Consider the following 72,089-nt stretch of genomic DNA (forward strand, 5'->3'; position numbering starts at 1 on the left):
GACCAACCTGAGGATCAAAATCTCCTCGGAAACTGTATTGCACTTAAAATTTTCTGCATAGAACAGGCAATGCAGTAGCCCCCGAGACACTGGTCGGGTGGCAACACCAGATCAGGGGATTGATGTGCCCCTTAATATTTGTAAATAATAAGCCCGAAGTCCAGTAGCCCCCGAGCCTTAATGCGGGCACGGGAGGCCGAATTAAGGATCGATATCCATAGTAAAATCACAAATTATGTGTAATGACTCTATGTATCCAAGTACTTTACGTCATTAATGCTCGGATCCGCATTGGACAAAACTTTGTTGACCGACCATCGGCTTCCACCTCCTCCGCCAATAGCCGAGCAGTGTTTGTCCTACTTTATAAAGCCTTTATGAGGGCAAAGATTTACAACAAACAAGGCAATCTGGCCATACGGTTTTATAAACAAAGGTACACGGAGAGATATGTTATATTACTGTTTAACAGAAGAAATGTCTTCCAAAGAAAATAGTCCCGCTATCGGTTCCTTTCTTTGGGTTGTCATGCTAAACATGATCATGAAACCTCAGCTCCAATGTAAGAGCAAAATATTGAGGATTTAGTTTGGGAGGCCAGTTACTAGCCCCCGGTAGTGTTCGGAGACAGTCGAGGTCAAGCCGGAAACACTTCGGCCAATTTTATGAATGGCCCGTCATTTAATATAGTCATCGGATCGCTGACCAGTTTACACCTATTGTGACAGTCAGTTTTCGGCTTTCTCCACTGAGGTGCTTGACCATGCGAGCTGGAAGCACAATCGCAGTGGTTCTCCCTTTGCACACCTAGCCGAACAAAGCGGAACATAGGAGGCAAGCGCAGGAGCCGGGCAACCCAACTATTGACCGAAGACACAATTCGAAACGGATGCATATATAGCAATATCCGAGAATGTTTTTACCGAATCTCTAAAGGTGTCCGGCATTGCGCTGCGAGACTTGTGCTGAAAACACACAAATAGTTTAAAAGTGTCATGGGCTCGAAAAGCCAAAAAGGTTAATGTTCGAACTAGATCAAGTGTTCGGTGCCAATCGGAAAATTGGACTTTAGAAAAAAAGTGCTTCTGCCGTGCTTTAACTTTGCAACGACTAAGAAGAAAAACACTTAGTATGAAACGGCTCAAATAAACATAAGAGCCCCCAAGCGACTTGGGTAAAAGTTGACTATAAAATGTAAGGTGACATGTAGAATGTCTTCTAGCCGGATTGTAGATCGTTTGTCATAGCAGACCTTTTCGCTTCAACCTCTGGACCCAATAGTCCGGAGTGTGTCCGAATACCCTCGCGGTTATAAAAACCGGGGCATGCGTGGAGACCAGGCGTAGGGGTCATTAGTGCTTTATCAGACAAGTGCCCAACTAGTTATGTTATATTACATGGTTAGTAAGAAACATCTTCCAGGGAGAATAGTTCCGTTAGGGGTTCCTTTCCCTGGGAGGCATGCCCTAAAGTGCATGTCCGGACTGCGAAAAGAGCAGAAAAACATCTGGGGGCAGGTAAATAAATAGGTAAGAAATCATCTTTTAGTTCACCGACCGAGTATTCCCTGAAGAACGCTAGATTTCGGCTTCACTCAGTCTAAGGTACACATCCGGCTGACCCGGCAGTAACAATCACAGAGGTGCTCCCTTTACCACCTAGCCGAACAATCGGGAACGTAGGGGTAAGCACAGGAGCCAGGCAACCCAGCTTGGCCAAAACTTAAGTCATATCGATGCATATAATGATGAATAAAAGGTACATGCGGAAGTGTGACACATGTGTTGGGCATAAAGCCCGAATTAATAAGCTTCTGTTAAAGAAGCCCCCAGGTATAATGAGCGCGGGTAGCGCGTCAAGTATGTGCAAACAAAGTTTGGACAAGGAAAATTTTACAAGCAACTTTTTTTACAAAAAAGTATAATGCTTGGTCGAACCGAACACAAGTTAGAAATTTAAAACTTTGAGCATGAAGGCAACTTAGCTGGTTAATGTGTTCGGTATTGACGACGCGGTCCGAGCTTGATGCGGGACAAGTTTCCATCCCCCAAGCCGGTCCCGAGGTGGCGGAGCAAAGAGCTCGGCACTCCGAAGTGGTGACATAGCACGGCCAATGCAGGACGGCAGAGTGATGCCGAAGTCCCTGGCATGGGGTAATGAAGTGTTGACGAAGCCCCCCGTCCAGCCGAGGTGACGTCAAAGGATATAGTCCGGCTGGATCATTTTCTTGTGCACAAAAAATAGTGCAAACCAGAGATAATAATAATAATAGGAATTTAAAAAAAGTTGCATAATAAATAATTTATGCAAAGTGAGTAGTAAAATAAATATGGCCTGGCGCCGAAGTCGATGTCGATGCAGGTCGTTGGCGTAATGCAATAAAGGCGTGGCAAAGCCTGGATTCATAGGTCGGTCCGAGTTCCGGATGCGACGTTCGCCGGACTATGTACGGAAACTGACCGAACCATCATGCGACCGTTGATAATGCGGCCACCATTTGATAGACCTGTGTGCATATGATGGACAAACCATAGTAATAATTCCTTGGGAAAATTAACTCAAACAAGCAAAAAGAAATACTAGGATTAATAGCACCTGGTTTATTTGTTGTAGCAATCCGAAGGAAGGTGATTCCCAAAGTTGGGACTCGATCCGCACACCCATCGCCTGGTCGGCTAGTGACGCCGAAGTGTCCGGAGTAGGTTGATGAAGAGGTGGCGAAGCCCCCGGTCCAGCCGAGATGTCGAAGTAGGTCGGCGTGATGGACACCAGTTTGAAGAAGCAATAGTGCGGCCATGTCGATGCAGGTCGTGACGTGGTCGATGCCGGCTTGATGAAGCGACCGTGCTGCGATGCCGGTATGCCCGCTCCGTGTAATCCGTGGGGCGGCGATGTTGGTGATGATTTATCCTTCGCGATGCCGGACTCTTGTTCGGCTTGCCAAGATGATGATCCGAAGAAGTTGAGCTTGGCTCAACAAAGTGACGACGTGTCTAGAGCAGGTCGGCAGCCGTGTAGCAATATTGCCGGACTGGTTTGACACCAGCATTGATGTTGAAGATCATGTTCAAAAGATCTTTAGTGGGATGTGTTCGGGAACAAAACACAATACCTCATACAAAAATTCCTTCAAAAAGGATGTCCGAAATCCCGTTCATAAAAAAGACGAACTCGGGTCGGATTCGTTTTCGCGCAGAAAACAGATCCAAAAAGTGATGCACTAATCAGAAGTTTTCCAGAGTTTGGACGGTCGGATCGAGCTGAATTTTTGGCAGGTGGTAGATAAGGGAATTCCTCAGCAAATCAACGGTTGGATCCTCCAAAGGACATCCGAGCTAGATGCTGGATAGCACGCCCTAAGCTCGTCCAGATTCTCGTCCAGATTCAACAGGGCTCCGGTATATCAGAGATTGCCGAAGATTCCTCCATCGGAACTCGACGAAATTTTTGCAGGTTTGTTGTAGACTTAATTCCGCATAATTCCACCAAAGTAATCGTTTAAGCGACACTCGAGAAGGTGGTGGCGGCGGATACAACTTTGCTGTCCAGAAAAACAGCACGGTCGCCTGAGGGCAATGTTGACGTTGAGCCCCCGAGCTCCATGGATGACTCCTCCATGATCTTGATAGAGATCGGAGTTGGTGTTGATGAAGGCCTTCATCCGAACATGACGATCAGAGGTAGGGTGCAGTCCTCGGTCAAGCCAAGGGGACCAGTCGAGCTGGTGATGAAGAAGCCGACGTCGCAGTTGACCTGCCGTCGAGCCATTGATCCTTTCGCCGATCACACAGCGGAGCTCTCAATAAAAGCACCAATGTCGATGTCAAAACCGGCGGATCTCGAGTAGGGGGTCCCAAGCAGTGCGTCTTAGGATCAATGGTAACAGGAGACAAGGGACACGATGTTTTACCCAGGTTCGGGCCCTCTTGATGGAGGTAAAACCCTACGTCCTGCTTGATTGATATTGATGATATGGGTAGTACAAGAGTGGATCTACCACGAGATCAAGGAGGCTAAACCCTAGAAGCTAGCCTATGGTATGATTATTGTTGTATATTGTATATCTCTATCGACTAGCCTGGCCTCGGTTTATATAATGCACCAGAGGCCTAGGATAACAAGAGTCCTAGCCGAATACGCCGGTGGGGGAGGAGTCTTTGTCTTGATCGCCAAGTCTTGTGGATTCTTCCTTGTATGCGGCAACTGTCCGGACTGGCCCATGAGTATACGGCCATGGGGATCCTTGGCCCAATCCAACTGATCGGGAGACGACGTGGTGAGTACCCCCTAGTCCAGGACACCGTCAGTAGCCCCCTGAACCGGTCTTCAAGTTGGGGACGCTCCTCGATTCTTCCGAACTGTTCTTCATCTTCGGTCGTTGGTCTTGAAAACTGGTTCAACAAATCTTCTCATCTTCGATCTTGAGGATCGCCGAAATGCATTCGACGAGTTTACACGTCGGGTATCCGAGGAGCCCCTTTAAGTTTCCGGCCTTTATCAATGCCTTGTTATTTTTATGCCACACCTCGGGTTTGAAGTTGTTCCCGGGCGGCAACGTCCTCTTGCGTCCGAGCTCCAACGCCGGACTGCATTCTAGGTATCTTTTGCAGCCGAGCACCAATGCCGGACTGCTTCCCAGCTCTAACGCCGGACTATGTACCCGAGCTCCAACGTCGAACGGTATCCGAGCTCCAACGCCGGACTATGTATCCGAGCTCCAACGCCGGACTATGTATCCGAGCTCCAACGCCGGACTGTATCCGAGGTGTCGTAAATCACCTTGATTTAAAGAAGTTTGAAGGAGTTTAGCCAAGCTTAATGCCGGAAGTGCCCTCTATGGAGCCAGCCACTAGCGCCCGAGCTTTACGCCGGACTGCTTCTGAGGTGGTGCACCACCCCGAATGTGGGCCGATTTTTGTCAATATTTTTGATTGGTGCCAGTAGCCCTCAAGGTGGGTATCGGTCTAAAACCCGAGATGCACATGAAGGATGACATAAGACCGCTGATCCCCGTAGCCGCTGAGACTCATGTTGATTTGCAAAATCGGTCTGAGGATCAAGTCCTAGCTCGGCGGAATACTTCAGGACACAAAAAGCGGCGTGCTCAGTCCTCGAGACTCAGGTTGGGTGCGGCCGACCAACCTGAGGATCAAAATCTCCTCGGAAACTGTATTGCACTTAAAATTTTCTGCATAGAACAGGCAATGCAGTAGCCCCCGAGACACTGGTCGGGTGGCAACACCAGATCAGGGGATTGATGTGCCCCTTAATATTTGTAAATAATAAGCCCGAAGTCCAGTAGCCCCCGAGCCTTAATGCGGGCACGGGAGGCCGAATTAAGGATCGATATCCATAGTAAAATCACAAATTATGTGTAATGACTCTATGTATCCAAGTACTTTACGTCATTAATGCTCGGATCCGCATTGGACAAAACTTTGTTGACCGACCATCGGCTTCCACCTCCTCGGCCAATAGCCGAGCAGTGTTTGTCCTACTTTATAAAGCCTTTATGAGGGCAAAGATTTACAACAAACAAGGCAATCTGGCCATACGGTTTTATAAACAAAGGTACACGGAGAGATATGTTATATTACTGTTTAACAGATGAAATGTCTTCCAAAGAAAATAGTCCCGCTATCGGTTCCTTTCTTTGGGTTGTCATGCTAAACATGATCATGAAACCTCAGCTCCAATGTAAGAGCAAAATATTGAGGATTTAGTTTGGGAGGCCAGTTACTAGCCCCCGGTAGTGTTCGGAGACAGTCGAGGTCAAGCCGGAAACACTTCGGCCAATTTTATGAATGGCCCGTCATTTAATATAGTCATCGGATCGCTGACCAGTTTACACCTATTGTGACAGTCAGTTTTCGGCTTTCTCCACTGAGGTGCTTGACCATGCGAGCTGGAAGCACAATCGCAGTGGTTCTCCCTTTGCACACCTAGCCGAACAAAGCGGAACATAGGAGGCAAGCGCAGGAGCCGGGCAACCCAACTATTGACCGAAGACACAATTCGAAACGGATGCATATATAGCAATATCCGAGAATGTTTTTACCGAATCTCTAAAGGTGTCCGGCGTTGCGCTGCGAGACTTGTGCTGAAAACACACAAATAGTTTAAAAGTGCCATGGGCTCGAAAAGCCAAAAAGGTTAATGTTCGAACTAGATCAAGTGTTCGGTGCCAATCGGAAAATTGGACTTTAGAAAAAAAGTGCTTCTGCCGTGCTTTAACTTTGCAACGACTAAGAAGAAAAACACTTAGTATGAAACGGCTCAAATAAACATAAGAGCCCCCAAGCGACTTGGGTAAAAGTTGACTATAAAATGTAAGGTGACATGTAGAATGTCTTCTAGCCGGATTGTAGATCGTTTGTCATAGCGGACCTTTTCGCTTCAACCTCTGGACCCAATAGTCCGGAGTGTGTCCGAATACCCTCGCGGTTATAAAAACCGGGGCATGCGTGGAGACCAGGCGTAGGGGTCATTAGTGCTTTATCAGACAAGTGCCCAACTAGTTATGTTATATTACATGGTTAGTAAGAAACATCTTCCAGGGAGAATAGTTCCGTTAGGGGTTCCTTTCCCTGGGAGGCATGCCCTAAAGTGCATGTCCGGACTGCGAAAAGAGCAGAAAAACATCTGGGGGCAGGTAAATAAATAGGTAAGAAATCATTTTTTAGTTCACCGACCGAGTATTCCCTGAAGAACGCTAGCTTTCGGCTTCACTCAGTCTAAGGTACACATCCGGCTGACCCGGCAGTAACAATCACAGAGGTGCTCCCTTTACCACCTAGCCGAACAATCGGGAACGTAGGGGTAAGCACAGGAGCCAGGCAACCCAGCTTGGCCAAAACTTAAGTCATATCGATGCATATAATGATGAATAAAAGGTACATGCGGAAGTGTGACACATGTGTTGGGCATAAAGCCCGAATTAATAAGCTTCTGTTAAAGAAGCCCCCAGGTATAATGAGCGCGGGTAGCGCGTCAAGTATGTGCAAACAAAGTTTGGACAAGGAAAATTTTTACAAGCAACTTTTTTTACAAAAAAGTATAATGCTTGGTCGAACCGAACACAAGTTAGAAATTTAAAACTTTGAGCATGAAGGCAACTTAGCTGGTTAATGTGTTCGGTATTGACGACGCGGTCCGAACTTGATGCGGGACAAGTTTCCATCCCCCAAGCCGGTCCCAAGGTGGCGGAGCAAAGAGCTCGGCACTCCGAAGTGGTGACATAGCACGGCCAATGCAGGACGGCAGAGTGATGCCGAAGTCCCTGGCATGGGGTAATGAAGTGTTGACGAAGCCCCCCGTCCAGCCGAGGTGACGTCAAAGGATATAGTCCGGCTGGATCATTTTCTTGTGCACAAAAAATAGTGCAAACCAGAGATAATAATAATAATAGGAATTTAAAAAAAGTTGCATAATAAATAATTTATGCAAAGTGAGTAGTAAAATAAATATGGCCTGGCGCCGAAGTCGATGTCGATGCAGGTCGTTGGCATAATGCAATAAAGGCGTGGCAAAGCCTGGATTCATAGGTCGGTCCGAGTTCCGGATGCGACGTTCGCCGGACTATGTACGGAAACTGACCGAACCATCATGCGACCGTTGATAATGCGGCCACCATTTGATAGACCTGTGTGCATATGATGGACAAACCATAGTAATAATTCCTTGGGAAAATTAACTCAAACAAGCAAAAAGAAATACTAGGATTAATAGCACCTGGTTTATTTGTTGTAGCAATCCGAAGGAAGGTGATTCCCAAAGTTGGGACTCGATCCGCACACCCATCGCCTGGTCGGCTAGTGACGCCGAAGTGTCCGGAGTAGGTTGATGAAGAGGTGGCGAAGCCCCCGGTCCAGCCGAGATGTCGAAGTAGGTCGGCGTGATGGACACCAGTTTGAAGAAGCAATAGTGCGGCCATGTCGATGCAGGTCGTGACGTGGTCGATGCCGGCTTGATGAAGCGACCGTGCTGCGATGCCGGTATGCCCGCTCCGTGTAATCCGTGGGGCGGCGATGTTGGTGATGATTTATCCTTCGCGATGCCGGACTCTTGTTCGGCTTGCCAAGATGATGATCCGAAGAAGTTGAGCTTGGCTCAACAAAGTGACGACGTGTCTAGAGCAGGTCGGCAGCCGTGTAGCAATATTGCCGGACTGGTTTGACACCAGCATTGATGTTGAAGATCATGTTCAAAAGATCTTTAGTGGGATGTGTTCGGGAACAAAACACAATACCTCATACAAAAATTCCTTCAAAAAGGATGTCCGAAATCCACTGGCCGCGTCTATATATCTCGTGACGTAGTTTTTGATGAAACAAAATTTCCATTCGCCACCCTACATCCAAATGCCGGTGCTCGCCTTCGAGAAGAAATTCTCCTCCTACCTCCTCATCTCACCAATATTGATCAAGGGGGTCCGAATTATGATGATCAATTGTTGACTAATCCTGCTACTAATGATGTGCATGAGTTTTCTGATGATGCTACAGGAGAAAACAACAAAAACAGTGGTGAAATCAGTGAAAAACGCGTCGGCAGTTCCATATTCCATGTGTCCGCATCTAGGAGGCAAATCCTCCTCGGGATCGGCTCTGCAGCAGCAGCCCAGTCGATCTTCCTCGGGATCCACGCCGGCAGACGCGCTAGACGCGCTAGCGACAGCGCCAGCCGACCGCGTCGCTGTTTCCAGCCCAATACGCGCCACGCGTCGCCCCTCCAGTGGCGGCAGCCTGAGCGCCGCTCCGCACCAATCCTCACCTGGCACGTGGCAGCACGTGGCTCGTCAGGACGACGCACGATTTTGCGACCAGCCAATCACGTACAAGCGGCGCGACCTGATTCGCCAAACCGGCGCGGGGCCCAGACCTGACGCGGGATCCAGCGCAGACTTCGGCGTATCCACGCACCTGACTGGCGTCCGACTCGAGGCGGATACGCCATCATCAGCCAATGATGAGGCTCCGAGATCTTCTGCGCCAATCGAAGATGCTGCACGCAACCAAACTGTCACAAAAAGATCCGGCGGGAGAAGATTCTGCTACAGGAGTTTCTGACCCAGGATTCTCTATGGCTGGGGATCCCGCTGCTGCACCGTCACGGCGTACACGACTACAACATGGGGTAACACATCCTGTTAATTATAAACACATAACCAAATATGGTATGGTTTGTTCTACAGGTGAACCAGGTGAACCACAGACACTTGAGGAAGCACTTGGTGATGAAAGATGGAAGAATGGTATGGATGAAGAATACATGGCACTTAAGAAAAACAAAACTTGGCATTTAGTTCCTACACAGCAAGGTAAAAATTTAATTGATTGCAAGTGGGTATTCAGAATCAAAAGGAAATCTGATGGAACTATTGATCGCTACAAAGCTAGGCTCGTTGCAAAGGGTTTTAAACAACGGTATGCAATAGATTATGAGGACACATTTAGTCCGGATGTTAATGCTGCCACTATCCGTCTTCTATTGTCCATTGCTGTTTCCAGGGGATGGAGTCTCAGACAACTTGATGTACAAAACACGTTTCTTCATGGTGTTCTCGAAGAGGAGGTATAAATGAAACAACCTCATGCATTCATAAGTAAAAGTGCACCCTCTTATGTCTGCAAGTTGGACAAAGCACTCTATGGCCTGAAACAGGCGCCAAGAGCATGGTACTCCCATCTCTGTCACAAAATGCAAACACTTGTTTTTTTCCTTCAGAGTCTGACACATCTCTATTCATCTACAACAAGTCCAATACATGCATATTTGTCCTAATATATGTTGATGATATTATTGTGACAAGCTCATCTGATGAAGCTATCACAGGACTTTTGAAAGATTTGAGTGCAGATTTTGCCTTGAAGGATCTTGGAGACTTGCATTATTTTCTTAGGATTGAAGTAAAGAGGCACAAGGATGGACTTCATCTCTCTCAAGAAAAGTATGTAGTTGACTTGGTAAGAAAAGCTGGTCTGCAAGGTTGTAAACCTACACCTACTCCACTATCTAGCTCAGAAAAATTATCTCTCACACAAGGAACTCTCTTGACTCAAGAGGACAGCACAAAATACAGAAGCTTGGTAGGATATCTTCAATATCTCACTCTTACCAGACCTGATATTTCTTTTACTGTCAAAATAGTATGTCAGTTCCTTCATGCACCTACAACTGTTCATCTAACTGCTGCCAAACGGATAGTTCGATATGTCAAAAACACATTAAGCATGGGCCTTAATTTCGCCAAATCATCTTCTACACTTGTCAGTGCATTCTTAGATTCTGATTGGGCAGGCTGTCTTAATGATAGACGCTCCACTAGTGGTTTTGCTATTTTCTTTGGACCCAACTTAATATCATGGTGTGCTCGCAAGCAAGCTACAGTCTCCAGGTCCAGTACAGAGGCGGAATATAAGGCTTTGGCAAATGCCACAGCTGAGATTATATGGGTTCAGTCCATGCTCAAGGAACTTGGTATAAAGAGTAAACAAGCTCCATGTCTGTGGTGTGATAACCTTGGTGCTACCTATCTTTCAGCTAATCCAGTGTTTCATGCCAGGACCAAACACATTGAGACAGATTTTCATTTTGTCAGAGAAAGGGTTACTCGCAAACAACTTGACATTCGTTTTGTGCATTCCAGTGACCAAATTGCAGATGGATTCACAAAGGCATTGCCTGTCAAGAGCTTCGAAAACTTCAAGTATAATCTCAACTTAATGAAGTTGTGATTAAGGGAGGGTGTTAAACACTTCGATATCAGGCGCATCTTAGGAGATGGTTAGGTTGTTAGAGTATCATGTTTATCTCATGTAACTTCTTATCTCTATCACATTTCTTGATCTTCAAGCATGTAATCTAAACCGAATGTATGCGCTGTTATGGGAGGTGCGCCCCATCTATATTAACACGTGCCCGTCGGCCTGAGCGAGGCAAGACGTTCCACTAGTTCGCACAATATTGACATATTCCCTTTAAAAAAAAGAAGAAGAAGTGAACGAGTTAATCTTCAAACCAATAGTCGAAAACAAACCCAAACTCACATCGATTGTAAGGGTAGGTGATGCTTCCCAAACTTGGGTAGCTGCTACCCAGATGAGATTTTACAAGCCCATGCAGCTAAGAACATCTACAGCCCGACGATGTGTAGGAGATCATCCTCCGCATCATGTTGAGGCGGTCGCGGCTCGACCAAGGTGGATCCGGCAACAGCGGATCAACTTCATCAGCGCCCGACGCCCGTCAACGCAGCATCGGCGACGCTGCTGGCCGTCCCGCCCGGCATCCGTCGACACATTTATGCCATCAAATTAGTAGCATTAGATTCATGACAAAATATATTTTCATCGTATACCTATTTGGTTTCACAAACACTGATATGTTTTTCATAAACTCGGTCAACTTTTTAGATAATTTGATCCTCCAATAAAATTGGAAGTACACTCTTTAAAGGACGGAGGAAGTATGAGACATGACCGGTCAGTGCCCGTAGACGCGCCCATCCGAGCGATTGACGTGGTGGATTTGCCTTGTAGATGCTGTAACCTGGCGTTACTAGTCTTATATCTTATATTTACTAATTGGAGGCACCATACGAGGCACCACGTTCATCCTAGAAGTTAATAATTTTTGACCATCCGATTAGTATAAGATGTATTTGTAGCCGCTGGATAAAGTATGGGATACGCCCACCTAAATAAGCCGTCCTACTCTTGGTCTCTTCATGTTTCCCTCTAAAAGAAAAAATAAAATGAAATACGCCCACTTAAACAAGTCGTCATACTCTTGGTCTCTTGATGTTGCCTCTAAAAGAAAAAAAAAATAAGATGGCAATCTTATGGTCTCTCTCCTAGATTTGGTAACAAAAGGTTAAAATTGGCATCCTTCCTCCCATTGACTCACGTGCATGTAGGGGAAGCCGCATCAGGTCACGAACTCACGATCCTATCCTTTCTCTCTCGAGGCCCTCCTCCTCCAACCATCTAATTCCTTCCAAGTCCAACTTCGAACCACGTTTCAATCTAGATTCCCTTTTAGAAAAATCTGGGAATCCATCTCATGGTTTGTTCATACAGCGGAGGTGGGGTGCCGGTGGTAGTTTGAAGCAGCTCGGACGGTTGCTGTCATGTGGGAGGAGTACAGTAGACTGTTCGCACATTGATCCGTCTCATCGTCCCAGGTTCCCCTAGTCAACAGAAAAGTAAGCCCGTATATCTTTTACTCCCAGCTTTTTTCTCCATCCAAGTGAACTGATCGCAAAATCTGCACTAACTAATTTGATACATATGGCTAATCAAGAAGAAAATAGCAGATTTCCTATTGTATGGTTGGGTCCCTGACTTCAACAATCGGCCCGCAAGTTCCAAGTTCTAACCACGTTTCAATCTAGGTAACCTTTTAGACAAATCAGGGAATCCTTCTCATATATAGTTGTTGATGTACTAGAGGTGCTGTGTGCCTGTGGTAGTTTGAAGCAGCTCGATCGGCTGCTGTCGTCGGCAAGGCTCCTGAGTGGGAGGACTACAGCAGACTGTTGGCACATTGATCCGTCTCATCGTCCCAGGTTCCCCTAATCAGCAGAAAAGTAAGCCCGTATCATTTTACTCCCAGATTTTCTCTCCATCCAAGTGAACTGATCGCAAAATCTGCACTAACTAATTTGATACATATGCCTAATGAAGAAGAAAATAGCAGATTTCATATTGTATGGCTGGGTCCCAGACTTCAACAATTGGCCCTCAAGTTCAATTTGATATGTGTAGGAAGCTTAATTACAGATGTTTCCCCATATGAGACTACATGGCCAGAATAAGTTTTTATTTCCTGTATGGAGGAATACGATGTATATATCTTTGTTCAGATTACATCTACTCTGAATCTCTGATTACACACGGGCATGCATGGTATCTGTCTAATTATTTCACGTTTTAGCATCAAGGGAAGTTTTGATGACTTCCTTTTAATTTGTACAAACCAACTTCCAAGCTTTCAAAGAATCATGTCAGATAATTTATAATATTTTCTAGGTAGAGCTGATGATATCTTTTTAAATTGTCACCCATGCAAGAATAGAGCTAGCTACATGAATTACTTGAGTCATGCATGTTATTGTGAAAGTCGTTTCTTCTCAGGACACTCTAAATATTAATACCAAAGGTATAGCGCCTACAGTACTTTATCCTCCAAGTACCAACTTCCAAGATTTCTCATAATAATGTATAATAAAGTGAATAATCTTTTCTTGGTAGACTTGGTAGTTAGATTCTAAAGCAGAAACCGGTGCAGAAAGTAAGCTGGCTGTAGACCTATGTTGTACAGGTTTTTATATATGGTTCATATTTTCTTTGGCAAAAACGCTCCGGATAGATGATATTTAATTATGTAAAATAAGATATTCACATCAATTTTTCCTACAAGACCTATCAGTTGTCTTTTCATGTGTTCTCATTTTATATAGCAATGAGTTGTGCGGATTGATAAGTGTATATGTATTGTAAGATAAAATGTTTTCTGCAAAAGTTGTAGGCTTATGCCATCGATTTTGATTTTCCTATTTGTTGATTCAAATCAAAGGTTGAAAAGTAGTGGCTTTCAATCTGATGTTGTGTCGTCGCTCAAGTTTGTGCTCTTCTACTTTCATAGAAACAGATTTCACCATACTTCTAAGTCACCTGCTCCTCATGGAAACCGACTTTTAGCATAAAAAATCAAGTTAGCTAATTTATTTTTATTAAGTTTGATTCCTTTTACTAATGATATAAATTTGTACTTTCTGAGGGCATATATGTATTCTCCAATGCCTCAGATGCTTCTTCTTTCATACATACATATTTCACTAAGCTCCTAAATCATTTGTTCTCTTTAGAGAAACTGAATGTTGGCATGCACACCATTCAGGCTAGCCATTTTAGCTTAAATTATCTTCATTTTTCTAATTGCATTTATATATATTCTCCACTACTGAATATTTGTATTATAAAAAAGTATCGCATGCGTACCAGGAAACAGGGGGGGTGGTGTGTCAGTAATTTCTTCACTTTGGGAGAATTTCTGTAGCCTTTTTGCCAGATTACATCACTCAATATATGTTTGCATCTAATGAACAAGATCTTATCCTATGGTTTCCAAATTTATTTATCACATGTATGTGAAAATATACAAACCAAAGACCCTTAAATAAGGATTGATGGTAGCATAGTTTGGCTGCATAGTTATCTGTCTGTATAGTCTTTAGGCACAAGTAATTGATCCGCGGCAGGTCTATATGTATCTTTCAGAACATAAAATTTCAATCCCCCTCCTTCAATTTTTTTTAATTCCTATAAAATTATCACAGGAATTTTTGCGAGAAGTTTCGTTCAACTTCATTCCGTTTAAAACTAACAATATCATTTTTATTTCTGCAGACGTCGCGTTCAATGATCATGGGGAATTAATGCCGAAGATTATCCTGAAAGTCGCTCCAACTGTTACGGGTCGTTTGTCCATCACGTTTTAATTTCTTGATTTTTTTTCTTCATTCTCGATGTTAACTCATGGCCAAATTTACAATTTAACGAAATTTGGACCAATTAAATTATGATTTTTATTTGAAGCATTTTCTTCATATAATCAAAACACACACAAACCTATAATGTAATAGATTTTGATTGTTTGGCAATCATTTAAGTTCATACGAAATCCATATATGATGGTGGTACTAAGAAATATCATGTCATGTCATCCTTTATGATAACCTCGCATGATATTTGATTTAAAGTTCCTTTTTTAACTCTGAGGATAGCAATATCGGTCTATTTTTAATCAGTTCCATGTATGTTCTGTGAAATTTCGGGCAATAATTATGAGTCCCCCAGAAGTATCAACAAGCTCATTTTTGTTAAACATCAGATAAATATTACCAAACAAGGTAGTGAATTTCATTTTTTCTGAAAATGAAAACAAATAAACATGGATGCATCTAAATGCATACTTGAGGTAACAAGACATGCGATCCATAGTGTTTTTATGTTTCTTATTTAATTTCATTCGACATATGATGTTCCTTATAGTAGTACTTACTGCCAACAAAATTCACATCTATTGTCATGTTCTATTTGTTTTCGTAAAATTTGTTTATTAATATGATCTTTCGTAATTTTCACATCATAGAAGCATATGGAATAACTATAGTACCTTAGTTGTTCCTTCCTTCAGAACCCTATAACTTTTGTACGTGCCAATTTAGGATAAAAATTACATGTCTTTGGGTATCCCTAGATGTATGAATTCATGGTGCAAAACAAAGTACGAGAAGAACTACTGTGACTACTTCTCTAATAATGCGTTTTGCAATAGATGCGTAATCACAACTTTAAACTTAGAAACATAAATGTAACTGTAATATTCAACAAACTTAGAAACAAATTAAGTTGAGAATATAGATTTTATTTTGTACTGCGGGTTACAACTAAAAGGCAGACTATTAATTGTTTCAATAGTAATATTGCAAGCATATTCCATAATATCTTTCTATATTTCTCATTCTATATATTATTCTTTTAGAAAATGCTAGACAATGCAGATGCACGGGTTGATGAGTAGTAGTATTAACTATGATCGTGGATTGGACGGAGCAGATATAATAAGTGGAGGGAGCATTATATCAGAGGCTGACACGCGGGACCCGTTCCCTGGGGCCCACGTGGCAGCGAGAGGAAATGAGGTCGCTCGCTCACTTGGTTAGCCAGTCGGTCCACGGTGAGGAAGGCCAAAGGGAGGGGGTTGGTTTTCCGTTCTTTCTCTGCTTGGATTCGATTGGAATTGGATGGACGCTGCCGCCCATAAATACGAGGGAGACAAAGGAAGTGTGCGAGAAGCCAGCAAGCCCAAGAGAAGAGAAGAGAAGAGAAGAGGGTTTTCATCTCCCGCTGCTGGTGGAGAGGGCAGATCCACACACTCCTCATCGCTCATCGCAACCTTGACTGACCAAGGTGACGACCGATCGAGCTCCATCCATGGCCTATCCCCGGCCTTTCCTTCTCGAGTTTCTCTCTTTCTCATCTTGCCGAGCTTCTGGTCCTCCTTGTCTCGGAAGGTGCTGTGTTGTTTCATTTCTCTCTGTTTCCTTGCCGGCCGATCGATGGTTCGTAGATCCAGCAAAGCTAGTCGCTGGTAGGTAATAGGTATATATACGACACTCGCTGGATCGATCGGCGGCTCTTGGTATTTTTTCCGGCGGCGGAATTTTATCTTCTTCATGCATGGTCCGTCCGTTGTACAATCGGGCTTGTAACTTTGTGAGTGATGATGAAACAGTCGCTAGTGCTTGCTTGCTTGCTTGCCGGTTTCTTTTGCGCACGAGGGTCTTCAGGCTGGTTTGATGATGTGTTTCTTCTTCTTTTCTTTTCTTCTTCTTGCTGCAAAGTATGGTGATGTTGTACTGATCGATCGTTTCCTTGTTTCGTTAATGGTTTCCGGATTCCTGATTATTATTATTATGTCCAAACTTTTTCTTTGCTCCATCTAAATCTCACCTGGATCGGATATATACGAGCAGAACCCTTACTTAACTTCTCCTTAATTTCTTTGTGGGAAACATACCATGCATACATCATAGCAAATGAAAGTCATTTTCATGCCATACAAATTGTGTTATTCCCGTTATCAGTGTGCTTCATATAATTAATTGAATTCGTGGCGAAAATATATGAAAAAACACATGGAACTAATTAACTAATTAATCGTGGAGCGCTGCACACAGGTAGTGGTTGTACTTGAAAAAAAGAATGGAACACTTAGTTAATTCCCTGCCCAAATTAAAATATATAGCCTTGTTTGGTCAGATTCCCTTGCAGTGTTTTTCTTTGTAGATGAGTAGCAAGGGTGATCCAAATCCAAGCAAGTCCCATGGCGAACCCAGCAAGTCACCAATGTCCCACACTGAAAAGGGCGATCGCAGCAAGACGGCCACCCCTCGGAGGCTACCGATCACGAGGCCACCTCAGCTTGGCAAGAGAGGGGAGACCATACAGCTACTCACGAACCACTTCAAAGTCTCTGGGAATCCAACACATGACTTCTTTTACCACTACAATGTAGGAGAACATGCCTCGTCCTACCTACATTACATAGCTAGTCCATCACCGTTCCAGTTCTTGAAATTAATTTCCATGCATTGGCTACATTTTGACACTTGGTTTTCTATTTTTATGGGTCGTATCGAGCGCAGGTGGATCTCAAGTATGAAGACGATCATCCGGTAACCGGACAAGGAGTATGCAGAAAGGTGATGAAGCAGCTGCACGAGACCTATGCCTCTTTGCTTCAAGGCAAGCAGTTCGCCTACGATGGCGACAAAAGCCTCTTCACCTCTGGGCCTCTCCCATTTGCCTCCAATGTTTTTGATGTTGTCGTAGACGGCGATGCTTCGTCCAGAAAGTAAGGCATTCATCAACTTCAATCCATCACCCATTTCTCACCAGGGAAAGCTGATCTGTTCTTAAGCTCACCGATCTCTCTTTGGTCGGGGGAATTGTTTTGCCATTTACCTCTGCAGGATTGCAACGAGCCAGAGCCCAGGAGGAGATGGCAGCCCAGGGCCAAGTGACAAGAAAAGAATGAAACGGGCAGGACTTGACAAAAGGATCAAGGTGGATATTACCTTCACAGCAAAGGTTCCGATCAGTGCCATTGGCCATGTCCTTGGTGGTGGTCAGGACACTGAGAACTCGCAGGAAGTTCTTCGGGTTCTTGACATCATTCTGAGGCAGAACGCTGCAAGACAGTACGTTGTTGTGTTTATTTAAGAACAACTTCTTCTATCTTTTATCTAAAATGTTGCCAACTCTATGATTACTCATTCTTAGTCTCTTTCTTAATCACTTTCTTGTTGGCTGCAGGAATTGCCTCTTAGTCCGACAGTCTTTTTTTCGTAGAGATTCTGATTACGTCAAGTTGGGTGGCCGTGTTCTCGGTTGTCAGGGTTTTCATTCTAGTGTTCGACCCACTCAAAGTGGGCTTTTACTCAATGTTGGTATGTTTATAACCTACCTAGTGGCCTAATTTGCACGAGCTTCCTGGTAAAACGTTTTTTTACAAGATTGACGGTGCATATTTGCACGCATGATATATAGATTGTTGAATTTGTGCAGATTTATCCACCACCAAGGTAGTGGAGCCTGGGCCGGTGATTGTTTTTCTGCTCTCCAACCAGGGTGTCACGGACACTTCTAGCATTGACTGGGGCAAAGTAGGCTGAAACTTAGTGATTTCTTGTTAACATATTCATAGCCCTTCAAACATTCATCATTACTACACTACAATGTTTCCCTGCTCTAATCTTGGTCGTCCATGACATAATTTTAGGCTAAACGGGCGCTGAATAAATTAAGGATTGAAACCACTCACACGAAGGCGGAATTTAGGATTGTCGGATTGTCCGAAAACAGTTGCTATAACCAGACGTAAGATGTTACTCTTGATTTGAATCAGGAAATGCGAGTTCACGGCACATGCCTCAGCTGCTCTCATTTCAATATAACTCATATAATTTTTTTTGATCTAGGTTCCCACTAAAGCAAAAAGATGGCAACGGCACTGTGGATGTAACTGTCTATGATTACTTCATGGACCGTTGGTCGATGAAGCTGGAGAAGTCTGCTCATATGCCATGTCTAAATGTGGGGAAGCCAAACCGCCCAACATACCTCCCGCTGGAGGTCCGTCCCTCGCTTCCTATTCTTGTTTTGAATCAGTCTTTTGGTAGTCATGTCTTTTTTTTGTGTGTGCTCATTTCCATGTTTGTTACAGGTTTGCCGTCTAGTGCCATTGCAAAGGTATAAAAGGTCTCTGTCCACGTCGCAAAGGTCAAAGCTGGTGGAGGCATCCAGGCAGAGGCCGGATCAGAGGATGTCGAAGTTGCATGGTGTAAGTTACTCTGATACCCTGAATTCAGCTAAACTGCGGTAGATACGTTCACAACGTCTCCTAAAAACATCAAAAAGACAAAAAATAAATTCTCAATTTTGTTTACCAATCATGGTAGGAGTTGCGTGCCAATGATTATGATTCCGAGCCAATGATGAGGGAATGCGGCATATCAATAGTTCTAGACTTTACCCAGGTTCAGGGTAGAGTCCTTGAGGCACCACAGGTTGGCAGAGCCCTACCTGTTCTTTTGACTGGCTGTTTGTGAATGCGTACTGACACTGTGCACACGCCCTTTTCTGCTTTGCATCTAATTAAGTATCTAATGTGCAGTTAAGCGTTGCAGATGGTAGACAACTATACACACCTAATGGGAGATGGAACTTCAATAAAGACGTGAGCAACTGACCATACCTGTTGATTGGACTCCACATATATCCACCATATACTATTTATTATCGCGTCGACGTGGTAACATTCCCAGTTCTATTCTTCAGGGGTTTATTCAGCCGATTGAGTTTACGAAGATCTGGGGAGTCGTTAATTTTTCTACACGGCGTGATGTTGAAGATCTTGTTTTTCGCCTTTTCCAATGTGGTGACAAGAAGGGAATTGTAAGTTCGCCGCTTCACCTTATGTTGGGCCTTTTCAAGTGTCCTGGTAGCGCTCAACCAGTTTGATTTGCAGAAAATGGACAAATATACAGCTGTAATTCAGGAGAGGCATCAAATGAAACATGAATCTCCGGCAAAAAGGGTGGAGGATATGTTTCATCAGATAAACAGAGTATTCGGAGAAAATAATCCAGAGTTTCTCCTGTGTGTTCTTCCTGAGAAGAACTGTGACATATATGGTTTGCTCTGCCTCTGCTAACTCAGCCTTGCTAATAAGCTTCAATATGCCTCTACCAGCCATCCAAGCCTTTCTTCTTGTTCTTATCAGGACCATGGAAGCGCGAATGCCTTGCACAACGTGGCATTGTTACACAATGCTTGGTTCCTCCTCCCAATGCCAAAGATCAGTACCTCACAAATGTGCTGCTAAAGATAAATGCCAAGGTTTGGATTATGATTTGCATTGCCATCTTCAATGTACCACATATATACTTTGGATTTGTTAGCTGAAAAACTGAATGCTTTGCTTTTATTAATTTTTTTCTTGCCAAACAGCTTGGCGGCTTGAATTCATTGCTGAAAAAGGAAATAGCCCGTGCTATTCCTCACGTGTCGAGGATTCCAACCATCATCTTTGGTATGGACGTTTCCCATGGTTCACCAGGGCGTGACGTGCCATCGGTTGCTGCAGTAAGTAACATATTATGCTTCTGTTTTCAGTTTCCTGCAGTAAGAAACTTAGGTGTCAGCTGATAGTCCTTGAGAGATTTTCCAACCGATAATTTTCTGACTCACACCGGTATTTTGGCTTTTACCTAGGTTGTTAGTTCATTGGAGTGGCCAATCATCTCAAAATACAGAGCTTCTACTCTACCACCCAGGCAGGAAATGATCAAAACCTTGTTTAAGCAAGATGGAGATACTGATCATGGCCTCATTAAGTGAGTTTCTGCCGCATAGGTTTTAGATAAGTGAAATTTAAACAATGTTAATAACAGTGCTTCCTAACCGTATGCTTTTCTTTTTCTTCTTTTTGCTCACTGGGCTATAACATTTCAGGGATTCACTAGTTGCCTTCCTCGGAAAAGACAATAAACTGAAGCCGGAACAAATTATCATTTTCAGGTCAGTTGTCCTCCTGGGATAATGTGCGCAAACGCTAACTGATAGTGTACTTTCTACTTCAGCATCATAACTTTTTTTTTTGAAAATAATCATAACTGTCGTGTAGAAATTGGTTTATTAATTGTGTGTTGTCCCTCAGGACACTCCCCACATTTTATTCATAGTGTTAAGAGTACAAACTGACTCTAATACTTGACGTCTTCAGTAAGTTTACTTTGGCACCCTGATGCTGTCTAAGGAGTTCTATTGTCTTGATATTAGGGATGGAGTTAGTGAGAGCCAGTTCGATCAGGTGTTGAATGATGAGCTAGGCCAGATCATGGAGGTAACATAAATGACATCCAATTCTTCCTCATGCGCCGGTTCTTGATGTAATGATGTAATTCTAATTGATACTACAGGCATGCAGGTTTTTTGGCGACGAGCATTTTGGTGGCAACTGGTTCCCCAAGTTCACAGTGATAGTTGCACAGAAGAATCATCACACAAGATTTTTCTTGCGGAATGGAGTGAATAATGTCCCCCCTGGTAACCTATATCTTTTATCCAAGTACCTTTACATTCTTTCAAAAAAATCTGAATTTTCAATCTTTCAATTTTAGTGGAGGACGGCAATCATCGGGATCGTTAGGTTGTTCCGTTTGTATATACGCATTCACACGAAATCAAAAACACTTGATAAGAATCTCTACACACCTAGCTACCAGAAAACTATTATTTGCAATTTTGTATGGATCAAACAAGCTCAATTTCTGTGCTTTTTGTACACATACATTCTTATCATAGTCCTACTTCCCCGTTGTTTAGGTACTGTGGTTGATGGAGTAATCTGCCATCCCAGGAACTATGATTTCTACATGTGTGCTCATGCTGGCATTATCGTATGTTCTCTCTATACCTTGTGTGAGTTGTGATTGTAATTCACTGCTTTGCAAATGCTTATTTGAATCTAATTAAGTCAGTCCTCTATGCTCATGTGTTAATTCCAGGGGACTACAAGGCCAACACACTACCATGTGCTCCATGATGAGATAGGCTTCTCTACTGACGATCTGCAGGAGCTCGTGCACTCCCTGTCCTACACGTATGTGCACTGAAACAGTTACAAAAGATTCAATTGTTACCTTAATTTGCCTCTGGTCCATGACCATAGTTGCACTCTTTGTGACATTTTGATGCTTGTGTACTCGTTTCAGGTATCAGAGGAGCACCACAGCCATCTCAGTAGGTAATATAATTAAGCATGATTTGCCATTACTTGATTGATCTCGCAACATCATATCAGTCAAAACGGCATGCATGGCTGATCATCTGATTTTCGCTCTCTCTCAGTTGCTCCCATCTACCATGCACACCTTGCCGCGGCGCAGGTGGCCAAGTTCACCAGGCTCGATGACGGCATGTCGGAGACGTCATCCCAGGCTGAGGCTGCGCCGGTGCCGGAGCTGCCTCGTCTGCATCCCAATGTGGCATCGTCCATGCTCTTCTGCTGAGTCGTCCCGTGGTTTGCCCATCGTCCGTTATTAGTGACTGGAACTTTATCAAATGCTACATGGAACCGGTCATGGTGCTTTTGGTTTTAGCTGCTAGTAGATTTAATGGATGTTATCTGGAAGAACAATCTTTGATTGCTACCATATGGTACTTTCCGTGGAGCTCCTTCGCAATAATAATCTGAACTTTCGATAGTCAGGACCTTAAACTCTGCTCATGTGCTCCCGCAAAAAAAAAAAAAAAAAAAAACTCTGCTCATGTGCATCGTGCCAACGTATTCGGGGTGTCAAGTTTATAAATGTCCAACGGTTTATAACATTTAGCTTAACAATAAGTGTCACCATAGTTTTTTTTTATTCTATACTTTGCTGTTAATTACTTCAATTAGCAAGGAAAGGCATGGCTGTTGAGCCTGCTTACAGGTTAGAGGAGATCGTAGTGAAACGAAATATGCTAACAGTAAAATATAGGATTACCCATTATTAAATTTATTTCTTCTGCAAACCAGAGGTGCCAGGTAGCCACAAAAATGCAACTAAGAGATAATTATTTGAGGATAGTACTAATTAAGCAACAACTTGCAATCTAGAAGTAATTTCTCGATTTCAAACTGAAATTATGAGGTAGTAATTTGCAATATTCATATCAGTGCAAAATACAGGAGAGAGAAAAAAAATTCCATCCTCATCTAGGCAATGAAGCAAACCTTTCTCATATTTTGACTCCAATTTAGACCTGAAGCCCAACCTTGTCCAGCGCCTTCACGGTGGTGCCGGTGGCCATGAGATCTGGCACCTTTGACTTGCCCCTCTCGGAATTCCACTCTGATCTGGCCACGGGAGACCTGTGTTGTGTGCTTGTCTCGGTTGTGGGCGCCAATTGACGATGGGATTTGGGTTGCAGAGTGTGGTAGAGCTGCGCTAGTTGGGAAGTTCGGCTGCCGGCAGGAAACATGTGAGGTTGATCTCTCGGATCCGAGGCGGCGGCCTCGGCTTTGGCGGGAGGCGGGCGCTAAGGCTGGTCATAGTGAGAGTAACATAGGTAGTAACATACATGCCACATAAGCAAAGAAGATGATGTGTCATGCAATTAATGAAGAGAGAGACAAATAGAGTAACATATATATATGTTACCATCACATAGCGCTTTCCAATGCAAAATGAGTCTATAAAGCAATAAATGAAGATTTATATGTTATCACACTTATGTTACTCCCCACTATGAAGGTAGTAACATAGACTAGTAACATAACATGTGCATGTTACTAGTCTAAGTTACTCCCCACTATGACTAGCCTAATGCTGGCTGCTCCAATTGGCCACGCGGGCGGCAAGTGGACGGTGGGTATAGTGACATCGTGTGGGGCGCTTGTACCTCTTTTCGTGTCTGATCTGAAGGTTGTTGCCACGCCTAGCTCATCTACCTTCTGGATCCAGTTCTGGGTGCTCTTTGGTCGCCAGATTTGGGGCGGGTGGCTCGTTATGGTAGTTAGGGTTCCGGAAGAAAAACCCGGCTCAAGGATGGCCATGACGATGACGACGACATCCGTGGGTGTTGTCCCCTTCTTGGAGGCGCCGTCGAGGACCTCTTTCCCCTTCTCACGTCGACCCGAGAGAAAACTCAATCCTTTTCGATTGGCATGTGTTGCCGCTTTGTTGAAGGCGCCACTGTCGAACTATGGGGGTTGTGATTGTGTTAGCCGGTCGGGATCGGGTTTTCGACGGTGGCTTGAGACCTTGCTTCGGCGACACCCCTCCTCTGCTACCGCTCCCTATGTTTTGCGACTCTGATCACTTACATCAGCCCGAGTGGTTTCCCATGGGCGGCGGCGGTTTTGTTCTTGCGGCTATCTCGGCATGGTTTGGTGGTCACACTTGGTTTCTCTTCCTTGGCGACCCTGTTGGAAGTAGGTTCCAATTGAGCTCTAGGGTAAGCGACTTCGCGTGCTGATGTGTCATGCCCTTGGAGCCAAGCACAATAGGGCGCAGGGGGGGGCATCTTCAGCAGCGGAGACGGAAGTTAGCACGACTTGTTCCGGACACCCCGTGATATATGACGGCGTGCTCCAACCCTTTGCTCTGCTCACTTCATGTACATCACTCATTTTTGCTTCATTAGTGTCGACTTGGCGGGTGAGGACTTTGACTATCAAGCTGCACTTCTTGTTTAGTTATTTATTTTCTCACTTGTTTCGTCAAGCGTCTTGTAAGTTGATCATGCAGCGTCATGTGTGATGTATCTGTCGTTTTTCCTGTTTCTCAGGGTGTTATTAATTTAATGTCAGGCATATCTTTCTTCAAGAAAAATTTGCCACTCATGTCAACTGACTATTCATTACAAGAAATATGTCAACTAGTGACCTTCTGTCAGTGACCCTGGAAGAATTGGTCATAGATCTATGACCATTTCAGACCAATTGGTCAAAAGCTGTTCGGGGGGCTCCAAACCCTAAACAATAACGACCATTTTGGTCAGAAAGGTCGTAATTTCCTTACACGAAATGGTCATAAAGCAGATAGCACAGCTCCGCTGCCTTATTTCTAGCTGATCATGACCAATATAAATGGTCATAACCTTGTAAATTGTGGTGGGTTGCTATGACTAGGCGCCACCTCATCAGTTTTGCCTATGTGTCATGTCCATGTGGCAGTTTTTGCCCTAGGTTGTGAAGCAACCTATATTTCTGTCATTCCCAAAATTCCCAAAAAAATCTTATAAATTCTTTGGGTCATATCTTCGTCAAATATGTAAAAAACCTTCCTTGTGCTTGCGTAGTTCAAAAATAATTCAAAAATATTCATTTTCCTATTCTGTTCAGAAAAACACTTTGTGAAGGAAGTACCACTTTGGCATGTCCAAATGGTATCCATTTTCTATAGTGCTTTCCTCTACCCAAATAACCATCCTCCACCAAATGTCAGCTCAATCCATTCATTATTTTGAGCCCGGCTTCAACATTCGTATTTATGTCCAGTGTGGTACTTTGCAAAGCAAGTACCACCTAGGCTCCTCCTTTTGAGCTGAAAATTTGTGAAGACGGTCTTCTTAGTAATTGATCATCCTCAGCCAAAACTCACACCCATTAGCCATGTGCATTTCCCGTACCGCTAATCAAACACTTGGCTGCTTATTCATGTTTGAGCATCGATCGGTCTCCTCATGAGAATCTTATGTTGTGATTTTCTTCCTAGCACCTACCTGGGGAGTGCCCAACCCACTAGACATACCTAGGAAGCCCAGAACACATGGCATCGCCACGGTCACTCGATGACCACGCGGCGGGCATGCGAGTTTACGCGCTCTAGAGTTGGGGCCCTCGGCCATCGTCCAAACCTCGACGTATCGCCACCAAACCATGTATTTATGATTAAATAGGTACTTATGTAACTAGAAATGATTTTTGGAAAAAAATAAATAGCAAACTATGAGGCAGCTGCAGTTCAAATTTGACCCGCTTCCAGCTGAATCGGCGGGAATCTGTCTTTTTCACCAGAGGTGGATCAAAACTTTTGACACCCAACCATTTTGTCAACTGTGCATTAAATATGGCCTAGTATTTTATAAAATTGATTTGTTCCAAATTTGCAACAAATATATGGTAGGTCCTTCATAAAAAAACTCATTTCAGGCACTTTTTTAAAATAATTTACGCATTACAAGTTTATTATTTTTCCTGGAAACTTGGTCACATATAATGACACAATGCGAAGGTTTTCCAATTTTTGGATTATTTTTGAATTTTTTATGCCCGTTTCAAAATGCATTCAAAATGGCGGGCTTGGCCGTTCCTAGCTAGTGGTTGAATCTTGGAAAACTTTTGATGTTTCTCTGATTAAATAGATACTTATGTACATAGAAATTATTTTTGGAAAAAATAAATAGCAAACTATGAGGTAGCTACAGTTCAAATTTGACCCATTTCTAGCTGAATCGGCGGGAATTTGTCTTTTTCACCAGAGGTGGATCAAAACTTTTTACACCCAACCATTTGGTCAATTATGCATTAAATATGGCCTAGTATTTTAGAAAAATGATTTGGTCCATGCAACAATTATTTGGTAGGTCCTTCACAAAAAAAACCTCATTTGGGGCACTTGAAAAATGGAAAATGGCTCTTTTGTGCAATGAAAGTGAAAACTTCCTTAGGAAACATTGTTTGGAATTCCAAGATGCACCCTTGTGCACAATATGAGATCATTTGAATAAACTATGCCATGAATGTGACCATAAGATTGATCATTTGGCTTGAAAGCCATGAATCTTCATGCATGATAGCTCGTTTCTGAGAACACTTTTTTAAAATAATTGTCGTATTACAAGTTTATTATTTTTCCTGGAAACTTGGTCACATATAATGACACAATGCAAAGGTTTTCCAATTTTTGGATTTTTTTTTTGAATTTTTTATGCCCGTTTCAAAATGCGGTCAAAACGGCGGGCTTGACCGTTCCTAGCTAGTGGTTGAATCTTGGAAAAAATTTGATGTTTCTCTGATTAAATAGATACTTATGTACCTAGAAATGATTTTTGGAAAAAATAAATAGCAAACTATGAGGCAGCTGCAGTTCAAATTTGACCCATTTCCAACTGAATCGACGGGAATTCGTCTTTTTCACCAGAGGTGGATCAAAACTTTTTACACCCAACCATTTGGTCAATTATGCATTAAATATGGCCTAGTATTTTAGAAAAATGATTTGGTCCAATTTTGCAACAATTATTTGGTAGGTCCTTCACAAAAAAAACCTCATTTGGGGCACTCGAAAAATGGAAAACGGTTTTTTCGTCCAAAGAAAATGAAAACTTTCTTAGGAAACATTGTTTGCCATTCCAATATGCACCCTTGTGCATAATATGAGATCATTTGAACAAACTATGTCATGAATGTGGCCATAAGATTGATCATTTTGCTTGAAAGCCATTGATCTCCACACGTGATAGCTCGTTTCTGAGAACACTTTTCTAAAATAATTACCATATTACAAGTTTATTATTTTTCCTGGAAACTTGGCCACATATAATGACACAATGCGAAAGTTTCCCAATTTTTAGATTTCTTTTGAATTTTTTATGCCCGTTTCAAAATGCGGTCAAAACGGCGGGAATGACCGTTCCTAGCTAGTGGTTGAATCTTGGAATTTTTTTGGTGTTTCTCTTATTAAATAGATACTTATGTACCTATAAATGATTTTTGGAAAAAATAAAGAGCAAACTATAAGGCAGCTAGATTTTTTTTCAAAACTATCATGTTTTTTGTAGCAATTTCGGAAACTATAGGACGTAATGCAAAAAAATCAAAACTAGTAGCCCGTCGGCCATTCTTTGGCCGAAGTAGTACTTTTCGGCCACAGCTAGGCCGAAATAGTACTTTTCGGCCACAGCTAGGCCGAAGCAGTACTTTTCGGCCAGAGCTAGGCCGAAGTAGTACTTTTTGGCCAGAGCTAGGCCAAAGTAGTACTTTTCGGCCACACTTAGACCGAAATAGACTTTTTGGTCAAGTCTAGGCCGAAAGGTCACTTTTTGGTCATCCCTAGGCCGAAGTTGCATGGCTCATGCTGAATTGTATTTTGTTGCCACCCGTTTCCCGCCCACCCCTTCCCGCCACCCGTTTCCCGCCAACCCCTTCCCGCCTTATTTTCCCGCCAATCCGTTCCCGCCTTATTTTCCCGCCAATCCCTTCCCGCCTTATTTGCCCGCCAATCCCTTCCCGCCAACCCTTTCCCGCCATACCGCAGTTATTCTTTCCCGCCATTTTCTCCTCTGTATCTATAAAACCCCCTTCAAGCGGAGGTGGATAAGCATTCCAGTGTAGTGTAGTCGAGATGTCCCATTATCCATTCGATCGTACTTTTCACCCTGAGATGAGCAGCACTCTGCTGAGTCTAGCTACCGATTTCAGGATGGACAATAGGATAGTTCCATGGGACGAACTCACCGGTAGTGACACCATAATGAATGAGTTGGCTCACCAACTACGTAGGTCTGGGTGGCCTGAAAGGACCTATGAGGAGTCTGAAACTAACATATCGGTGGTCCTAGCTGTGGCTGAAAAGTACTATTTCGGCCTAGCTGTGGCCGAAAAGTACTATTTCGGCCTAGCTGTGGCCGAAAAGTACTACTACGGCCAAAGAATGGCCGACGGGCTACTAGTTTTGGTTTTTTTGCATTACGTCCTATAGTTTCCGAAATTGCTACAAAAAACATGATAGTTTTGAAAAAAAATCAGGCAGCTACAGTTCAAATTTGACCCGCTTCCAACTGAATCGGCGAAAATTTGTCTTTTTCATGAGAGGTGGATCAAAACTTTTTACACCCAACCATTTGGTCAAATGTGCATTAAATATGGCCTAGTATTTTAGAAAAAAAATTTGGTCCAATTTTGCAACAAATATATTATAGGTCCTTCAAAAAAAACTCATTTTGGACACTCGAAAAATGAAAAAATGATTTAAGAGAACTAATTTCTCATAACTCTTTTAAAAAATATTTGTCTTATTTCAATTTGTGATTATTCCTGAAAACTATAGTCAAATTTGCTGACACAATGAGAAGTTTTTTTCTTCATATTTTCAGGTCATAATAAAATAGCTAACATGATTTAGCAACTTACTTTTAGTCAATTATGACCAATTTAAATGGTCAAAATATCATACATGTATACTACATTCTGATTGGTCCAAAGGCCTCTCACGCGGATCATGGATAAACCACCGTCGGATCCTCCTGGATCCAACGGCCCGCACCTCACCCTCTCATGGTCTCACCCACCCACCGCACACCACTCCACTCTCTCCCTGCGTAGCGAACCCTAGCGCTCTCACCCTCTCCCTCCCCCCCAACCTCACTCCCTCCCTCTGGATCTCGACGGTGCCAGGGTTCGTGGCCCTAGCGGACGGGGGAACGGAGACATGCGGGGGCATGGGTTGCTGCGTGCTTGGTGGGCGGAGGAGAGGATGGGGAATCCACGTGGCGGCCTCGACGAGCAGATCGAGCCATGGCGGCGGAGGAGGAAGCCATGGCGCCAGCGCAGATCGACATGAGGATGGACGTGGCGCTGCTCCACTGCCGGGCCTGCCTCCTCCCCCCCCCCCAAGCCCTCGTGTTCAAGATACGGCATGAGCCGACGTGGCGCTGGTTTCCCATCTCCTCGCGGGATCCATCTATCTGCGTCGGTGGCCTGCAGGGAGCGGCACATCCGCTGTCGGCGCGTCGGATCCCGCGGATCCGCGAGGCTGACCCCAACGGTGCTGGCGCCGGTGCTTCGACAACGTCAACGGCGCGCGCTCCTGCTCGTGGGATGTCCGACTGGCTGCTCGCTTGCGTCAACTTGGATGCCGACAGCGCCGGGAGAGGAGGAGTCTTCTCGCTCGGGGTTGGGGGACGACGCGGTTCAGCGACGACGAGATGCTGCTCGCCCATCTTCTCCTCACTGACCAAATCCAGCGCAGCGCAGCGCAGGGGTAGGCACCGCCGCCTCCTCTGCTCTCTCGCCATTTTCGCCGCCTCTCTTCTCCCTCGATGGTGTTCTCATCCGCCACAGCAGCTTATTGACACGGTCGTTTTTTCTGTCTTTGTTTTGTTGGCAGCAGGGGAAGGAGGAGGAGGAGGAGTTCAGCATGGGGCCCCTCTCCATTCTCATGCTCAGCGTCAAGAACAACGCCCTGGTTGGTTTGGTTTGGTCGACTTCTTGCCTCTGTTGATTGAGATCTCAGCTTAGCGAGGGCATATTTTCTGCAGTAGTAGTACTTACTGACTTACTGTCTGTCTGCATATCCGTGTGGACTGAACACCTGACCTTCTAGAGTGCTGGTGTTCTCCGTTGTGCGTGCACTTGTTAAAACACACCAATCGACTTATTCGCTTGTGATCCCGTCGTGCAAGTGAACACTAGTTTCCCTCTTAGTGCTACAATGCTAAGCGCACCATCGCATAAATGTGTCACTAATTAACCACTGTTTTGGTGCAACCTTTCGTCAAATGCCTTTGGTAATAGTGTGGCACTGCAAAGTTGAATGCACCATTGCGTACAATTGAGGGCTAGTCATTTGGAGATTAATCCTAACCTCGATATCTCGATAGGTCTAGCCGGATAATAATTAACTAATACTACTAAATGACAACCATTTGGCTACATTCAGGCGAGCTAGAGCTTCGACTAACATCGGTCTTTCCAATTCAGGCGAGTTAGCATGTCAGCAACAAGAGCAGCTGCCCATCCTCTCCCCACTGGGAATTTAATCTTGCTATACTGAAGTCCAGCTCTTTGATTATGCATTTTCAGTGTAGATTCTTTCATGTTAACTAATTGGAACAAGTTCTAATTAGGTCACGGATTTTGTACTAAATAAAAAGTGTTGTTTAGAGACAGTAATGGTTAAGGGCAAAACCATTGGTTTTACATTTTGTACCACAAGTGTCGAGGGTGCATTTTCTACTTTGAGGTTATTTAGACAAGCTACAATCATATGGTGGAATGTGTTTTTCTATCCAACAGGTTGTAGCTAGTAAGCATAGAGTAAAATATTAGATGAAGATTTCCTTATGCAATTTAGGAGCGGAAAGAAACATATAGCTGATTACTCTGTTTCAGCCAAACATTTTTTTGTTTGTTCATGTTTGAGCAAGAAAAGCAAATGTATAGCGATTTAAGGTGGTTCCATTTTTTGTCTTGTGACAGGCACATGACGAGGCGGCCCAACTCCAACGATTCATTGATACCCCTCAAAAAAAGGTGATTCATTCATGGTTCATTTCGTTCGTTCGATCCATGTGGTAATCTGAAATGCTCTTGGTGCTATGTCTTCAAGACTGATATGATATCCCATGTCTGTCTGTCTGTCATGATGCTGCTGCTGCTGCTTGTTTTGCTACTAAAATATGGATCGAATTTTATGCAAAGTTTTGGTTCCAATGCACCATGTTTCCTCCTTGAATCTGCCACAATTCTGGCCCTTTTTCTTTCACAAGATACAACTAAAATTCTATGCACTGACATGATCTGTTTCGCATATTTTGGTATACTTGCTAGTATGAAGCACTAGTATCTTTTGTTGGACTGCAGCAACAGTTGCAACTATGTCGTAATAATTTATACAAGATGCCATCTTGCCTAAACAATCAAACTCAACTGCTGCAGCCTTGATGACTTGTACCTGCTGATCACCAATACAGATTCAGAACACATCATACGATCATAGTAAGTAAAGTAAGCAGCTCATATCTTATAAACCTATTTGTGCATTTATAAACATGTTGATCGCCAATACAAATTCAGACCTGTAGTTGGCTACTTTTCCTCAAGTTATTTGTGCATTTATAAACCTATTTGAACTTTTCTAGTTCTTGAATGTATCCATGCATAAATGTTTTATACAGATAGTTTTGAATGTGTTTTTTTGTTAGCTTATGACAAGTTCCAGTTCCAGTTTTGTTGTTAACCTCTACAATCCATGTCAGCATATAATAAGTATATGAATGAATCCGTTGAGTATCTGAAACTAGATGTTTTGTTGCTCATAGTAATTAAAAAGAGTGGTCAGTTTCTCATCACACACTGTTATTATCACTTCATGGCTTTATCTATTGTGTCAGGTTGTTGTAGGTGCTGAACTGTGATCATGTTTTATGGCTCACATGCATGCTACGTGTTGGCTGACTTGGCATGACGTGCACGAAAACTTCATGGCATTCATACTGAATAGCACTTCTTAATTTTCATGCATGTTTCTTTCCGGACTTAATCTTACTAAATAGCACCCCATCACTTGCTGCTGTTGTTATTCACTATATCCTCGCTGTTGTGTTTTCTTGTTGACAGATATTTTGCCTAAATTCAAGACGAAAGAAGATGTTCAAAGAAGCGCCAAGACATTTTTGTATAGCAAGTTATGTAATAATAGCTAGGTTATTTGGGCATTGTGAACTCCAGAATTTCATGTATCTTCTCTCTGTTTTTGAATGAAATGTTGTATGTGTGTTGATGTAACAGATTGTTGCTTCTTGTTATTTGAAGTATTACACTTGTTGTCAATCTATTTTGATTTAAATAATGGTTGTTTAATTATTGGCATATTGAAATCTGAGGAACATGACCATGACAGCAAGGACCCACAAACCAGAATCAGAAATTTGGGACCCACATATCAGAACTTGACAATTGGGACCCATTTGAAAAAAGAAAAAACGGGCCACAACCCAAAAATAAAAAGGCCGAATTATAGGCCGAATTATAGCTGGGCCAGCCCATGTAGGTAGCAAAAATTAATAGGAAAAATAAATATAAAAAAGGCCGAATTAATGGGCTCGGCCCATATAAACACCGAATTGGATCGGGCTGAATCTTGTGCCACATCAGCTTGCCATGCTGGATGCCTACGTGGCCTGGGGAGGTTGCTAGTGACCAAAACGCCACAGTAGGTCGCTATAGTCAGTTTATGACCGCCAGCTTTTGACCTTCTGTTTTTTGTCACAAAAAGGTCGCAAATGAAAAACCATGACCTTTCAGTGACCAATAGTGGTGGTCACAAGTTGACATATTTCTTGTAGTGATTGATCTAGTTCCTTGGCAACTTATATCCTTTTTGTTTGTAGAACGCCCATCAAAGCACAAGAACATTTCTCAAGGGCAAGATAGACTAGATGATAGCCCAGAGTTCTTAAGTTGCTTTCCAATGCTTTGCACATGTGATGTTTCTGGTCTCACAGCGCCACATATGTGTTGTTTGTCGATTATGAAGTAACCTTGTACTGTCAAAATGGATGATATTTGTCTGTAGAAGGAACATTTATTTTCTTTGTTTACTTTCTATGGTTTCTATTAATGGTAAAACTACTTTGCCGCATGTTGAACATATGGAACCATAAACTTTTCTAAGGCCAGGAACAATAAAGTTACGTTGAAATGCAACTGTGGGGAATGTTATGCCATTGACACTGTGTTTACAAAAGGTTTGTTGCACTTCAACAAAGTGTGGATAACTTATCGTGTTTTTGTTGTGTTCATTGCCACTGGGTTAAAAGCATCTATAGTGTCGATAATAGTTGGCGGGTGTTTGGCATTGCGATACGTATAGCAAAATTAATACGAAGTTTATGTAAATTGCATAAGCTGCCAAAAATAAATTACAACAATGATTGCACAACAAATGGCTAGTTTTTTTAGGGACGATTATCTATATAGGTCCACCTACACTGCTACACAGATAAGCCTAGCTCTTCGATATTTCCTCCATTGCACTGAAGTGATACATTGCGCCTCCTCAAGCAAAAGGTCCATGAAAGGCAGAAGAGAGTGGCAAGATTTGGGAAGTTCTAAGCATTGAAGCATTGATTTTTCTTTGAGCATTTGACGAGCTTAGTACTCTTAAATTTTGTAAAACCTCTTTGCATAAATTTCCTCTTGAAAATTAGGACCTCCTACAAAGTTTGAGTCACGTGAGACTGACCAAAGTTTGAGGGATTCATCTTGAAGCTGTGAGAACTTAAGCATTCACCTCCACAAGAAAAGAATCACTAAAATGGGATAGATGATAAACACATAACTTCCTCTAGAGGAGGCGGCTTGAGTAGAGTGGGTCTAACATTTGGTGTTAGTGTTGGACTTATTGGGCCTTTAGTGGGCTGTAAGTCAAGAAATCTTCTCTCTCTCTCTCTCTCTCAATCTCTCTCTCTCTCTCTCTCTCTCTCTCCACATGCATGTGAATCATAAATGAGAAAAGTAAAGCACTATGTTACATGTACACCTCAAGTACCCGCACACGCATCACATTTCAAGCATTTCACATTTATTCACGATTAATTATCTCAACCCCGGGGAAAACCGAACATACTAGACCTAAAAGTTAAGAGAATAATTATCTAGGACCTAATTTGGTTGTGGGAATTTCATAAGCTTCGTTGACGCTACACAAATCTACACACACTTGATCAAGAAGGAATTCATGTTGGAGTACAAATGCAAGACTAACCACGACCAAGGTCACACATGCGCGGAGTAGGACAATGGCATGCATGATGTTGATACGAGCACTTTATTTACATCGATGCATGATGCCCATAAAACACAAGCCCATGTTATGGGAGATGACGCCAAATGAGGATAAACACATAATGTTGCATGTTGCCGGATTCCGATGAGAACTTTGAGGATGAGCGAAATTATTTATTTGTTGCAAGGCGAGTAGAACTTCTATACCCAAAATGTTAGAAATGACACAAAAAATTGTCAACCATGGATCTGGTCGCTCTGATTCGGTGGTTTGACAAAAAAACAATCCAATGGTAGGTTTGTTTGTAGTTTCTAATCATGATTAAGGGTGAAATCATATGTGTTATTGCACACCTACCATTGGATTGTTTTTTGTAGTTATATATGATTATCATGTCATCTTTCATATATGTGAGATATGAAATATATTTTTAACTGAATAGCATGCAATATGTCTTATTACGCATGTTTTCTCATTGCCTATTTTATTGGCACTTACAGGTGATACCTCTAATGTGCATCTTCGTCAAATTTAGTTTTTTTAGGATGTTAAGTTTATCTTGGCTAAGTGCTTTTAGTTTACAAACATTATTTGTGTGCTTCAAGATTGATAAATCTAACAAAAATCATGGCTTCTATATCATTGCTTCCGCAGGAGAAAAATACATATGACAATTCCATGAGAAGTCATTTGTTTATAAAACACATTATGAACGACAAATTGCAGGATTTTGGGGTTACTTATTCCAAATCATGTTTCAGATAAATCCTTATACACATTTGAAATTTGACTACACATGAACTTTTAAGTTACACCTATTTACACTAAACATTTTTACTATTGTATTGTTTACTGTCACTAAATTTTAGTGAGATCTTTGTATTTGTTCCGTATTATACATTATTAGTGACTACCATTGTACTTAACAATATTGAACGCATAATTGCATTAGTAAAAGTATTCTTATTCAATGGTAATAAAAAAATACTTATTAGTACGAATAAACAAATGTTAAAGTATAGACATTTTGATCATGGAAACCGTGGTGCTTTTTAGTTTTTGACATTATGATAAAGTGAATTTTCTATAAATTTAAATCAAACATAAAAGATGGAAAAATCACATATAATGTAATATATGTTTCTACATGTACTTTACTATGAAATAATATCTCGCTAGATTGTTCTACAATGCACAAGCATAATGCAATTGTATAGTTATGTATGGTTTAGAAAACAGTTTTTGTATTTTTACTAGAGCACACACTATGAGAATATTGCACTAGAAAACATTTTCTGTATTTTTAGCATGACATATACCTTTGAATTCGTATTCGAATGAAGTTTTTAAAGGTCTAAATTTTCAGTATAATGATTTATGTATTATTGGTCTAATTTATGGTCAAAGTTGAATCTCGGAAAGCGTGGGTGCACTACATTATGGAATGGAGGGGGTATTTCATACACATGGTACTCTGGTTGATTATCTGCTTCTCATTGCTACCGTAACAAGGGGGAAGGGAAAGTTCCCATAACAAGTTTTAAAATTCTATATAGGTTAGTCAACTTTGCAAAAAGTGGCCGACTTCGGAAAATCAGTAAATCATCAACAAATTGGCTCATATGACCTGACAGGAGGTTATTTTGCTTCCATCAACAAAGTGGAAAAACTGAATTTTAAAACACATTGATGATTTGATTTGTATACCCACATGAGTAGCAATATGGCTAAAAATATTTGCAAAATTTTGTTTTGTGTGTGTGACAATGTTCAAAAAAGCGGAAAGTGTAAGCGAAGCGGAAGGGTGGCTTAGAGCAACGGGTGCTTAAGCGTTTTCTAAATTTGGCCAGAATTTGACTATTTTTGAATAATATGCAAAGGAAAATAGTAAACATAGCACATAGGTAATTGAAATAGCATCTAAAATGCAGTTCACACCATAGCAAATACACATTAGGTTCACACAACAAGCAAAATAATACCTAAATTGCAGTTTTGTCAACTTGGTGGATGACGGCGTGCTCCCCCCCTTTGCTCTGCTGACTTCCTGTACATCACTCATTTTTGCTTCATTAGTGTCGACTTGGTGGATGAGGACCTTGATGATCAAGCTACACTTCTTATTTATTTATTTTCTTGCTTGTTTTGTCAAGCGTCTTATAATTTGATCATGCAGCGTAATGTACGGTGTATATGTCATTTTCCTGTTTCTCAGGGCGTTATTAATTTAATGGCAGGCCTATCTTTCTAAAAAAAATATTTTCCACTCCTGTCAACTGACTATTGATCTAGTTCCTTGGCATCTTATATCCTTTTTGTTTGTAGAATGCCCATCAAAGCACAAGAACATTTCTCAAGGGCAAGATAGACTAGATGATGGCCCAGAGTTCTTGAGTCACTTTCCAATGCTTTGCACATGTGATGTTTCTGGTCTCACAACACCACATATGTGTTGTTTGTCGATTCTAAAGTGACCTTGTATTGTCAAAATTGATGATATTTGTCTGTAGAAGGAACATTTAGTTTCTTTGTTTACTTTGTATGGTTTCTATCAATGGTAAAACTACTCTGCCGCGTGCTGAACATATGGAACCATAAACTTTTCTAAAGATGGGAACAGTAAAGTTGCGCTGAAATGCAATTGCTGGGAGTTTTATGCCATTGACGTTGTGTTACAAAAGGTTTGTTTCACTTCAACAAAGTGCGGATAACTTATGGTGTTTGTGTTGTGTTTATTACCACTGGGTTAAAAGCATTTATAGTTGCGATAATAGTTAGCGGTCGTTTGGCATTTCCATTAAGATAAGTAAAGCAAAATAAAAAATTCAAAGTTTATGTACATTGCATAAGCTGCCAAAAATAAACTACAACAATGATTGCACAACAAATTGCTAGTTTTTTTAGGGACGACTATCTATATAGGTCCACCTACACTGCTACACATCTAAGTCTAGCTCTTCAATATTTCCTCCATTGCACTCAAGTAAGACATTCTGCCTCCTCAAGCTAAAGGTCCATGAAAAGAAGAAGAGAGTGGAAAGATTTGGGAAGTGCCAAGCATTGAAGCATTGAGTTCTTTTTGAGCATTTGATGGGCTTATTAATCTTAAATTTTGTAAACCTTTTTGCGAAAATATTCCTCTCGAAAATTAGGACCTCCTACATAGTTTGAGTCACGTGAGACTGACCAAAGTTTGAGGCATGCTTTTTGAAGCTGTAATAACTTGACCGTTCACCTCCACAAGAAAAGATCACTAAAACGGGATAGATGATAAACACTAACTTCCTCTAGAGGAAGCGTCTTGAGTAGAATCGGTCTAACATTTGGTGTTACTGTTGGACTTATTGGTCCTTTAGTGGGTTGCAAGTCAATAAAAATCTCTTGTGTGTGTGCGCATGCGTGAACCCTATGAGAAAGCAAAGAAGGACTATGATATATGTACACATCAAGCATGCGCAGGTGCATCACATTTCAAGCATTTCACATTTATTCACGGTTAATTATCTCACCCCTATTTCTTGGGGAAAACTGAACATGGTAGATCCAAAAGTTAAGAGATTAATTATCTAGCCCCTATTTTGGTTGTGGGAATTTCATAAGCTTCATTAACACTACACAAATCTAGACGCACTTGATCAAGAGGGGATTCATGTTGGAGCATAAATGCAAGACTAATCACGACAAAGGTCATAGAAACACAAACTAAGACGTCATGCATGATGTTGAGATGAGCATTGTACTTACATTGATGCATGAGGAACATGAAAGCCGATGTTATGGGGGATGACATGAAATGAGGATAAAACACATCAGGGAGATGTTGCGGGATTTCGATGAGAAGGTTGAGGATGAGTGAAAATACCTATTTCCTGCGAGGCAAGTAGAAACTTCTATACCCAAAATGTTAAAGACGACGCAGAAAATTGTCAATCATGGAGTTGGTCGCTCTGATTCTGTGAGTTGACCAAAAACAATCCGATGGTAGGTTTGCTTGTAGTTTTTAATCACGGTTAAGGGTGGAATCATTTGTGTGATGATGGTCAGTTTTTCCTTCATTATATTTGTCATTAATTCAGATTATTTTCCCTTGAACCATTAGCAATTATTAGAATTATAAAATTGTAAATTGGAGATGATAATTACATATGTGAGATATGAAATGTATTTTTAAGTGAATGTCATGCAATATGTCATATTGTGCATGCTTTATCATTGCCTATTCCGTTGGCACTTACTGGTGATACCTGTAATATGAATCTTCTTCAAATTTAGCTTGGCTTAGTGCTTTCAGTTTACGGATGTTACCAGTATGCTTAAAATATGGATAAATCTAACTTAGATTGTGACTCCTATATCATTGCTCCCATGGAGGAAAAGTACATATGAAAATTCCATCAGAAGTTATTTTTTTGAAAGACACATGATGGTCAACAAATAGCAGGACACTTGAGTTACCAATTCCAGATCATGTTTCAAATAAATCATTATACACATTTGAATTTGGACTACATATGACTTTTTAATTATATTATAGCTATTTACACTAAACATTACTTCTGTGTTGGTCAGTGTCACTAAATCTTTTGTGTGAGATCTTTCTATTGGTGCCATATTAACATTATTAATGACTACCATTGTACTTAACGATATTGACCACATAATTGCATTAGTAAAAAAATTATTCAATAGTAATAACAAAATATTTATTAGTATGAATAAACCAGTGCTAAAGTATAGACATTCTAATTAATAATGGAAACCGTGGTGTGCTACGTCTTGAGCTTGCGTTGGTTTTCCTCGAAGAGGAGAGGGTGATGCAGCAAAGTGTAGCGTAAGTATTTCCCTCAGTTTTGAGAACCAAGGTATCAATCCAGTAGGAGGCTCCTCAAAAGTCCCACGCACCTACACAAACAAACTGAGAACTCACAACCAACGCAATAAAGGGGTTGTCAATCCCTTCACGGCCACTTGCGAAAGTTAGATCTAATAAAGATAGTAAATAATATTTTTAGTATTTTTGGTATAAATGCAAAAAGTAAAGATGCAAATAAAAGTAGATTGAAAGCAAATATGATAAGCGATAGACCCGGGGGCCATAGGTTTCACTAGAGGCTTCTCTCGAGATAGCATAAGTATTACGGTTGGTGAACAAATTACTGTCGAGCAATTGATAGAAAAGCGCATAGTTATGAGATTATCTAGGCATGAACATGTATATAGGCATCACGTCCATAACAAGTAGACCGACTCCTGCCTGTATCTACTACTATTACTCCACACATCGACCGCTATCCAGCATGCATCTAGAGTATTAAGTTCATAAGAACAGAGTAACGCTTTAAGCAAGATGACATGATGTAGAGGGATAAACTCATGCAATATGATATAAACCCCATCTTGTTATCCTCGATGGCAACAACACAATACGTGCCTTGCAACCCCTTTTGTCACTGGGTAAGGACACCGCAAGATTGAACCCAAAGCTAAGCACTTCTCCCATGGCAAGAAAGATCAATCTAGTATGCCAAACTAAACTGATAATTCAAAGAGACTTGCAAAGATAACTCAATCATACATAAAAGAATTCAAAGAAGATTCAAATATTATTCATAGATAAACTTAATCATAAACCCGCAATTCATCGGATCTCGACAAACACACCGCAAAAAGAGATTACATCGAATAGATCTCCACAAGAGAGGGGGAGAACATTTTATTGAGATCCAAAAAGAGAGAAGAAGCCATCTCACTAGTGCAGAACCGGGCTTTAGTGCCGGTTCGTGACGGCCTTTAGTGCCGGTTGGCGAACCGGCACTAAAGAGTGGGGACTAAAGGTCCCCGGCCTTTAGTACCGGTTCGTCACGAACCGGCGCTAAAGTGCCACCACGTGGCATGAGCCAGCCCCGTTTGCGTGGAGAGCATTAGTACCGGTTGATAACACCAACCGGTACTAAATGTTTGGGTGTTTTTTTAATTTTTCTTTAATTTTGTGTTTTCAATTTAATTTAGTGATTGTTTTACATTATAATGAGTTGTTAAATCATTAGGTGAAAGTACCACGAATTAGTTTCGACTGGATGCATTATTGGATATCTCTATATATAGCTAGCTAGCTAGAGTATATGCCATATCCATATTATACTTGATCAACTATATAATATATACGGATATGGCATATACTTGATCACTTAGCTAGGTAGGATTCATCCAGCTGAAACTAATCTGCGATTTCTTTCATTAAATGATATAATAATTAACTAGCTATCTAATCACCACCAGCACTACTAGCTTAAAGAAGAAACATTCACTTGTATACCAGAAGCAAAAATATTATCGATCGAGTTCAACATGATTGTCATGATATTATAAGCGTTCATATATATATAACACCACAAAAGCAAATCACTTAAGTTTAGAACGAAGAACACGGACATGAAAGGACAAGTACTAATTAAGAGCGGCATGAAGAACTAGCTAAATCACTCCTGCTAGCTACTCTCTCTCTGGTAAAATAGCATAGAACATGTATAGCTCTCCTGATTGATCATACTGGAGCATGCCGATGAACCTGTCTCCTAATCGTGGGCTGCGCTTCTCATTGCTGCCCCCTAGTACTTCTCTGCGATCATTAACAATTTTCCTCCAATCTTTAACTATTAAGCATGCATCGCTTCTAGAAATTCTGAATGCATTCATGTGCAATGCAGGATATCTTGGCCGTAAGCTAACAATTGACATCTGACCTTTAGTCTCGATCCCCTGAGGCACAACTGTCATTGGGAGTCCCTGTTGAAGAACATTGTATAGTACTTAATTAATATACTTAGCAATGAAAGTTTAGCAAAAAAAAATATGTATGCAAAATATGCACTGAGGACAAATAGTAAATATCTTACCATCATTCCTAAATAGATGTGACCGTAGTTCAATACCATCACTATTGGTCGCACGTTTTGAGTACTAACATTTCTAAGTGTAGGAAGAAAATTTGTCTTGACAGTATGAAGATCCTCAAGCCATGAAACATAATGACTTATCTCCTCGCAGTTTAGTTCAGCTCCGAGACAGTAGTAGGTCATGTCTACTAAGCGCTGGACATGTTTGGTTGAATGGAGATAAGCTGCCAATAGAAAGTAGTTGTCAGTTATTTTTGAATAAGCAATATCAAAGACAAAAATATAGTTGAGAAGAACTCACATAATGGTAGAACTGGAGGCGTCTGCACATCGCCCATATGTCTCTATTACCTTCAATATCATCTTCCAGACGAATATCAAAGGTGATAACCATACCACGCTCAAATGCATAAGCCTTGCATAGTGCTTGCCAAGTTTTGCATTCAAAATATGTGTACGTGTGTGTATTGTATACTTTGACGTTGAAAGTATAACCATCATGCTCAATTTTCAGGTAAGCTCTCTTTACCTCCATAGTTTCCATATCTTTGAAACCTATCTTATCCAAGACAAAAAATCTTGCATGGCACGGGATGCGCTAGTAGAATAGTGAAAATTAAAAATTATAAGTCAGGCAAATGAAGCATATATAAGTCATGCTTAATTACGAAAACAGACTTTATCGTTGTGACTTACTGTATCGAATTCGAAAGTCTCATCTAGCTTGATGCTGAATCACCTACCATCACCAAGGAAATTTCTGTCGCACTGGCCGCGCTGGTCTTCATAGTAATCACACATACTGAAATTTTTTCCGTCGTCAGACGACATTTCCTATGTTCATATTAGGCGAAACATTAATCACTTACTAATTCAATTAATTCAACTACTTCTAGTAATTCAACTAAGCATTTACTAAAATAAACTAGTTATATTAATTCAATTAGTTTAAAGCATTTACTAAAAATAAACTAGTTCTCTATATATATTAATTCAACTAGTTCAACTAAACATTTACTAAAAATAAACTAGTTATATTAATTCAACTAGTTCAAACTAAGCATATACTAAAATAATTAAAGTAGTTCTATATATTAATTCAACTAGTTCAACTAAACATTTACTAAAAATAAACTAGTTATATTAATTCAACTAGTTCAAACTAAGCATATACTAAAATAAAGTAGTTCTATATATTAATTCAACTAGTTCAACTAAGCATTTACTTACTAAAAATAAACTAGTTCTATATATTAATTCAACAAGTTCAACTAAGCATTTACTAAAAATAAACTGGTTCTATATATTAATTCAACTAGTTCAACTAAACATTTACTAAAAATAAACTAGTTCTATATATTAATTCAACTAGTTCAACTAAGCATTATATTTACTAAAAATAAACTAGTTATTATATTAATTCAACTAGTTGAACTAAACATTAACATATTTCTAATTCATCTCTGATAATATTTCTAACATTCTAAAAATAAACTAGATAGTTCTAATTCATCTAAACATTAGAAATTAAACAGAAAATAAGTAAAAAAAATGTGTGTGTGTGTAGTGTGTGTGTATATGTGTGTACGTACATGTGTAGTGTACGTGTAGTGTGTGTGTGTTTGTGTGTGTAGTGTGTGTGTGTGTGTACATGTGTGTGTGTGTGTGTGTAGTGTGCGTGTGTGTGTGTATGGAGCGGGCCGGGCGCGTACGGGCGGGCGGCGACGACGGGCGGCGGGGGCCGATGACGGCGACGAGACGGGCGGCGGCAGCCAGGGACGGCGACGAGACGGGCCGGCGGCGGCCGGGGATGGCGAGACGAGACGGACGCGGCGACGACGAGGGGCGGCGGGGGCGGCGACGACGACGGGCGGCGGGGGCGCGCGGCGACGACGACAACGGGCGGCGGGGGCGGCGAGGGCAACGGCACGGCGGCGCGGCGGCGTCGGCGTCGTCAAGATCGAGAATCGCGCGCGCGAGAAGTGGAACGAACTGGCGATGATAACTGAATTTTCGTAAGTGCCATATATATAGGATGGGCCTTTAGTACCGGTTGGTGGCTCCAACCGGTACTAAAGGCCAATTTTGGCCAGCCCAAGCGGCGGGAAACGTGGGCCTTTAGTACCGGTTGGTGGCTCCAACCGGTACTAAAGGGCAACACATTAGTACCGGTTGGAGGCTCCAACCGGTACTAATGCATGTGCGCTGCCACCCCGTAGTGCGCTACGTTTAGTCCCACCTCGCCGAGCGAAGGGCAGCCGCACTGGTTTATAAACCCAGCTGTGGCTGCCCTTTCGAACTCCTCTATATAGCAGGCTTCTGGGCCTAATTAGGGCGCGCTGCCCTGTGAGCCTGCTGGCCCTACTGGGCATGTATTTGCACACCCAAGGTCTGGCAGGCCCACTGGGCAGCGCCCCAACATGTTTTTTATAAATTATTTTCTTTTCTGCATTATTTATTTTCTTCTATTTATTTTTCAGTAATTTTTTATATAGTTATTCCTTTTCTGCTTTATTTTTTTCTTCTACTTATTTCTGAATAGTATTTATTTTCTTCTATTTATTTTTGAGTAATTTTTTTATATAGTTATTCCTTTTCTGCTTTATTTCTTCTTCTATTTATTTCAGAATAGTATTTATTTTCTTCTATTTATTTTTGAGTAATTTGTTTATATAGATAAACTCATGCAATATGATATAAACCCCATCTTGTTATCCTCGATGGCAACAACACAATATGTGCCTTGCAACCCCTTCTGTCACTAGGTAAGAACACCGCAAGATTGAACCCAAATCTAAGCACTTCTCCCATGGCAAGAAAGATCAATCTAGTAGGCCAAACTAAACCGATAATTCGAAGAGACTTGCAAAGATAACTCAATCATACATAAAAGAATTCAGAGAAGATTCAAATATTATTCATAGATAAACTTAATCGTAAACCCACAATTCATCGGATCTCAACAAACACACCGCAAAAAGAGATTACATCGAATAGATCTCCACAAGAGAGGGGGAGAACATTGTATTGAGATCCGAAAAGAGAGAAGAAGCCATCTAGCTAATAACTATGGACCCGTAGGTCTGTGGTAAACTACTCACAACTCATTGGAGGGGCAAGGATGTTGATGTAGAGGCCCCCCGTGCTTGATTCCCCCTCCGGCAGAGTGCCGGCGAAGGCTCCAAGATGGGATCTCGCGGATACAGAAGGTTACGATGGTGGAAATTGTGTTTCGTGGTGCCCCTGGATGTTTTCGGGGTACGTAGGTATATATAGGAAGAAGAAGTACGTCGATGGCCACCCGAGGGGCCCATGAGACAGGGGGGCGCACCCTATAGGGGGGGGCCCTCCTATCTCGTGGAGGCTCCGGTTGCTTCTTGACTTGCACTCCAAGTTCTTTGGATCAGGTTCGGCGAGAAAATCACGTTCCCGAAGGTTTCATTCCGTTTGGACTCCGTTTGATATTCCTTTTCTTCGAAATACTGAAATAGGCTTAACGGAGAAATGCAGGGGCACCCCGTAGACACAACAAAAATACAATGCATGAGCACCACTACGATATTATCGAGAAGGACTATGGTGAAGGGGGGCGCCGTACACGGCTAAGAGATCAATGATCAATTGTTGTGTCTATGGGGTGTCCCTGCCTCCGTATATAAAGGAGCAAGGGGGAGGCGGCCGGCCAAGGAGGAGGGCGCGCCAAGGGGGGAGTCCTACTCCCACTGGGAGTAGGACTCCTCCTTTCCTTGTTGGAGTAGGAGAGAAGGAAAGAGGAGGAGAGGGAGAAGGAAAAGGCGGCTGCACCCCTTGTCCAATTCGGACCAGAGGGGGGGCGCAGGCCTCCTTCCTTTTGGCCTCTCTCCTCTATTCCCGTATGGTCCAATAAGGCCCATATACTCCCCCAAGAATTCCTGTAACTCTCCGGTACTCCGAAAAATACCCGAATCACTTGGAACCTTTCCGAAGTCCGAATATAGTCGTCCAATATATCGATCTTTACGTCTCGACCATTTCGAGGCTCCTCATCATGTCCCCGATCTCATACGGGACTCCGAACTACCTTCGGTACATCAAACTACATAAACTCATAATATAACCGTCATCTAACTTTAAGCGTGCGGACCCTACGGGTTCAAGAACTATGTAGACATGACCGAGACACGTCTCCGGTCAATAACCAATAGCGGAACCTGGATGCTCATATTGGCTCCTACATATTCTACGAAGATCTTTATCGGTCAAACCGCATAACAACATACGTTGTTCCCTTTGTCATCGGTATGTTACTTTCCCGAGATTCGATCGTCGGTATCTCAATACCTAGTTCAATCTTGTTACCGGTAAGTCTCTTTACTCGTTACGTAATGCATCATCTCGTAACTAACTCATTAGCTACATTGCTTGCAAGGCTTATAGTGATGTGCATTACCAAGAGGGCCCAGAGATACCTCTCCGACAATCGGAGTGACAAATCCTAATCTCAAAATATGTCAACTCAACAAGTACCTTTGGAGACACCTGTAGAGCACCTTTATAATCACCCGGTTATGTTGTGATGTTTGGTAGCACACAAAGTGTTCCTCCAGTAAGCGGGAGTTACATAATCTCATAGTCATAGGAACATGTATAAGTCATGAAGAAAGCAATAGCAACATACTAAATGATCAAGTGCTAAGCTAACGGAATGGGTCAAGTCAATCACATCATTTTTCTAATGATGTGATCCCACTGATCAAATGATAACTCATATCCATGGTTAGGAATCTCAACCATCTTTGATCAACGAGCTAGTCAAGTAGAGGCATACTAGTGACACCATGTTTGTCTATGTATTCACACATGTATTATGTTTCCGGTTAATACAATTCTAGCATGAATAATAAACATTTATCATGAAATAAGGAAATAAATAATAACTTTATTATTGCCTCTAGGGCATATTTCCTTCAGTCTCCCACTTGCACTAGAGTCAATAATCTATTTCACATCACCATGTGATTTAACACCAATATTCACATCTGTATGTGATTAACACCCATACACTAGTAGAAAAGAGGGCTTTGGTTCAGGCCGGGTCAGCCCATTAGTCCCGGTTCAGTCCAGAACCGGGAACCATGGGGGCATTGGTCCCGGTTCGTGAGCCTAGGGGGCCGGCCAGGCCACGTGGGCCATTGGTCCCGGTTCGTCTAGACCTTTTGGTCCCGATTGGTGGGATGAACTAGGACCAATAGGCCTGGCTCCTGGCCCACCAACATTGGTCCCGGTTGGTGGCTTGAACCGGGACAACAGGCTGCCCTTTAGTCCCGGTTCGTGCCACGAACCGGGACCATTGAGGTGCCTATATGTACCCCTCACCCGCGAGCAGAGCACTCCACTGCTCTGTTTTTCTCTGGCCGGGGAGGGGAGGGCTTCGTGGTGCTCTAGCTCACCTCCTATGCACATGAGGTATCCGAAGAAATGCCCGAGCCACACTAGTTAAGCTTTCTCCTCTCGAAGCACGACCTCCGAACTCTATTTTTCCCGAGATTTGTCTAGGTTTATATTAGCGGCCCGTCACGCCCGCCGATCTCGTCGCCAGCACCACCGTGGTGAGCCTCTTGTTCTTATCTTCTTTCTGAAAGAAAAAATTCTTGCTTTAGATAGATACTTGTCTAATTTTCTTACTATTTAACTGCTTGTTATTATATAGTGCGATGGTTTTGGTATCCGCCTCCGTCGGCCCTCGTCCTGTCTATGATTTGGATGTGGTATATATTATCTTTATAACTATTGCTTCATTTATTGTTTATGAAAATTATGCCAACCAACGTGACATAGATTTTATTTATCTAGGAGGTATGTGAACCGGAAATTCCAACCGACCCTATTGTCGAGAGGTTAAATTTAGTTGAAGAAGAAAACAATTTCTTGAAAGAAAAAATAAAAAAATTGAGGATGAGAAGATGATATTGGAGTTGCATGTTGCGGTTGTCGTCGATGATCACAAGATCAAGATGGATGCAATGCGCTTGAAGATTAGAAAGATTAGAAAATATGCCATTCATACCGAGGCTTGGTATCATTATGTCGTTGGATCAATTGTTACCTTGGTTGCGATTATGATCGCATTTGTTTTCGCATTGAAATGTTTTACATAGTTTCAATGTATGGTTTAATTAATTTAGATGCTCTGGAGAGCTTTATGTTGTTAGATGAGAACTATGTATGTACTTTGGTTTTAATGTGATGATGAACTTCTATTAATTTGGTCACTTAATTATCTATTCATGATGTTCTGTAATGGTTTTTGACACACTTAATTATATATAATGCACACAGATGAACCGGCAATGGATGTACGGTGACAGACACACCTCCAAGTACATTAAGGGCGTGCATGATTTTCTCGAAGTGGCTGAGGCAAACAAGCAGAATGGTTTTATGTGTTGTCCATGCCCTAAATGTGGGAATACGAAGTCTTACTCTGACCGGAAAATCCTTCACACCGACCTACTTTACAATGGTTTCATGCCACACTATAATGTTTGGACGAGGCATGGAGAAATAGGGGTTATGATGGAAGACGGCGAAGAAGAAGAGGACGATGACAACTATGCGCCCCCTGAATACGGTGATGCTGCAATGGGGGAAGCTGCTGAAGATCAAGAGGAACCAGATGATGTGCCCAATGATGCTGCAATGGGGGAAGCTGCTGAAATCAAGAGGAACCAGACGATGTGCCCGATGATGATGATCTCCGCCGGGTCATTGTCGATGCAAGGACGCAATGCGAAAGTCAAAAGGAGAAGCTGAAGTTCGATCGCATGTTAGAGGATCACAAAAAAGGGTTGTACCCCAATTGCGAAGATGGCAACACAAAGCTTGGTACCGTACTGGAATTGCTGCAGTGGAAGGCAGAGAATGCTGTGCCTGACAAAGGATTTGAGAAGCTACTGAAAATATTGAAGAAGAAGCTTCCAAAGGATAACGAATTGCCCGACAGTACATACGCAGCAAAGAAGGTCGTATGCCCTCTAGGATTGGAGGTGCAGAAGATACATGCATGCCCTAATGACTGCATCCTCTACCGCGGTGCGTACAAGGATCTGAACGCATGCCCGGTATGCGGTGCATTGCGGTATAAGATCAGACGAGATGACCCTGGTGATGTTGACGGCGAGCCCCCCAGGAAGAGGGTTCCTGCGAAGGTGATGTGGTATGCTCCTATAATACCACGGTTGAAACGTCTGTTCAGAAACAAAGAGCATGCCAAGTTGATGCGATGGCACAGTGAGGACCATAAGAAAGACGGGAAGTTGAGAGCACCCACTGACGGGTCGTAGTGGAGAAAAATGGAGAGAAAGTACTGGACTGAGTTTGGAGGTGACCCAAGGAACATATGGTTTGGTTTAAGCGCGGATAGCATTAATCCTTTCTGGGAGCAGAGAAGCAATCACAGTACCTAGCCCGTGACTCTAAGTATGTATAACCTTCCTCCTTGGATGTGCATGAAGCGGAAGTTCATTATGATGCCAGTTCTCATCCAAGGCCCTAAGCAACCTGGCAACGACATTGATGTGTACCTAAGGCCATTAGTTGAAGAAATTTTACAGCTGTGGAATGGAAACGGTGTACGTACGTGGGATGAGCACAAACAGGAGGAATTTAACCTACACGTGTTGTCGTTTGTAACCATCAACAATTGGTCCGCTCTCAGTAATCTTTCAGGACAGACAAACAAGGGATACCACGCATGCACGCACTGTTTAGATGACACTGAAAGTATATACCTGGACAAATGCAGGAAGAATGTGTACCTGGGCCATTGTCAATTTCTTCCGACCAACCATCAATGTCGAAAGAAAGGCAAGCATTTCAAAGGCGAGGCAGATCACCGTAAGAAGCCCGCCATGCGTACCGGTGATCACGTACTTGCTATGGTCAATGATTTACACGTAATCTTTGGAAAGGGTACCGGCGGACTAGCTGTTCCGAAAGACGCTGAGGGACACGCACCCATGTGGAAGAAGAAATCTATATTTTGGGACCTACCCTACTGGAAAGACCTAGAGGTCCGCTCTTCAAATGACGTGATGCACATGACGAAGAACCTTTGCGTGAACCTGCTAGGCTTCTTGGGCATGTATAGGAAGACAAAAGATACACCTGAGTCACGGGAGGACCTGCAACGCTTACACGAAAAAGACGGCATGCCTCCGAAGCAGCATGAAGGTCCTGCCAGCTACGCTCTTACGAAAGAAGAGAAAGAAATCTTCTTTGAATGCCTGCTCAGTATGAAGGTCCCGACTGGCTTCTCGTCGAATATAAAGGGAATAATAAATATGCCTGAGAAAAAGTTCCAGAACCTTAAGTCTCATGATTGCCACGTGATTATGACGCAACTGCTTTTGGTTGCATTGAGGGGGCTTCTACCGGAAAACGTCTGATTAGCCGTTGTGAAGCTATGTGCATTCCTCAATGCAATATCTCAAAACATGATCGATCCAGAAATCGTACCAAGGCTAAGGAGTGATGTGGCGCAATATCTTGTCAGTTTCGATCTGGTGTTCCCACCATCCTTCTTCAATATCATGACGCACGTCCTAGTTCATCTAGTCGACGAGATTGTCATTCTGGGGCCCGTATTTCTACACAATATGTTCCCCTTTGAGAGGTTCATGGGAGTCCTAAAGAAATATGTCCGTAACCGCGCTAGGCCAGAAGGAAGCATCTCCATGGGCCATCAAACAAAGGGTGTCATTGGGTTTTGTGTTGACTTCATTCCTGGCCTTAAGAAGATAGGTCTCCCTAAATCGCGGTATGAGGGGAGACTGACTGGAAAAGGCACGCTTGGAGGGGACTCAATATATGCAGGGACGGATATTCTTGGTCTCAAGCACACTACACAGTTTTACAGAACTCTACCTTGGTGACCCCGTATGTCGATGAACACAAGAACAGTCTGCGCTCCAAACATCCGGAGCAGTGCGACGACTGGATTACATGTGAACACATCAGGACTTTTAGCAGTTGGTTGGAAACACATCTCAGGGGTGACAAGATTGTTTGTGATGACCTGTACTTGTTGTCCAGGGGACCATCTTTGACTGTATTGATTTACAAAGGATACGAGATAAATGGGAATACATTTTACACGATTGAACAAGATCAAAAGAGCACCAACCAAAACAGCGGTGTCCGCTTTGATGCAGCAACCGAGAGGGGAAAGGACACATATTATGGTTACATAGTGGACATATGGGAACTTGACTACGGACATGATTTTAAGATCCCTTTGTTTAAGAGCAAATGGGTCAATCTGTCATGAGGCGGGGTACAAGTAGACCCACAATACAGAATGACAACAGTGGATCTGAAAAATCTTGGGTACACTGACGAATCATTCGTCCTAGCCAATGATGTGGCACACGTTATCTATGTGAAGGACATGTCTACCAAACCGAGAAAAAGATAAGATAAGGAAGTGAATACATCATACGATGAGCCAAAGCGCCACATAGTTCTTTCGGGAAAAAGGGACATCGTGGGAGTGGAGGGCAAGACAGACATGTCTGAAGATTATGAAAAGTTTCATGAAATTCCTCCCTTCAAAGTCAAGGCTGACCCAAGCATCATGAGAAACAATGAAGATTATCCATAGTTACGGCGCAATAAGCAAATGACACAAGCGAAGAAAAAGTGAAGACTTTCTCCCGCAATTATTATGATGATACCATGCCAACTTCGTAACAGACGAGTATGATATCATTGTCCGTTTTGTACATGCACATGCTATGTGGGTGAAATTATGATACCATGCCAATTTTCAACTTTTTCAGAGTTCATTTGAAATGCTTTAATGTCTTATGGTTCGGCCCCCGTAATACCATTAATCCCGGTTCGCTCCTTGTCAACTATGTTCTCACCAAGAACACTCAAGAGGGCAGCCACGTGGGCCATTGGTCCCGGTTCGTCTAGACCTTTTGGTCCCGGTTCCACGCACGAACCGGGACCAATGCGCCTTGCCCCTGGCACATGACCATTAGTCCCGGTTTGCGCCACAAACCGGGACTAAAGGGTTGGTCCTCGTTGCGTTTAGAGTTTAGTCCCACCTCGCCAACCGAAGGGCGCTCACACCGGTTTATAAGCCCCTCCCTCTCTGCCTTGTTGAGATCCCCTCAAAGCTCCTCTCAAAGGGAATTTGACCTAAATTCATACTGAATTTCTCTGAAATTCATAGAAATTTATTATGAATTTAGGTTGAATTTTCTCTATAGGCGCATCTATGCTCATTTTTTTGTAAAGTTAATCACAAACTTGTGATTCACACAAATTTCAAAGAATTCAAATTTTAACTATTCAAATTTGAAAACTAATGGCACTAACAGAGAGTTTATAATTTTTGTGACTTAAAAGAAAAATAATTAAAAATAAAATTTAATAAAATAAAAATATAGCAAAAATAAGTATTTTGTTGTAAGTAGAAACAAAATAAAATAAATAAAGCAACAAAGAAAACAAAAAAACAAAATAAGTTTTCTAAAACTAATGGCACTAACAGAAAGTTTATAATTTTGCTGACCTAAAAGCAAAAAGAATTAAAAAATAAAGCAAAAAACAAAAAAAATAATGCAAAAAACAAAACAAAAAACTGGAAAAAAACTTTGAATTTTAAACACAGTAATATTAAACACAGTAATTTTAACTATTCAAATTTGAAAACTAATGACACTAACAGAAAGTTTATAATTTTTGTGACCTAAAAGAAAAATAATTAAAAATAAACTTTAATAAAATAACTAAAAATAGCAACAATAAGTATTTTGTTGTAAGCAGAAACAAAATAAAATAAATAAAGCAACAAAGAAAAATAAAAAAAAAGTCCCACCTACTAGGCCCCCACGGCCTGAATACGACTACAAACCCTACCATGGGCCAGGATTCAGGCCCGTAGGAGGCCCAGTAGGCCCACAGGCACACAGTGTACGGTTAGGCCCGAAAGCCTACAATTGAGAGGAGCTCGAGAGGGTGGGCGCAGCAGCGCTTATAAACCACTCTCGAGCTCTCTCAGCTAGCGAGGTGGGACTAAACTTTGGCCGCGACGCGGGCAGCACAAGGGCCTTTGGTCCCGGTTGATAGCACCAACCGGGACTAAAGGGGGTGCATTGGTACTGGTTCGTGGCACCAACCGATACCAATGCCCGCCCTTTAGTCCCGGTTGGTGCTACCAACCGAGACCAAAGGCCGCCGCTTCCCGCCCTTTGGGCTGCTGAAAAGAGACCTTTGGTCCCAGTTGGTGGCACCAACCGGGACTAAAGGGTGGCATTGGTCCCGGTTGATGCCACGAACCGGGACCAAAGCCTTTTCTATATAAGCAAACACTTAGCAGTTTCTCCAAAATTCACTTGTTCTTCGCTCCGACGCCCCACGCTGCTCCTCGTCGCCGTCGCCGCCGAGCCCTGCCCTGACACCGTCGCCCAAGCCCTTGCCCGATGCCGTCGCCGCCAAGCCATGTCCCGACGCCGTCGCCCGTGCCCTCGCCCGATGTCGTCGCTGCTCGCCGCCCTGCCCCGACGCGCGTCGCCCCGGCCCGCGCCCCCGTCGACATCGTCGCCCTGCCCCACCCCCTTCCTCGCTGGCCGTCGCCCCTGCCCTGAGCATGCGCCCCCTGCCTCGTCACCGTCCTCGCCGCCGAACCCGTGCCCCTGGCCCTCCTCACCTTGGTCCGGCCGGCGCCCCTCCCTTGTCCTTGTTTTTTTCATATATTATATGCTTGTTTTTTTCAGATTATATATATATATATATATATATGTGTGTGTGTGTGTGTGTGTGTGTGTGTGTATGTGAGTATATGTATTGTGTATATATGATATACGCCTTCTTTTCAGATTTTTTGTTCATATATATGATGATTTGTATTTTGCTTTTTTATAAAAATGTATATATGTTTGTATGTTCTCTCTGTGTATATATGTTCATATATGCAAAAGTTAGATTTATATATTTAGAAAAGTTTTATATATTTAGGAAGAAGGAAGAGAAGGAAGAAGGAAGAAGGAAGAAGAAGAAAAAGTTTATATGCAAAAGTTACATTTTTAGAAAAGTTTTATCTATATATGTTCTCTAATTTAGTACATTTTAGGTTAGTTTCATTTTTAGAAAAGTTTTATATATTTAGGAAGAAGGAAGAGAAGGAAGAAGGAAGAAGAAGAAAAAGTTTTATATATGCAAAAGTTACTTTTTAGAGAAGTTTTATATATTTGGCTAGGAAGAAGGAAGAAGAAGAAAAGGCAGGAGAGGAAAAAGGAAAATAAGAAGAGGAAAAAGGAGAAGAAGAGGAGAGGAAGAAAAGGAAGAGGAGAAGAAGAGGAGAGGAAGAAAAGGAATTTTTCTATTTTTTTTCTTCTTCTCCTCTTTTTTTCTTCTTTTTTTATTCGATCTTCTCCTCTATTCCTTTCTTCTTCCCCTCTTTTTATTTCTTCTTCGTCTTTTTATGTTTTATCGGGTTTGTCGTCGTCGATATACCCCTCCCGATAACTTCAACATGAGGGGGGTCGATATAACCCCCTCCCCGATAATATTATTTTCCCATGTACGTATGTCGTCGTTGTCGATATAACCCCCTCCCGATAACTTCAACACGTGGGGGGGTCGATATACCCCCTCCCTGATAACATTATTTTCCTGTGTATATATGTCGTCGTTGTTGATATTACCCCCTCTCGACTGTGATAACTTGTACCAAAACTCTCGAGGACACCCAAACCCTAGAAAAAAACGATGTCGGTCTCCTACCCCCTCCCGCCGCGCTCCTACCCGACAAACTCTCTCGAGGCCACCCCCTCTTGCTCGACCAAAACTCTCGAGCACACCCAAACCCTAGAAAAAAACGATGTCGGTCTCCTACCCCTCCCGCCGCTCCCCTACCCTTGAAGCGTTGCCGAGGCCACCCCAAACCCAAAATAAGCTCGGTCTATGTTTGCCACTAATATGTCCACCTGTTGTCATGTTTGTGTAATAATTGCCATGTTGTAATATTTGCAGAAACAATGGAGCACATACGAGACGAGGAAGCAGAAGAGGTGTTGGGGGACATAATCTTAGCCGGAGGTGATATCTTGTCGTATCTTAATGACAATGATGGTCTGGAAGAACAGGGTGAAGACGAAGCAGGCTACGGTGATCAAAGAATGGAGGAGGAAAGACATGATTATGATGGCTCCGGTGACCCAATGAGGGTGCAAGAAGGAGACCGTGATGACGGCTCCGGTGACCGAACCGAGTCTGGCCAGGTATATATATTAGTTAAGCATGTGCTGACTAGCTAATTGATGCATTCATTGTTTTGGTATATGTACATATATTAATTAACTCTCGTCTTTCTTCTTTTTTCTAGCCCTCCGGATCGAGCACAACTTCGGTAAAGAGACGAGGCCCGAAGAAAAAGTTGCACTCGGATGAAAGGTTTGAGATCACAGCAATCGCGCGTGACGGCCAACCTATTGAACCCATCCGGACAAAGGAAGCATTTGCTACTCGGTGCAGGGTTCTAGTTAGGGACAAGATCCCGATCAGCATCCACCAATTGTATAAGCCTAAGAAAGAAGACCCTGAGGTGTCTTATGTCAATGATATGCAGAAAGATGATCTTTGGACTGAGCTGAAGGCAAATTTCACCCTACCGCCAGAGGAGGATCCGGAGAAGCCAGTTAAAGAGCAATTAATCAAGCCTCATGCTCTTAAGAAGATGGCATGCCTATTCAGGAGGTGGAAGAATGAGCTGAAAAGGTTTGTCGACAAAGAAGAGACACCAGAATTCATCGGCAAATATGAGAAGATCAGAGATCACTGGCCCGCATTTGTGGCCCACAAGACATCGGAAAAGAGTAAGAAGATGTCGGCGACAAACAAGAAAAATGCTGCGAAGAAGAAGCTTCACCATCACATGGGGTCAGGTGGCTACCTCAAAGCCCGGCCTAAGTGGGCCAAGGATGAGAATGATCTGCTTGATAAAGGGATCGAACCAGAGACAATGAACTGGCCAGACCGTTGCCGGACTTGGTTCTTCGGGGCTGGCAGAACCTTGGACCCTGTATTAGGGAAGTGCCTTTGGACGAACGAGCAAATGAAAATACTAGTCAAGAGGCTTCAGCACTATATCGATGCAGCGGAGGAAGGGACGTTCGTTCCAGACAAAGAAAACGATGAGCTCACAATGGCCCTCGGGAATCCTGAGCACCCTGGACGGACACGAGGCATGCCAGGTTCCGTTCCATGGTGGGCTGGGTTTCCGGACGCAAGCGGTTACAAATGCCAGGAGAGGAGGAAGAAAGTGCAGCAGACCGAACTGCAGGCGCTGCACGCAAGGGTACAAGCGATAGAGGAACGAGAAGCAAATCGCAGCAAACGAACTGCCGAAGCTTCCCCTGAAGCTACCCTGCCATCTCAGTGGAGAAGCAGCGTGGCTTCCACCGAGCTGCTTCAGCCGGAGCATGTCTTGACGGATCCTGCTAGCTACCCCGTGGATGCTATCACGGAGTCTCAAAATTGCCACCTTATGACGCAATGGCAGAACTTAAAAGTCAAGGCAGTTGTCGGCTCTGTTCGACCTTCTGAACCCGGCGCAACTTTTCACTGTCGTCCGATTCCAGAAGGATATGATAGGGTGACGGTGGATGAAATAACAGAGGGATTTGAGGACCTCCATCTTGACCACCCTACCGGTGAAGGGGAGACTCAGCTGGGTTCTGCTCTGAAGACTCCATACCTATGGCGGAAGGAGTTCATCAACCTTCCGAACTGGATGCCTCCGCCTCCTCCTCCTCCTCCGGCGAGTTGAGGCACTCCGCCTCTTCCACCGCCTCCTCCTCCGACGAGTGACGATCAGGGCACTCAGCCTCCTTCTCCGGCGCGTGGCGGCACTCCGCCTCCTTCTCCGCCTGCGCCGGCGCGCCCGAGCAGCCAGCAGCCTCCTCCTTCTCCGCCTCGCCAGCAAGGGCGAAAGAGACCCGCCGCCGCCCCGGCTGCTCCGGCGCATCGTAGTCCTTCTCCTCCGCCTCGTAAGCAAGCACGAAAGAAGACAGCCGTAGTCGCTCTGTCTGCTCCGGCGTCTAGCAGTACAGCCAGAGGCGGGAGGCAATACAGATACGGTCCACCTCTCAAGCCTCTAGAGAAGTTACCGTACGAGAGGACCGAGGAGGAAAACGTGAAGATCGTGCGGACCAAAGTGGAGGACTTCTTTGAAGGGTTGAAAGCAAAGAGACATCCACCTCCGGAGGAGAAGGTAGATCCGATGAAAGCAAAGCGCACTATCGATGCCCTGAGGAAACCACCAAAGTCTCCGCCGAAAACCAACTATGAGCGCATTACTGAAAAGGCATATCTCGAAGCGGAGCGGTCAGGAAGTACTGTCAGACATCAAAGGTCAAAAGAACGAGCAGCTGGGAAAAAAATTGGCCAGCTCGGCGAACAAGCAAAGCAATCATGCCCCCCGCTCAATGTGTCTAGCGACATCGTCGCTAATGCTCCGGGGACGGTGCCCGGTTATAGCAATCTTAGATATTACCTGCCTGACGATGTACATTTTTATTTCTTGGAGGTGGACGAACACAGATACGAGTACAGGAAGCCTCTCGTCAAAGATGAAAGATCTCTAACAACGATGATGCGAAGATTCCATAATTGGTACATGAAAACCTGCAGAGAGTCTGGGGGGACGAATACTTTGTATCTGAGAATTAAAGAGGAGCATGACCTCATTGGAAATGATCTGTTGCCTGTTCCATTTGAGGAGTTGTTGGGGATGTGACTATTTGTGTAAGCCACCCAGGAGGGGTCGGGTTACGCAAAGAGAGACTCATCAGAAGAAGCCCAAGACCAAGCATGAATATGGCGGTTCAATAAAGGGTCTAAGGCCCATAGGCGACTTAAGGCCCATAGTGATAAACCGCCATGATGGCGTGACTTGTATTATAAGGTAGAATTAACTAGTCATCGAGTCGGACACTGTCTATAAGCCGGTCGGGACTCTGTAAGCCGCAGGGCGTCAACCCGTGTATATAAGGGGACGACCCGCTGGCGGCTTAGGGCAGGAAACAATTCATCGAGAGCTGGGCATAGCATATCTCACTCCCTGGTCATCGAAACATCAAGCAATATCGACCCAACTAGACGTAGGCTTTCCTTCACCGCAAGGGGGCGAACTAGTATAAAACCCCTCGTGTCCTTTGTCCCGATTAACCCCTTTAAGCTTCCTAGTTGCGATGGCTCCATGACTAAGTCCTTGCAAGAGGACATCTGCCATGACAATTCCACGACAGTTGGCGCCCACCGTGGGGCCAGCGCACGATGGATTTGAGTTCTTGAAGGGCAGCCTCGAAGGGCTCAAGGGATACGCAGTGGGCCGGATGACCAAGAGTCATCGCGGCAAGATCTACATCGACAATGAAGGATGGGGCCCCGACACCGACTCAATTGAGTACGGATACTGGGTCCCCTTCGGTGGAATCCACGTCTTCATCGGCCAGATTGGTGAGCCGGGCCCTGAGCCAGACAACTGCATCGACCTCATCGAGATGGCTCAGCATGCGAGACCCGCCCGAGCTCAACCTGTCATGAAGCGTGCCTTCATGGGCTGCGTCCACGGAGAAGAACTTTCTGAAGGATCTAAAGATGGTGGTGAGACAGCCGTCCCCTCGGATGATGATTTGTCCGCTGGTTCAACAGAGTCGTTATATCAAGTACAAGATGGCGTGCTTAGGGGCTGTTCCGATGGCTCCAGTATTCCGGACCCCTATGAGCCACCAAGCTGGGCAGGAGTCTTCATGGCTGGGACTCAACCCGGCCAAAATTCGACGGCTGCTACGGTGATAACGTCCGGGTCAGGAGCGGCCGAGGCAGGAGGCCCTGTGCGCCCGCCGGCTCAGATACTGATGGATCTCATGGATAAGCTTACGGCCCTGTTAACCGCCACGGTTATTCCTGCAAATCAAGATGACCATAACGCAGAGGTGGCACAGGTACGTGAAGCGATAGCTCGAGCCAAGGAGGCCTTGGAAGCTGAGGACACCAGGTTAGCTACAGAACGAGCGGCTTTAGATGCACGAGCGCAGCGGCTCCAGTCAGAGGCTTTCCAGCTTAATATGAGCCTGAACGCATCTAATGAGGTAATGAGAAGGAGGCACCAGAAAACTCAATCCTGTTTGCCTCCGGTTTACGACCCTCAGAACCTTTTTGCTACACCCGGTGCCGGCCCTAGCAACCCGCCCGCGGCAAATCAGTTCACAACAGCCGAAGCGGGAGGACCGGCTCAGCTTCGAGAGATGGCACCTCCTCATGGGAGTATGGCCCCGCCCCGCTATGTACCAGTACCATCGGGTCACTTTTCCAACCCCATGGAGAACTTAATCGCAGCATCGGCGCGTTTGGCGGCTCTCCTAGTGGACGGGGATGATCCGACAGCAGTGGAGACCCGGAGGATCAGAGAACTTATTCAGACGGCCCTGGCGCAGCAAGAGACCTATTCTTACAGCCGGGACAGGATTCATTCAACTCCTCCGCCTTGGCTAGCACCGCCTCGTCAAAACCGGAGTCCGAGTTACAGCAGGCACATGGAGTCAGAAGCTTTGTCAAGCAATGCCCAGCGTCGTAACCAGCCCGGTGGCTATAACCCGGTGCAAGACCGAATACGTCATGAGGACGAGCGGGCGGCTCAGCTAGCGGCTCAGCAGGCGGCTCATCAAGATCTCCCAGAGTATCCGACGACTTCTGTTGGAGCAGGAGTGGCTACAAGAACAGGCGGTGTTCCTTGTTTGGTGCCAGCTCTGCGGGATGTACGTCTACCTAAGGACTTCAAGGGACCTCGAAAGGTGCCGAATTACACGGCCGACTTACAACCCGGAGCATGGATCAAAAGTTATGAGATGTCCATGGAGCTATTGGAGGTCAGCGACGTAGCAATGGCTAAGTACTTCACCATGATGTTAGACAGAACGGCCCGGTCTTGGTTAAAGGGTTTGCCGCCCAATTCCATTAGCTCATGGGCAGAGCTAAAGGCCCGGTTTATCCAGAACTTCAAGGACACTTGCAAGCAATCTATGTCAATTGTGGACTTGACCAATTGTAAGCAGGAGGAGGGTGAATCCACAACTCATTGGGTGCGTCGGGTCAAGGAAATAATACATTCGCTCGATAAGATGGATGCTGGCTCTGCAGTTCTCATGTTGGAGAAGAATTGTCGTTTTGAGCCGCTGAGGCAGAAACTGGGGCGCCTTAAGCGTGATTGCAATGATATGGGTACGCTAATGGCGGCTTTAGTCAAATACGCCGATTCTGATAGTACCAAGGATCTCGCGTCTGATGAGGAAAAGACAGGGAAGGGAAAGAAGAACGGCAATGGAAAGGATCAGCAGCATAACCCAGCAAATCAAGGAGGTAACAAGGGTAAGGCGAATGGTAACCCGGAGTTTGTGGCCAATGCCAATGCACAGGGTAACAATCAGAAACGTAAGGGAAAACCGCCCCCTCGATCTGGCGGGTCAGGCCCATCTCTTGAGCAGCTTCTCAATGAGCCTTGCCCGAGACACGGCACCCGGGAACGACCTGCCACCCACTTATGGAAAGATTGCGCGATCATGAAGGCTTTCAAGAATTCCAACATGTTTGATGGCAATCATGGATCAGGCGGCGGTTCAGGGGCCGGCGGTTATCATGGCCCGGGCGGCGGTTCAAGCTCCGGCTTTTAGGGAACTCAAGGCGGCTATAATCAACAGCAGCCTGGTCAAGGGGGACAACAGCAGCAGCAGTCGGGTTATCAAAGCCATCCGAAGCAGCTGAATAGTGGGCAGTATCATGTGTTCACCACTAGTTTATGCAAGCAATACCAGAAGGTTCGGAAAAGGGCCGTGAACTCTGTTGAGCCGGCAGTTCCCTGTTACTTGAGGTGGTCAGAGCAGCCTGTCGTATGGAGCAGGGAAGATCACCCGCCCCGGGTTGATAATCCGGGTCAGTTAGCCTTGGTGGTGGCGCCTTAGGTCGGTGGATATAAGTTTACCAAGGTACTCATGGACGGAGGTAGCAGTATCAACATCCTCTATTACGAGACCTTTCGACGCATGGGTTTGACTGACAAGGATTTAAGGACGTCCAACACCGTTTTCCATGGCGTGGTGCCTGGTAAGTCGGCATACCCGGTCGGTAAGATTGAATTGGAGGTGGCCTTTGGAGATGAATATGATTCCAGGGCTGAGAAATTGACGTTTGAGGTAGTTAAAATCAAAAGCATGTATCATGCTCTGTTTGGCCCGCCGGCCGTGGAACATCGCTCATCTTCGGCCTTACTATACTTGAGCCACCGGCTCTCAAGATATATATATATATATATATATATATATATATATATATATATATATATATATATATATATATATATATATATATATATATATATATTCCTTTTTTTGACAATGTATATATTATATAAAGCAATAAAGCAGGACCTCTTTTCTTGTCACCCTCAAAGGTTTATACATCTTCTTTACCAGGTGATGGAAAGAACCAACAGGGAACGGATCATATCTGAATCCGGCTTTCCCTTTGGTCCGGCTTATGATCATATCTGAATCTAGGCGTGGTCACTTGGGGGCTTCCTGTTCAAACATAGGTCGTATTCAAACCAAAGAGAACATAGCTGTCGATACCCAATTGATCGGCATACTGCCAAACCCACTTGGGGGCTTCTTGATCATATTTGAATCATAGCTTAACCCCTTTTGATCTGATGTGGATCGTAATCGAATCAGCGTCATTAAACAACTCTCATGGTCACTTGGGGGCTTCCTGTTCAAACATAGGTCGTATTCGAACCAAAGAGAACATAGATGTCGGTACCCACTTGATCGGCATCGCCAAAGCCACTGGGGGCTATATGATCGTATCCGAATCTTAGCTTAACCCCTTTGGAATGGTTCACTGATCGTATTCGAATCAGAGGCCTTTTTAAATTCAGTTTATTATTCATTATACTTTGTAAAGTGTAAATGTTATTAAGGGCCAGGTGAACATCATATGTGCTAACTCTCAGGAGTTAAACTCACTCTCATGATTTGGGTCACATAAGCCGGCGAGAATACCAAAAAGATCGGAGGTATGCTATTGTGATTATAATCATAAGCCGGCCTTTATATGATGTTTTGGTTCCTACTCCGGGTTATCAATACGTTATGTGACTCCGGATGCGATAAGTCGCCAAGGGAATTCTATTTTGTTTTATATGCAGGATAAAGCAAGAAAGTTTTTAACATCAAGGAAAGATCAACATAAGCTGGAAATATAAGGTGACGGCGGCTTACGAAAGAATTAAGCGCCACAAACATGCACGAAGGCATGACAAAATTGAGAGTTTTTTCTACCCTATTACAAGACTCCCCGAGTCTGAATAATGAAGCATTGTTTTTTTAAAGTTCATAAACGCCTGGCGGTTCAATCCTTGGGTGGGCTTGAGGATTCCGGGTTATCCTTCTCCGCCTCTCCGTTTGCTGCCCTATCCTGGAAGGTTGACGAGGTCCAGTCAATGCCGCTTAAGGCTTCAAACTCAACTTCATCATCTACTAAACCGGCTGGGTCAACTTCAGGGGCAAAGGTGTGCTTATGAGTTGGAGGGATCAGGTTGACGTCATCATAGTGAGGTGTTGGAATTCTCCGGTTCTCGCTATCATAACCCGGCTGATACTTGGAAAGATCAATATCATTCCCAGTAATGGTAGCCACAGGACGTACGGCTCTCACACAGGCGGTAAAGTCTGTTTCATCAAATATAGAGCCGTCTTCCTTCAAGCTAGGGTATCCAAGAGCAACGTCTGCCAGGTCTAACTCTGGAAGCAATGCCTTGGCCCGGCTTAAGGCAGCGATGGCCCCGGTTCTGGCAGATGCCCGTCTTAGCTCTTGGATCCGCTGGGGTAACATGGCAAGTCGCTTTAGCACATCTTGCAGGAGATGGGGAACGTCATTTGATAAAGCCACAACGGCCAAAGCACGTTGTGACCCGGCGTATAGCTGCTCCACCAGAGTGTAAACCGCCTTCAGCTTGATCAGCATGTTCTGCTTGAGGTTTGTGCTCCTGGGGCATGCGTTTGTAAACATAAGGTGAGCCGGAGATGACAATTAAAATAGTCCTCAAAGGAAGGATTGCGATGTTCAAGGTTATATATAGTAACTTACCGAAGATTGCTGAGACCATTTGAGATATCTAGCGCTTTAAGCCGGACAGCTTGACTGTTGCTTCTGCAAGAGACGTTTCTGCTGTCTCGGCCCGGGTCACCAGTGAGGCCTTCTCATCAGCCCAAATTTTCTTCTCCACATCAAAATTCTTGTTCAACTTCTCTTGTTCAGAGACGCCGAATGCAAATTTGGAGTTGGCCTTTTGAATTTCAATTTCTTGAGCTGCCAGGCGGTTCTTCAAGTCAGCAATCTCTGACTCAAATTGACTTGTGGTGGCCTGCGTTGATGCCGGGTTACAGCCAAAATTATGGTAAGATATCATTAAGTCCCAAGAACTTTGAAGCAAAGGTAATTGACACTTGGGGGCTAATGTATGCTGAAGAAATTTAATGTACAATGCCAATTCACGAGAAATTAAGTCCCAAGCACTTTGCAAGCAAAGATACTTGACACTTGGGGGCTAATGTGTATTGCAAATTCAAGATATCATGTTACAACTGGATTAAATATTTTCATATAAACCGGACAAGGCAGTGCTAAGAGGGTTTCTAAGTCTACAGCATATTCATTCATAAGCAATAGACTTGGGGGGCTGATACAGTAAGTATGATTAAAGAAAGGAACATAAGTTGTACCTCAGATTTTTGATGTATTTGCTTCGCCATATTAATTTCCAGGTCACGGCTGCTATGTACTTGGTTGATATAGCCAGAGACTATATCTCCAATACTTAAATGAGTATAGTCAGCACTATCCAACTTGGCCTTTCGGCGTTCCATAAGCTCCTCCTTGGCAGAGCACTTGGCCAGGATAGTAGGTTGCCCCGGCTCAACAAATTGAGTCTTCACAATCTCAATCTCCGGATCAACTGTCTTCGCCGGGCTAGGAGCTTCCGGGTTATCAGAGCTGTTGAGAGTGTCTTCGGCGGGTGGATCAGAGGATGGTGCTGGCATATCGTAAGCCGGTTCAGGCGGCGGCTGATGGGTGGAACTGTCAGGAGCAGCTGTTGTTGGAAATATGCCCTAGAGGCAATGATAAAAGGATTATTATTATATTTCCTTGTTCATGATAATTGTCTTTTATTCATGCTATAATTGTATTATCTGGAAATCGTAATACACGTGTGAATACATAGACCACAATACGTCCCTAGTAAGCCTCTAGTTGACTAGCTCGTTGGTCAATAGATAGTCATGGTTTCCTGACTATGGACATTAGATGTCGTTGACAACGGGATCACATCATTAGGAGAATGATGTGATGGACAAGACCCATTCCTAAGCATAGCACAAGATCGTGTAGTTCGTTTTGCTAGAGCTTTTCCAATGTCAAGTATCTCTTCCTTAGACCATGAGATCATGTAACTCCCGGATACCGTAGGAGTGCTTTGGATGTACCAAACGTCACAACGTAACTGCGTGACTATAAAGGTGCACTACAGGTATCTCTGAAAGTGTCTGTTGGGTTGACATGGATCGAGACTGGGATTTGTCACTCCGTATGATGGAGAGGTATCACTGGGCCCACTCGGTAGTGCATCATCATTATGAGCTCAAAGTGACCAAGTGTCTGGTCACGGGATCATGCATTACGGTACGAGTAAAGTGACTTGCCAGTAACGAGACTGGACGAGGTATTGGGATACCGACGATCGAGTCTCGGGCAAGTAACATACCGTCTGACAAAGGGAATAGTATATGGGGTTGCTTGAACCCTCGACATCGTGGTTCATCCGATGAGATCATCGAGGAGTATGTGGGAGCCAACATGGGTATCCAGATCCCGCTGTTGGTTATTGACCGGAGAGCCGTCTCGGTCATGTCTGCATGTCTCCCGAACCCGTAGGGTCTACACACTTAAGGTTCGGTGACGCTAGGGTTGTATGAATATGAGTATGCAGCAAACCAAATGTTTTTCGGAGTCCCGGATGAGATCCCGGACGTCACGAGGAGTTTCGGAATGGTCCGGAGGTAAAGAAAACTATATAGGAAGTGCTGTTTCGGCCATCGGGAAGGTTTCGGGGTCACCCGGTATTGTACCGGGACCACCGGAAGGGTCCCGGGGGTCCACTGGGTGGGGTCACCTATCCCGGAGGGCCCCGTGGGCTGAAGTGGGAGGGGAACCAGCCCCTAGTGGGCTGGTGCGCCCCCCTTGGGCCCCCCCTGCGCCTAGGGTTGGAAACCCTAGGTGGGGGGCGCACCACTTGCCTTGGGGGGCACTCCACCCCCCTTGGCCGCCGCCCCCCCTTGGGAGATTGATCTCCCAGGGCCGGCGCCCCCCCGGGGGCCTATATAAAGGAGGGGGGAGGGCAGCCGCACCCCAAGTCTTGGCGCCTCCCTCCCCCTGCTACACCTCGTCCTCCTCCCGCAGCAGCTTGGCGAAGCCCTGCCGGAGTTCTGCTGCATCCACCACCACGCCGTCGTGCTGCTGGATCATCATCAACCTCTCCTTCCCCCTTGATAGATCAAGACGGAGGAGACATCACGCTGACCGTACGTGTGTTGAACGCGGAGGTGCCGTCCGTTCGGCGCTAGGATCTCCGGTGATAGGATCACGACGAGAACGACTACTTCAACCCCGTTCTTTTTGAACGCTTCTGCACGCGATCTACAAGTGGTATGTAGATGCAATCTCTCTCCCATGACTCGTTGCTTAGATGAACTCATAGATGGATCTTGGTGAAACCGTAGGAAAAATTTTAATTTTCTGCAACGTTCCCCAACAGTGGCATCATGAGCTAGGTCTATGTGTAGTTCTCTATTGCACGAGTAGAACACAATTTTGTTGTGGGCGTAGATCTTGTCAACTTGCTTGCTGCTGCTAGTCTTTTCTTGCTTCAGCGGTATTGTGGGATGAAGCGGCCCGGACCGACCTTACACGTACGCTTACGTGAGACAGGTTCCACCGACTGACATGCACTAGTTGCATAAGGTGGCTAGCGGGTGTCTGTCTCTCCCACTTTAGTTGGAGCGGATTAGATGAAAAGGGTCCTTATGAAGGGTGAATAGAAGTTGACAAAATCACGTTGTGGTCATTCGTAGGTAAGAAAACGTTCTTGCTAGAACCCAATTGCAGCCACGTAAAAGATGCAACAACAATTAGAGGACGTCTAACTTGTTTTTGCAGCAATTGTCATGTGATGTGATATGGCCAGAAGTTGTGATGAATGATGAATGATATATTGTGATGTATGAGATCATGTTCTTGTAATAGGAATCACGACTTGCATGTCGATGAGTATGACAACCGGCAGGAGCCATAGCAGTTGTCTTTATTTTTTGTATGACCTGTGTGTCATTGAAGAACGCCATGTAAATTAATTTACTTTATTGCTAAACGCGTTAGCCATAGAAGTAGAAGTAGTCGTTGGCGTGACAATTCATGAAGACACGATGATGGAGATCATGATGATGGAGATCATGGTGTCATGCCGGTGACGAAGATGATCATGGAGCCCCGAAGATGGAGAGCAAAGGAGCTATATGATATTGGCCATATCATGTCACTATTATGTAATTGCATGTGATGTTTATTATGTTTATGCATCTTGTTTACTTAGAACGACGGTAGTAAATAAGATGATCCCTTATAACAATTTCAAGAAAGTGTTCCCCCTAACTGTGCGCCGTTGCTAAAGTTTGTCGTTTCGAAGCACCACGTGATGATCGGGTGTGATAGATTCTTACGTTCACATACAACGGGTGTAAGGCAGTTTTACACATGCAAAAACACTTAGGGTTAACTTGACGAGCCTAGCATGTACAGACATGGCCTCGGAACACAGAGACCGAAAGGTCGAACATGAGTCGTATGGAAGATACGATCAACATGGAGATGTTCACCGATGATGACTAGTCCGTCTCACGTGATGATCAGACACGGCCTAGTCGACTCGGATCATGTAACACTTAGATGACTAGAGGGATGTCTAATCTGAGTGGGAGTTCATTAAAATAATTTGATTAGATAAACTTAATTATCATGAACTTAGTCTAAAACCTTTGCAAATATGTCTTGTAGATCAAATGGCCAACGCTCATGTCAACATGAACTTCAATGCGTTCCTAGAGAAAACCAAGCTGAAAGATGATGGCAGCAACTATTCGGACTGGGTCCGGAACCTGAGGATCATCCTCATAGCAGCCAAGAAAGATTATGTCCTAGATGCACCGCTAGGTGAAGCACCCATCCCAGAGAACCAAGACGTTATGAACACTTGGCAATCACGTGCTGATGATTACTCCCTCGTTCAGTGCGGCATGCTTTACAACTTAGAACCGGGGCTCCAAAAGCGTTTTGAGAAGCACGGAGAATATGAGATGTTCGAGGAGCTGAAAATGGTTTTCCAAGCTCATGCCCGGGTCGAGAGATATGAAGTCTCCGACAAGTTCTATAGTTGTAAGATGGAGGAAAACAGTTCTGTCAGTGAGCACATACTCAAAATGTCTGGGTTGCACAACCGCCTGTCCCAGTTGGAGATCAACCTCCCGGACGAGGCGGTCATTGACAGAATCCTTCAGTCGCTCCCACCAAGCTACAAGAGCTTTGTGCTGAACTACAATATGCAGGGGATGGTGAAGACCATTCTTGAAGTATTCTCAATGCTGAAGTCAGCAGAGGTTGAAATCAAGAAAGAACATCAAGTGTTGATGGTCAATAAGACCACTAAGTTTAAGAAGGGCAAGGGTAAGAAGAACTTCAAGAAGGACGGCAAAGATGTTGCCGTGCCTGGTAAGCCAGTTGCCGGGAAGAAGTCAAAGAATGGACCCAAGCCTGAGACTGAGTGCTTTTATTGCAAGGGGAAGGGTCACTGGAAGCGGAACTGCCCCAAATACTTAGCGGACAAGAAGGCCGGTAACACTAAAGGTATATTTGATATACATGTAATTGATGTGTACCTTACCATTACTCGTAGTAACTCCTGGGTATTTGATACCGGTGTCATTGCTCACATTTGTAACTCACAGCAGGAGCTGCGGAATAAGCGGAGACTGGCGAAGGACGAGGTGACGATGCGCGTCGGGAATGGTTCCAAGGTCGATGTGATCGCCGTCGGCACGCTACCTCTACATTTACCTACGGGATTAGTTTTAAACCTCAATAATTGTTATTTAGTGCCAAGTTTGAGCATGAACATTGTATCTGGATCTCGTTTGATACAAGATGGCTACTCATTTAAATCCGAGAATAATGGTTGTTCTATTTATATGAGAGATATGTTTTATGGTCATGCCCCGATGGTCAATGGTTTATTCTTAATGAATCTCAAACGTAATGTTACACATATTCATAGTGTGAATACCAAAAGATGTAAAGTTGCTAACGATAGTCCCACATACTTGTGGCACTGCCGCCTTGGTCACATAGGTGTCAAGCGCATGAAGAAGCTCCATACTGATTGACTTTTAGAGTCTCTCGATTATGAATCATTTAACACGTGCGAACCATGCCTCATGGGTAAAATGACTAAGACTTCGTTCTCCGGAACAATGGAGCGAGCAACCAACTTATTGGAAATCATACATACTGATGTGTGCAGTCCAATGAGCGTTGAGGCTCGCGGAGGATATCGTTATGTTCTCACTCTCACTGATGACTTGAGTAGATATGGGTATGTCTATCTGATGAAACACAAGTCTGAGACCTTTGAAAAGTTCAAGGAATTTCAGAATGAAGTAGAGAATCAACGTGACCGAAAGATAAAATTCTTACGATCGGATCATGGAGGAGAATATTTAAGTCACGAATTTGGTACACACTTAAGAAAATGTGGAATCGTTTCACAACTCACGCCGCCTGGAACACCTTAGCGTAACGGTGTGTCCGAACGTCGTAATCGCACTCTATTGGATATGGTGCGATCTATGATGTCTCTTACCGATTTACCGCTATCATTTTGGGGATACGCTCTAGAGACAGCTACATTCACTTTAAATAGGGCACCGTCTAAATCCGTTGAGACGACACCGTATGAATTATGGTTTGGGAAGAAACCTAAGCTGTCGTTTCTAAAAGTTTGGGGATGCGATGCTTATGTCAAGAAACTTCAACCTGAAAAGCTCGAACCCAAGTCGGAAAAATGCGTCTTCATAGGATACCCTAAGGAAACCATTGGGTATACCTTCTACTTAAGATCCGAGGGCAAGATCTTTGTTGCCAAGAACGGATCCTTTCTGGAAAAGGAGTTTCTCTCAAAAGGAGTAAGTGGGAGGAAAGTAGAACTCGATGAAGTACTACCTCTTGAACCGGAAAGTAGTGTAGCTCAGGAAAACGTTCATGTGGTGCCTACACCGAATGGAGAGGAAATTAATGATGATGATCAAGGTACTTCTGATCAAGTTGCTACTGAACTTCGTAGGTCCACAAGGACACGTTCCACACCAGAGTGGTATGGCAACCCTGTCCTGGAAATCATGTTGTTAGACAACGGTGAACCTTCGAACTATGAAGAAGCGATGGCGGCCCAGATTCCAACAAATGGCTAGAAGCCATGAAATCCGAGATAGAATCCATGTATGAAAACAAAGTATGGACTTTGACTGACTTGCCCGATGATCGGCGAGCGATCGAAAACAAATGGATCTTTAAGAAGAAGATGGACGCGGATGGTAATGTCACCATCTATAAAGCTCGACTTGTCGCTAAGGGTTATCGGCAAGTTCAAGGGATTGACTACGATGAGACTTTCTCTCCCGTAGCGAAGCTTAAGTCCGTCCGAATCATGTTAGCAATTGCCGCATACTATGATTATGAGATATGGCAGATGGACGTCAAAATGGCATTCCTTAACGGGCATCTTAAGGAAGAACTGTATATGATGCAGCCGGAGGGTTTTGTCGATCCTAAGAATGCTAACAAAGTATGCAAGCTCCAGCTATCCATTTATGGGCTGGTGCAAGCATCTCGGAGTTGGAACATTCGCATTGATGAGATGATCAAAGCGTTTGGGTTTATGCAGGCTTATGGAGAAGCCTGTGTTTACAAGAAAGTGGGTGGGAGCTCTGTAGCATTTCTCATATTATATGTAGATGACATACTTTTGATGGGAAATGATGTAGAATTCTTGGACAGCATTAAGGCCTACTTGAATAAGTGTTTTTCAATGAAGGACCTTGGAGAAGCTGCATATATATTAGGCATCAAGATCTATAGGGATAGATCGAGACGCCTCATAGGTCTTTCACAAAGCACATACCTTGATAAGATTTTGAAGAAGTTCAAAATGGATCAGTCCAAGAAAGGGTTCTTGCCTGTACTGCAAGGTGTGAGATTGAGCTCGGCTCAATGCCCGACCACGGCAAAAGATAAAGAAGAGATGAGCGTCATCCCCTATGCCTCAGCCATAGGATCTATTATGTATGCCATGTTGTGTACCAGACCTGATGTAAACCTTGCCGTGAGTTTGGTAGGAAGGTACCAAAGTAATCCCGGCAAGGAACAGTGGACAGCGGTCAAGAATATCCTGAAGCACCTGAAAAGGACAAAGGACATGTTTCTCGTTTATGGAGGTGACGAAGATCTCGTCGTAAAGGGTTACGTCGACGCTAGCTTCGACACAGATCTGGATGACTCTAAGTCACAAACCGGATACGTGTATATGTTGAATGGTGGAGCAGTAAGCTGGTGCAGCTGCAAGCAGAGCGTCGTGGCGGGATCTACATGTGAAGCGGAGTACATGGCAGCCTCGGAGGCAGCGCATGAAGCAATATGGATGAAGGAGTTCATCACCGACCTAGGAGTCATACCCAATGCGTCGGGGCCGATCAAACTCTTCTGTGACAACACTGGAGCTATTGCCCTTGCCAAGGAGCCCAGGTTTCACAAGAAGACCAGGCACATAAAGCGTCGCTTCAACTCCATCCGTGAAAATGTTCAAGATGGAGACATAGATATTTGCAAAGTACATACGGATCTGAATGTCGCAGATCCGTTGACTAAACCTCTTCCGCGAGCAAAACATGATCAGCACCAGAACTCTATGGGTGTTCGATTCATCACAATGTAACTAGATTATTGACTCTAGTGCAAGTGGGAGACTATTGGAAATATGCCCTGGAGGCAATGATAAAAGGATTATTGTTATATTTCCTTGTTCGTGATAATTGTCTTTTATTCATGCTATAATTGTATTATCCGGAAATCGTAATACACATGTGAATAGATAGACCACAATACATCCCTAGTAAGCCTCTAGTTGACTAGCTCGTTGGTCAACAGATAGTCATGGTTTCCTGACTATGGACATTAGATGTCGTTGACAACGGGATCACATCATTAGGAGAATGATGTGATGGACAAGACCCATTCCTAAGCATAGCACAAGATCGTGTAGTTCGTTTTGCTAGAGCTTTTCCAATGTCAAATATCTCTTCCTTAGTCCATGAGATCATGTAACTCCCGGATACCGTAGGAGTGCTTCGGGTGTACCAAACGTCACAACGTAACTGGGTGACTATAAAGGTGCACTACAGGTATCTCCGAAAGTGTCTGTTGGGTTGACATGGATCGAGACTGGGATTTGTCACTCCATATGACGGGGAGGTATCACTGGGCCCACTCGGTAGTGCATCATCATTATGAGCTCAAAGTGACCAAGTGTCTGGTCACGGGATCATGCATTATGATACGAGTAAAGTGACTTGCCAGTAACGAGACTGAACGAGGTATTGGGATACCGACGATCGAGTCTCGGGCAAGTAACATACCGTCTGACAAAGGGAATAGTATACGGGGTTGCTTGAACCCTCGACATCGTGGTTCATCTGATGACATCATCGAGGAGTATGTGGGAGCCAACATGGGTATCCAGATCCCGCTGTTGGTTATTGACCGGAGAGCCGTCTCGGTCATGTCTGCATGTCTCCCGAACCTGTAGGGTCTACACACTTAAGGTTCGGTGACGCTAGGGTTGTATGAATATGAGTATGCAGCAAACCAAATGTTGTTCGGAGTCCCTGATGAGATCCCGGACGTCACGAGGAGTTTCGGAATGGTCCGGAGGTAAAGAAAACTATGTAGGAAGTGCTGTTTCGGCCATCGGGAAGGTTTCGGGGTCACCCGGTATTGTACCGGGACCACCGGAAGGGTCCCGGGGGTCCACCGGGTGGGGTCACCTATCCCGGAGGGCCCCGTGGGCTGAAGTGGGAGGGGAACCAGCCCCTAGTGGGCTGGTGCGCCCCCCCCTTGCCCCCCCTTGGCCGCCGCCCCTCCTTGGGAGATTGATCTCCCAGGGCCGGCGCCCCCCTGGGGGCCTATATAAAGGAGGGGGGAGGGAGGGCAGCCGCACCCCAAGTCTTGGCGCCTCCCTCCCCCTGCTACACCTCGTCCTCCTCCCGCAGCAGCTTGGCGAAGCCCTGCCGGAGTTCTGCTGCATCCACCACCACGCCGTTGTGCTGCTGGATCATCATCAACCTCTCCTTCCCCCTTGCTGGATCAAGACGGAGGAGACGTCACGCTGACCGTACGTGTGTTGAACGCGGAGGTGCCGTCCGTTCGGCGCTAGGATCTCCGGTGATAGGATCACGACGAGAACGACTACTTCAACCCCGTTCTTTTTGAACGCTTCCGCACGCGATCTACAAGTGGTATGTAGATGCAATCTCTCTCCCATGACTCGTTGCTTAGATGAACTCATAGATGGATCTTGGTGAAACCGTAGGAAAAATTTTAATTTTCTGCAACGTTCCCCAACAGTTGTTCCAAGTTCCAGTTCAGTTACGAACGGGTCTTGGGATGACTTATTTTTCTTTGCCCTCTTACTGGGCTTCACTTGCACGTTGTGGACAAAGCAGAAGGGTGAGTACAAAAACATGAGTAAGGTAAAGTACAAGGTAAATAAGTTTATATTACCCGGGGGCAGTCTTGAA

At 43.9% G+C, this 72,089-nt stretch overlaps 1 pseudogene; it reads left to right on the plus strand.

Moving 5' to 3' along the window:
* The first annotated feature begins 11,913 nt into the window (after nt 1-11,913).
* LOC123162688 (protein argonaute 4A-like) lies at nt 11,914-22,296 on the plus strand (annotated as a pseudogene).
* The last annotated feature ends 49,793 nt before the right edge of the window (nt 22,297-72,089 follow it).

The sequence above is a fragment of the Triticum aestivum genome, chromosome 7B, assembly GCF_018294505.1.
Source record: "Triticum aestivum cultivar Chinese Spring chromosome 7B, IWGSC CS RefSeq v2.1, whole genome shotgun sequence".
NCBI lineage: Eukaryota > Viridiplantae > Streptophyta > Magnoliopsida > Poales > Poaceae > Triticum > Triticum aestivum.